At 37.9% G+C, this 72,089-nt stretch overlaps 4 protein-coding genes across 4 annotated transcripts; 2 read left to right on the top strand and 2 right to left on the bottom strand.

The window, feature by feature from the left end:
• Positions 1-17,957: 17,957 nt before the first annotated feature.
• LOC131936333 (uncharacterized) lies at positions 17,958-26,111 on the top strand. Its single transcript, XM_059293264.1, has 6 exons — positions 17,958-18,123; positions 20,074-20,231; positions 22,083-22,216; positions 23,559-23,703; positions 24,843-24,964; positions 25,890-26,111. Exons 1-6 carry the CDS (start codon positions 18,057-18,059, stop codon positions 25,984-25,986), a joined length of 723 nt encoding a protein of 240 aa, XP_059149247.1. The 5' UTR covers positions 17,958-18,056; the 3' UTR covers positions 25,987-26,111.
• A 10,783-nt stretch (positions 26,112-36,894) lies between these two features.
• LOC131936343 (E3 ubiquitin-protein ligase MIB2-like) lies at positions 36,895-52,100 on the bottom strand. Its single transcript, XM_059293280.1, has 8 exons — positions 52,058-52,100; positions 51,255-51,476; positions 49,165-49,336; positions 47,908-48,017; positions 46,645-46,775; positions 45,506-45,689; positions 44,777-44,889; positions 36,895-37,011 (listed from the first exon to the last, which is right to left on the bottom strand). The coding sequence occupies exons 1-8, from the start codon at positions 52,098-52,100 to the stop codon at positions 36,895-36,897; spliced, it is 1,092 nt and encodes a 363-aa protein (XP_059149263.1).
• A 7,504-nt stretch (positions 52,101-59,604) lies between these two features.
• LOC131936336 (E3 ubiquitin-protein ligase MIB2) lies at positions 59,605-67,327 on the top strand. The gene is made up of 3 exons (XM_059293271.1): positions 59,605-59,889; positions 61,967-62,138; positions 66,647-67,327. The coding sequence occupies exons 1-3, from the start codon at positions 59,679-59,681 to the stop codon at positions 66,648-66,650; spliced, it is 387 nt and encodes a 128-aa protein (XP_059149254.1). The 5' UTR covers positions 59,605-59,678; the 3' UTR covers positions 66,651-67,327.
• LOC131936315 (E3 ubiquitin-protein ligase mind-bomb-like) lies at positions 66,630-70,830 on the bottom strand (the record flags this gene model as incomplete). The annotated part of the gene is made up of 4 exons (XM_059293242.1): positions 66,630-67,016; positions 67,813-67,905; positions 70,242-70,448; positions 70,745-70,830. Coding segments are annotated over 4 exons (746 nt in total), but the record flags the coding sequence as incomplete, so codon positions are not given.
• Positions 70,831-72,089: the final 1,259 nt, after the last annotated feature.

The following is a 72,089-nucleotide window of genomic DNA, read 5'->3' as shown; positions in this document are numbered from 1 at the left end:
GACTACAGGCTACTTAAGAAAAACAGCAGATTTAATGAGAAAATTTAATAGAAATACGCCGCTTAATTAATTTTAGTTGTATAAAGATTGAAAATAAAATTTTTGTTTATATAAATAGTTCAATAGACAAAAGCCCATTTCAAGTAAAAAAAACTTGCGTCGTGAAAATCGATTCCGTGGGTTTCAAAACGTTTACAAGAATTGAACACGTTTTGCATTTATGTTTTGTTTACCGAACAGTTTTTATTTGTGGATAATGCAGTTGTGTTAAGAAAACAAGATATCGTATGTAAAACATAAATAAGTGCCAAAATGTACAGGCAGACAAGATTTATGAAAACAGAAGAGATCTCTCATATAAAACATGCGTAGGAGTAAATATTTAAACATAAACAAACTGGTTAAAGAATGTACGAAGTGTCTTAAAAAGGTGCACATAATAATGTCTTAAACTGATAATTTTGTTAATACAAAAATAAATTTGGAATATTAAAAATGGAACAAGATTGATATACTCGTCCACCTAAATACTGATACAGATATCAGTGCGTTTGTTTAGTCAGAGTAACGTGTCTTGAATCACAGTTTTGTTACTACGATAATGTAAATAGATCCAGAAGTTAAAGTTTTAAATAGTTAAATATATAAATATTGATTTATATAACACGGCACAACACCTTTTTAGTCCCGAAGTAATAGTTGTGTAAATAATCGCTTAACAGGAGTTATTTGTATAAGGCTTTTTTGTACAACGTAGAGACACCATTACCTGTAGACAAATGTGTGAACGAACATCACTCGAAGAGTCGTATTCCATCAAAGTAGGCTAGTGAATGAAAAACCTAGGCCCTTCAACCTTGTGTATACATAACAAACTTAGCTACTGTACTGCTTGTCTACGAGCTTGGCTGTTAATGTGTTATTTATAGAACTGGAATTTTCAGTTCTATTTTTAAATATGGGGTGTTTTATTTTTTTAAATGAGGTTCTGTTAGGTAAATTATAAAAAAAGTAATTGTAAAAATATTTTAATTACCCGTGGTCTCAATTTTGTGTTGATAAGTTGTATACTTTTTGAATATTTCTTTCAGACATCTTTTATTTGGTGTGTGTGTGTGTGTATATTGGGACGGTTGGGGGGGGGGGGGGGGCTCATGAATTTGTAATGACAGAGGCGGATACTGATTATTTACTATATAAGTTATACATATTTTTCAATATTTTTCATGGTGAGAGGGGGTGGGTGAAAGGGGAATCTGGATGTAGGCGACTTGGGGGAGGGGGTTGGATAAAAACGGGTTCTTTTGTTTATGCAACTTGATTTACGCCATACTACTAAGGTATACGCTGTGGTAAAATACACTATAATATAACCAACAGGTAACACATTTACATTACCACATCATTATGATCAGTGGCGTCACTAGGTCGGGTGTCACCCGGTGCGGCAAATTGTGGTGTCACCCCCACCCCGAAAGCAACATAGTATATATATATATATATATATATATATATATATATATATATATATATATATATATATATATATATATATAGGTACGTTTGTTTCGACGTACTAAGACCTATAATTTAAATATATGCTACATACGGGTAAATGTATGTGTATAAGCTTTAATCACTTCAATCGTAAGGATTTTTATCTATAGTCTGTTAATTATATAGTTGGATGTAGCATTGTTTTCTCTATAGTTGGTACGTTTACGTCATGGTGTCACCCCCACTCTCTTGTTAAAATTGTAGATTTGTACTTAAAAGACTATTTAATTTTAGTTTTCACACTAATGGAGCTGGCAAAAAAGCATTTTTCTTCTGAACATTTTTCTATTTTTTGACTTGGTGGCACCCCCTAAAAGTTGTCACCCGGTGCGATCCTCCCCCCCCCCATGCCCCGCCCTCGCTACGCCTATGATTATGGTATCTGCTAGATTATAAACATTAACAAAGTTTTAAGCCAAAACAGTTTAAGACTGATCGCTAATATACTTTAATTAGCTAAGGTACTTAGTACAAAATAAGACTAATCTCGAAAGCGCGTTAATTAGGTGGGGTGCGAGTACATTTTCCGGTCATCTAGTTTAAGTTTTGGTCTTGTAGTTCTACCTGCTCATATATAATTCCATCCCCAGTTTTTGACAGACCTGGCTCTCAGTGCTTGGACTCAGTGCCACGACACGAACCAGATAAACTTAGTGGCACTGATTGAACTCTCCACATCGATGATCAGACATGCTATCGATTCAACCATAAGAAAATATATTAAACAAAAAACAACTAAATACCTTCTTTTAGAACGTATTTAGTTGTTTTTTTGTTAAATATATTTAAGAAGGTATTTATGTAGGTTGGTTATTGAAGATGTTTCTCCCTAGGCTATACGTTCACGAAAACTATTGTGATAAGGTTATATGGTTTACTTACACTTTCTATGCTTATGCATCGGAGAAACTGGGTCTGGTTTTTACACCCAGTGGTAATTGAGGGTGTCACCCCCACGCCTTTTTATAATTTAATATTTTTTGTTTGGTGTCACCCCTTTTCTCTAACTACTTTGCTAATTTTAACGGGAAAAAATATTTTTTAACAGTAAGTTTTACGATTTTTTGTCAAGGTGTCACCCCCTATATTGTGTCACTCTGTGCGGACTGCACCCCCCCCCCCCCCACACCAGTCTAGTGACGTCCCTGTGCTTATGCTATATGTATATGTGGATGGGGAGAGGTGGAGTCTTTAAATTGAATACCTAATTAAGTTGATAATTATTGGTTACACCTCGCGTGCTGATGCTTTCGAATAACTCGTAGAGCCTTAGATTATTTTTAAATTCAAAACTATCTTTAATCATCAATGTCTAATTCAAAATCTAAAATAAAAAAAACCTAATCATACTATTAACCTAAGCGCGGCTCAATAATATATTGCAATTCCCTGCCCTATAATTCACTGAAACTGTAACTAAACCTTTATCTTAACCTTCAAATCAAACCTGAAACTTTATTTTTACTTTAACCAAAATCCTAGTCATTACCGTAAATACATAACCTTTAACCCAATTATACATTTAACTACTACTCCATCTTTAACTTGAACGAAATCTTAAACCAAATCTTAGCAGTAATCCTTTTACTAACATTTTAAGAATTGCCTAAGAACCCGATTACAGAAATCGATACGGCAAATCAACAAGTACTTTGACCTCCTTAAATTTAACGCATCAGTGAACTTCGTAAGACAGAGCCCCACGCACAGAGCTACGTCTCCACACGCTTGACCTACTAGGTATTATCGTACGCCACCGCCTGCATAATGCATGTGACATCAACCGTGGCTAGTCAATACACAGGCATGCGACTTTGTAGCCTCGCCTTTGCTGAACTCGTAGATTACAGCAGTTACAACAGGTGGTAAGAAGTGTTACTTTAAGACTTTTTCTCCTGGGAGGGGAGGGGGAGGAGTCACCTCAAAGTATTTTTTTGGGGGGGGGGGGGGGAGCGGACACTGGTAAAATATATATTGACTAGATCTATATAGATTCTATTTATATAGGGCGGAAGACGTTGTCTGTAGGGGCGGGGGGGGGGGGGGGGGGGCTCCGATGCCTGGAAAATGCTGATAGTAAGTCTGCTAAGTTGGGGTATCATGGGAATTTGTGTGTAAGTGTACCTAGCAGTGCTTTTGTCAGGCATCTTTGCTCCCCCCCCCCAACCACCCCTCCCTCCCCGAAGTGTAACTACACCCATTCCACCTTTCCCAAACAATTTAGTCCACCCCCGCCCCAAAATTTCCAAGTGTCCTCTGGAGAAAAAAGTCTGGAAGGCAGGGGAGGGTGCGGTGAGATTTAATAGTTGCAATTTGTGTGTGCCTTAGAGGGGAGGGTAAGGTAGAATTGGATATTTCTCTGTGTGAGAGTGTACAGGTGGGATTTGTGTATGTGTGTGTGTGTTGAGGTGAGGCTTGGGTCAGGTGGGGGAAGGGGCTAGGGTAAGTTTGAGGAATGGGGGGGGGGAGTTATGTAGATTTTAAGTTTGGTGATTGAGATTGTTGGGATAGAAGTAGGGTATGGGGGAAGGGAGTATAAAACAAATGTTTATAGTTTCAATGGATGTGGGATTGGGTGTAGGGGGAAGAAGAGGTAGATCAGATTTTGTGTGTGTAATACTGGGACGACAGGGTTTGTTAGGGAGGGGGGGTAGGTTATATTGCTCGTTGCTTTTTTTTTCTTGTTTACACGAGTCTGTACAAAATGCTGTCTTGTGGACTAGATTTATGTCCTAGGGTATGCATTGATTGACAAAAAAAACCCACCAAATATATTGGACAACTATACAATGAACCAGGATGTAAACTCTAAAATACCGCATGACGAAAGAGATTGCCGAAACCCAACACTATTACGCATCGCATGATGCAAGAAATAAAAGAGATTGTTATGAAAAACGCTGTTGTAAAAGGTGGTCAGCTGTAAATGACGTCACGCTTTGTAAAACTGATCTACCACCTCCATTTACCCAACATCATACACGAATGCAAACTTACAATACCACCCCCATTCCCCTCCCCTTACAATGAATATTGAAAGAAAAAAATAGATTTTTTTTTCAAATTATCAACTACGGTGTTTCAAGAGTAAGTAACCTAAATAAAAATAACTGTTAAAATAATCTTTGTTTTAAAAATACTATTTAAAATGCAACTGTTTGACGTCTTACTTTCTGAATCTCACCCCCCCACCCCTCCTGATTTCTCCCTGGTCACACACCGTCACAGATGTACAAATCTTTCCTATCACCCCCACCCCCCTCTTTATGTGTGCTACATCACGTAAGGGCAACCCAATAGTCGACTATATCTAAGTGTTTGCTAAACATAGTTAAAATTTTGCTATTAATTACATTGTTGCTGTTTTCTTTGATTGGTCATCGTAAGCTCACTGCAGAGACTGGGTCTTCTCAATATATATATATATATATATATATATATATATATATATATATATATATATATATATATATATATATATATATATATATATATATATATATATATATATATATATATATATAACACTAAAATAGCCAACTAACAATAAGTAAATCAATGCACCCCTTACAACTACAGACCAAATGATCATTAAGACAGATGAAGTAGATTTCATGTTATGAAGTGTTGGTCACTTCTGTGTCTACCGTAAAGCTGATACCCATCAGAGGTTGTTGGACTAGCGGACGTTCTGAAGACTCATGTACATAACAAGAACAGAACTCAAAACGTTCAAGGTTAGCAGTCGGGCGCTCTACCACTCGACCATGTCGTGCCACCAAATTATATAATACTATTTATTTAAATACTGTTGTAAATATCTATATTTAAACATGACGTCAGTAAGCTCGTGTTTCCGGCTTCTACACTATGTAACCAGCAGATAGTTAAGTAAACTATTTTGCAAGTTTTACTACTTGTAACCACGCCGTCTCAAACCACTTTTGAATAATACATTGTGATAATATATTACTTAAACAGGACGATCATAACGTCCATTTAATACATCTGTAATCACCAGATATGTAAGTCAACTGATTTGTAATATAAGCGACTACTGTGTTCTTTCACACCTGTTTCTATAACGTGAACTGCCTATGCAAATGGGGCTATGATCTGATTCCACTCTCATTTACATAACCACCGAAACCACCACGAAGCCGGGACAAGTCCATTGTCACTGTTTACCGTGATCGCTACAACATTGAAAAGTCATACATAATACATACACAACCCCGAACAACGTTTTCTTTCAATCTGTCACGTACGCCGTATGGGGATTCCCCGGCACGTAAAAAAGTAGGAGTGGGTCGTAGATGGTCGCATTCATAAAGGGAGATAAGGATTCAAGATCGTCACTGCAGGGGGGGGGGGGGGGAGGGAGAGAAGGGGCTATATCAGAGGCGCTATATAGCACCAAACCTTCTAAATTTACCGATTTTATTATAGGACGAATAATCATTAACTTTTATCCAAAATATAATTAGTTGTGTTTTGTTTGATATTTGTTGTTTTTCTAAGTCCACGCGTAGTCTAAGAAGTAGTATAATGAATTATTGTTCTTGTATGTTATTAAACTTCATTTATGTTAATGGAGACTTATCAACGGTGTTAAACTGCGGCTTTTGTATTGGTTTCCAGTCACACTGTGGAAAGTTAAGTTCTATTAGAAATATGATATTTTGTTTGTTACCCCAGGGGCAAATAAAGCTTGAGCGGGGCCCCCGGCTGGACTATTTTGGGGGCCCCTATATAATACTAGGCATGCTGCCCAGCTTCGCTTAGGCTTTCAAAAACATTGAGAATTTGAATGCTTAATTAATTCGCCCGAGGGTCGGTCTACGACCTCAGGAGTTATGAAGAGGTTCCTACGTGGACAAATTTTTTTCGATTTATAGCTCATATAAGTCGCCGGTCAGTCGAGGTCTGTTTTGACCCCCTCATCGTAGACCCTTAGGCCAACCGGCACCGGCCCCCGTGTTCTGTCGCCCCAAGGCAAGATCCTGTCAAATTTGAAGTGCCTGATGTCGGGCACCCGACAACTTTGCTTCATATATTATAGAGATTAGCAAATTGCATAGTTAAACAAAGATTTCCAAAGTAGTTCCTTTCTTTATAGTCTAAAATAGGAAGATTCACATATATAAAATAAAATTAGGGTTGACTTGGTGTGTCTCGATCCGGCACCACCTGTGTGGTTTCAAGTACACTATCATCTCAGCTAATTAGGTACCTTTAAAATATGGAGAATAAAAGAAGTGTTTAAAAAAAATAACTTACGCGAATATGCCTATTTTTTCAAATTAATTTTTTACCCAAAATTAGCCAGTTTCATTGCTAAACAAACAAAGATTTCTATAAAATATTTAAGTCCTGAAAACGTTTTTTATAGAAATTTATTTTTTGGAATAGATTCTACAGTAGATAGAGTCTAAATCTAGATCTAGAATCTCTAGATCTAGAATCCAAATAGATAAAATAATTTTTTTTAAGTTTAGGCCGAGAAAATCGTATTGTATACATTTTATAGCGTACATAACTCTAAATCATATTTGAATGAAATAGTTCATTTCTTTGTATTCTAAACTCGGAAGATGACGTCAACAGTTTCGTGTTCTTTTTTTAGTGTAAACAATAAGCGACGTCATTTTTAAATGCGTTCTTGTCCCAAGTTTAAACACTTTTCCGGTTGCATAAATAAAATTGTTTTTCTACATTCGAATACGCCTTTTTTTTTTATTTTTCTTCTTTAAATAAAATTGTGGTTATACATTTAAAACATCTAACATATTATTTTCAACAAAAGTCCGTATAAAGTTCTCCATATATCGCTGCAGTTTCTGATGTGATGTCCGGCGAAAATATTTTGCGGACAGACAGACAGAGAGAGAGAGAGAGAGAGAGAGAGGTGCGCACGGGGGCTTTTATATATTAGGATATATATATATATATATATATATATATATAATATATATATATATATATATATATATATATATATATATATATATATATATATATATATATATATTGAAGTTCTAATTTAAGCTTCAATTTGTTTACGACATATCTAACACGCATACACACGCATATATATATATATATATATATATATATATATATATATATATATATATATATATATATATATATATATATATATATATATATATATATGCGTGTGTATGCGTGTTAGATATGTCGTAAACAAATTGAAGCTTAAATTAGAACTTCAATTTTTATAGTGAAAATGAACAAACAAGCAGTAAATTTTGGGGCACCTAAATATCGTGGGGCCCTGACTTCAGTCCTCTGAGCCCCCCCCCCCCTTAATCCGCAACTGTGTTACCCTTTGGAGCATTGCGGTCCATTTTGCTAATAATATCCATCTGTTTCTATGACCTCGGCATACGTAGGGATAGTATGATTAGCCCAGCCGCCTATACTTTAGCTTACATGAGTCGTTACCCACGAAATCAGGGTGGACTCAAGCCCGAACTCGAGACTTTTGGGTTAGCATTCGTACGCTCTACCTTCCGACCACGTCGTCCCATAGACTATGATATTTTATTTTAAAAAAAATATAACCAGACAAATAAAAGTTCAAACAAACACCATACTTTTTTATAAAGTGCATCAGATAAAGAACAAACGTATTAAGACAATATCATTTCACATTTTTGAGAACGTAAATAGTTTCTTAATTAAGGCATCATAAAACTATATAAAAATAGTTTTAAAAATCATGGTAGCGAAAATTGGCATCAGTAAATATGATCACAAAATTGTATTATAAGATTACATTGCAAAACATTGTATAGAAAATAATCACAAACAAGATATCACAAAAGATTGAGCTAGTAAAAATTGTATAGCAAAATTTTGTTACAAAAAGCCCCTCGCAAAAATTAAATAAATGTATAAATCTAATACCACGTGTTAGACAACTTGTATCAGAAAAAAATATCACATTTGTATCACTAGTATCATATGTATACAGTTATTTGAGAAAACAAAATCACATTTGTATCACGAGAAACCCGTTTATACAGCTATTTAAAAAAAAATTGTACAATAACATTAAACATGAAAACTGTATTTCACTTCTTTTATTGTTTTAGTTCAAAATGGTTATAGAATAAATTTAATTTTCTATGTAATAAAAAAAGATGTTGTTAATAATGCTCAACAGAAAATTGCGCACAAAAAATGTGAGAAAGTAGATTTCTATGTTGCATAACAGAATATTTTTTCCAGGAAATATGACATAATGATAGATTATCAGTATAATTAGTTTTCCGCATTTTTCTGTTTACGCTATTTAAGTTTGCACATTTTACTGTTTGTCAAAAAAAAAAAAAAAAAAAAAAAAAAAAAAAAAAAAAAAAACACCAAACAAACAGTTTCTTTGTGATTTTCATTTCCTGAAGTGTTTTCTTTTTAAATGCAAATCGCCATCGCTTTTTGACATTATGTCGATATCTCTGTCACCTTTTTTTTAGTTGTTGAAGAAAATGTCTAATTCATCCCTGACGGTCACATAATCTGTAGAACTGTATGTTGCTTTCCCGTTGAAGTCGTCCTTTGTTCGCATCAAGTCAGTATTGAGACGCTGCCGTTCACTGCTATGGCAAAAGCATTTTCAATGTTGACCTGATGACAGTTCTCTACGTGAAAACACACAATCACCTTCAACTCCCTGACAGTAAAACAAAATAAAACATATTTCGTACTTTACTTCATTTTAAACAAAATTAAGAACATTTAAGAAGCAGTGACGAAACTAGAAAAAAAAAGGTTCCCCAGTAAAAAAAAATGGTGATCATAAAGATGCGCCAATGAAAAAATGCGCGACGGAAAACCGCGCATAAAAATATATGGAAAGGATTTTGTTTTAAAAGCCTACACTAAAAATATTTAAAAATAAATCGGGCGTAATCTCCCCTAAACTTTCTGGAATATACTTATATAATACTACGGGGATGGCAAACTCGGGAAATACATAAGATTTTAATAAATGTTTAATTACTTGAACTTTTTAAAATAGATGACAATCTCGTAGAAAAAAGAATTGCACGACAAGTTAACAGCAAACAATGAGTGTATAATAGTGTGGAATATTAGTACTTTATAAATTCATATAAGTTTTTTGAGAAATCCGAAATAGCGTAAAGTGCTACTTTATGTTAACAGAAACTACTTTAAATTTGGCAGAAGGCAGATAATTGAATTATTTACATCTTTAAATTATATGCGAAATTTAGTCTATCTATCTGAAACAGTACTCAAGATACAAGCTTATGAAAAACCAAAAGTAGAAATAAGTTCCATTTCCGGTTACCGGAAATCTCTGAAAAATGTATACAGAACTACACATTTGATATAATACATATGTGAAACTTCATCAATTAAGCTGTAAGAGTACTCATGTTATAATGTTCAAAGACACACACACATACCCACACAGACATTCGCACAAAGTTGCCAATCTACATTTTTCCGACTTCCAAATTTTTTGCACTTTTACAATACTTCCTCTATACTTCCTATACTTCGTATACGAGAAAGTAAAAAAAAAAATTAATGAAAAACGTAACAAGCTGTTATGTAATAACGCACTAAATAAATGCATTTCTTTAAATATATAATAATACACTTGTATTTCCGCCTCACCCGCCCTACCTTAGGTACGCCTCTGGTCGACATCTGTTTATTTTAAATACCTATTTTATATAATTTCTACAAGTGTTTATTCTTCCATTTCAAAAGTTATTCCCCTCCCTCTCTTTTTTACCCCCACCCTACATACACACCAATATTTGTTCACACGGTTACGGTCCAATGCTGTCACACCACTGAACATGCAACTCTTGGGTCAGGTTGCATCAGAACTACTTTACTTTAGTTCAAACTTCTTCGCAATAGTACGACGTTCAACTTTTTTAGCATTCTAGCGTATCTTTTAAGGCTTGCATTTAATGTAAGCAATGTTTTTTTTTTTTGTTTTTTTAAAAGAATATTTGAGGAGTGTAAGAGTCCAAATCTTGTCCATTGGATTTAAGTTTTTTTTTTTACTAACGTCATATTTAACGCGCTGAACACACTATTGTGCAGTAAAACTGGAAATTCCGATTATTAAATTTCCAGCTGGGAATTCCCATTGACCCAAATTTATGAACGCCATGACTGTTTATGTTTTCGACCGACTTTTAATAGGAACACAATCAAAAGCCCGATGATCATCCTCAGCTTGATGAAAATTTACGGGTCCAATTATTTTTTAATAATCAATTCACTAATAGTCTTAGTACAGCACCGTTAACTAGGGGCCCACCATTTTTTTTAACCTGGGATTTTTCCTGGGAGACGGAGGGTCAGTCTACACCTGGAACTGCAAACTGTTAAAGAAGTATCGAGGTAGGGTGGGGTGGTGTGTCTAAGGGAGGTAAGTAGTAGACCTACTTTATTTGAAAACATTAAAATCAGCAGCTTCTATAATATGTTGTATTAAATTTTTAAATTGGATTGTTAAATAAAAATCAATATTTTACAGTTTTCGTTTGACGGCTCAAATCACCTAACGCCCCAGAGACATTAAAAGCTTTAAAAAAAAAAAAAAAAAATTAATGTCTTATATTTTGGTCTTTTAATAGAAATTCATGTACAAAAGGATAGTGAAAAAATGTTATTACTATTCTAAATATCATATCACGTTTATTTTTTTTTCTGCGGCTATAGTATAGCATTTATGTTATGGTAAAATAAGTTATAAAACATTATTTACTCTCAAAATTGTTAGGTAAATGGGCTATCCTTTCTTAACATAACCAAAGGCTCATTTGTTTAAATGAGGAAACTCTAAAACGAATACATAAGAAATGTGAATTCGAATTGGTCAACTTACGTTTTGCCTCCGTGTTTCTTCCCCTTTTCCAGCGGTTTGACCTCTACGCCTGCTGCATCTTCAGGTTTCAGCTGTCCCTGATGTTGACTGATGAAGTTCTCCAGATTCTGACGGATGCTGGGCAGCATTTTGTCTCGAACAACCCAGGAGTCCAGACGAGGAAAGCTGGTCTTGAGCGTGTCCAGGATGTTGCGTTCTATCACGTGCATGACGTCATCGTATGTGGGGTAACAGGACTTGTTAGGCAGGCAGGGAGTCATCAGATGTATCCCCATACTGGCGAGTGCAGAAAACACGGTTTCTGGCTTCCTGGTATCAGCTTCTGGTATAACAACTGTAGCAGTCTGGTTAATATATGAAAGACACTGGGCGATACATTTGTTTTTATTTTCCTTACATTTAGACACGTTTTGGTCCCTGGTATATTTGGCCGTACCAGAATGTGACGATTCGTTTGGAAATTCTGAACGGGATCTTTGACCATTAGTCAGGCATGCCTCCCTCAAGTTCTGCAGTCCGTTGGTTTGTTTTAGAATTTCCCTGAGTCGGAACCAGTAAGGGTTGGGAGGTTTTGCTTCATCAGTCTCTATGTCAGTTGAGTCGTTGGAAGCCATGTTTTACCACCTATTCACCTAGACCTTTTTTAATATCTGAAAGGTTTTTAAAAAAATCTAGCCATTTAGTTGATAAAAATTAAAAATATAAGGACTCCATCGAAAAAATAATAATCACCAAAACATTTAGAATAAATGTATGTAAAGATTCAACGTAATTTAAAAAATAAAATAAGTGTATTAGGCCTAGGACATATAACGACATCCGTTTTTTCTTCTAAAAAAATAAGTTGCCGCAGTTTTTGTTTCCTTACCAAGATCCATACTAAATCAAATTGCCGATCATCTTTTTACGATTATAGTTAGGTTAAAGTAATATTATTTTGGTTTCACTATTAAAATAACGTGGTAATAGATAATGAAACAATATCGAGACATATGTTTTTAATTGCGTAATTATGTCACCAAATCAGCTGGTAATATGAACACCACGTGCATTCCAAATTAAAATTTACAGTTAGAGAATTCAAAAAATTCGAATATTTTATCAAATCAAAACCTTTTACACTTACCAGTACCTTAACATAAAGTTTATAACTAACTTCTGTGTCGTTCAGAATATAGAATTAGAATGTCTTTGGCAAAACCGGTTAGTTTTACGTATTCGAAATGCAAGTAGGGTACACAGTAAGCGTTAGTAATACACTAAAAAAGGGGAATTTTTGACTAGGCATAGAAAGACCCAAAGAACAAGATTTAAATATTTGTTTAGTGAAAATCGTTTAGCCGAACTTCCTTCTCGATTGGAATGCCATACATTTATTGAAAAAAGCACAGGCGAAAACTGGTCTTAGGTGCGAATGAAAAAAATAATACTATGTGGAAAGGTCTATACATAAATATACATATATAAAACATTAAGAACAAAACTATTTCTATAAACTCGCATAGAAATTACACAAAAGCAGAAGTTAACTATTCATGGGCCTACATTTCGCTTAATTAACTTTCAAGAAATTTAAATTTTTTAAATGGTGGAGAGGGAGGGGGCAGCTAATGCCTTAATCCATACATTTGTCACCTCCCCCCTCCCCCAGATCCACATATGCATTCACGGTACATATGTAGGCCTATACAACTTAGAAATTAAACATCGAGTTTTGATCAGTTGATTCCAATGTTGAACTCATCTTAGACTTCTTCAGACAAAACTTTTAACATTTTTTATAAAACAAATTTATAAACGTGTAGAGTTGGCCGATATAACGTATACAAACAGCTGATCAGAACACTAAATCAATAACACCGTATTCTTGTCAAAACGAGACTTAAATAAATACACTTAGCTAATCAAACTTTGAAAGTCTACGCTACCTTGATTTATATGTACCGATTAGCTTAGAAAAGCAATTAGACATCAGATGATTAGGTTGAGACTTACTTCCATGATAAGTCGTCTAGTAGACTGATTTGGTGTAAATGACGGCATATTATGTCATTGCTGACTAGAGATTTAAATCTGGTTCTCCTAACAAAAGAATAAAACCTCCATATCCGTCTTCCTGGATCTGTTATATTTTAGTATCGGAAACTTTTCCAAAAGGTTTAGAAAACAATCGGAAATCTCCAATATTCTAATATATGAAATGAAATAACCACATTAAATAAGTGTATACGTGTTTAGAGCAAAGGCTTATTTATTCATTTTTTTCATTTATTCAATTACAGTAACAATAGTAGTAACCATGGCCTTTTTTCACATTGGCCGTTTTAAAATAAACAAATAAAACAACAATTTAATAACAGCATTTAAATAAGCAATTGCATAGTAACGACATAGTAGTAACATAGCACTAAAAATGTGGAATAAAGAAAAAATATTACATGGTTATAATACACAATGAGATAAAATAAGAATATAACAAGTAATGTGTGTGCTATTTATTCCGGAATTTCCCAAAGTAGCTATTCTTGCACCTTACATACTAATGTTTGCCCTTATCATGTTTTTAATACGACTGAATGAACGCCGAATTATGCTAACTGCGCATTAAGTCCAATGCAGAGGCGTAGCGAGGGCGGGGGTGCTGACCGCACCGGGTAAGTGACACCATTTAGGGGGGGGGGTGACACCAAGGCAAAAAATCGCAAAATATATAGAGAAGAACTTGAGGGGGGGTGCAAATCGAAAGTTTGAGGTGGGGGGGGGTCGCAAATCGAAAACTTGTCCCCGGGAAGGGTCGCTACACCTCTGGGGGGGGGGGGGGGGTGACACCATTAAGTGTCGCACCGGGTGACACCCGACCTCGCTACGCCACTGGTCCAATGATACATTTAGATACTGTGTCTATACATTGTACTGAAAGCCGATAGTATCTGCAGTTTTATTGTCTAGAAAGTAGGTACAGCAAATTATAATATCGCAACAATTTTAGAAGACCTCATCATAGGGACATGATTAAATGTAATATAAATGTTTAATACTAATATTTACGGAACCTATATTGATGAACGATAATTTTAAAAATGTATTTATTTTAATATAAATAATCGTGTACATAAGGCATAAAATACATAATGTGTTTTGTCTTATTTATTTTCAAGCACATACAAGGAACCCGGATTTAACTCATTTTTCTTTTTCCATGTAGAAGGTGAAAGTTGTTTGGACACAACAAGGCCCTGTGGATATAATAGAGTTGATTGTCGACTCGACCCTGTGGACATAGAGTTGATGTGTTAACTCACACGTTATTGTATTTGTATTGTAGTTAGATAGGTTCCATAGTGTATTAAATATAGTTTCAATAATTGTATTAAATCTAGGTCCAATAGTGTATTTAATGCAATTTAGGGGTAAGTGGGTGTGTCGTACCTCTTAAGAAAAATAATAATTAAAAAAATCTTCAACTCTGAAACAGTTAACTTCTACACACAGTAATTAAGATTTAAAAATATATTTACAAAACGGTGCTAATTACCCGACGTCCGATTAGCACAACTAGTGAAGCCAAAAGGTAACAAGGAGCGTAAAGATAAAATTTTCAACACTAATGTGTTATTTTTTTACACAGATATTGATTACTTTATAATCTTTCTTGTAACAAAACGTGTAGTTCTATAGCCTGTACTTTTATCTAGACGTAAGATATAATAGTTCAACTTGGACACAGGCCTCTGACAAAAGCAATACAAACATTACGATAATGAGCTCATATTTCAAACTGTGTTCTGTGATGTCTCATTATCTTGTTCAGACCATTTTCATGATATACTCTACATGTTTCAATTTAGTTAGTTGTGGGCAAGACGCTCCACCCCCAGATTTTCACTTAACAATACTTTAGTGATCTACACGTCAACTTGAACAGGCAGAACGCTTGTTTACAGCAACAGTTGTGATATATTCCACAACAGTTCAGTACGGAGAGGTCACAGTAAAACACGCATCACCCACGTCTTTTGCCCGCCCCCAAGTGCTTCAGGAGACCCACACGCCTAATTTGTGCAGCCCACAAATCGATACCTGTCTCACGTAAACCATCGTGTTTACCTTAAGCTAAGCGAGAAATCGATGATATCGTGTCAAGGTCCTAAGTGAATGGCTATCAACTCATTTCATTGTAAAACATGGTTTTGTCTTAGGTGAATGGCTATCAACTCTCTTCATTGTAAAACATGGTTTTGTCTTAGGTGAATGGCTATCAACTCTCTTCATTGTAAAACATGGTTTTGTCTTAGGTGAATGGCTATCAACTCTCTTCATTGTAAAACATCGTTTTGTCTTAGGTGAATGGCTATCAACTCTCTTCATTGTAAAACATGGTTTTGTCTTAGGTGAATGGCTATCAACTCTCTTCATTGTAAAACATGGTTTTGTCTTAGGTAAATGGCTATCAACTCTCTTCATTGTAAAACATGGTTTTGTCTTAGGTGAATGGCTATCAACTCTCTTCATTGTAAAACATGGTTTTGTCTTAGGTGAATGGCTATCAACTATTTTTGTTGTAAAACATGGTTTTGTCTTAGGTGAATGGCTATCAACTCTCTTCATTGTAAAACATGGTTTTGTCTTAGGTGAATGGCTATCAACTATTTTTGTTGTAAAACATGGTTTTGTCTTAGGTGAATGGCTATCAACTCTCTTCATTGTAAAACATGGTTTTGTCTTAGGTGAATGGCTATCAACTATTTTTGTTGTAAAACATGGTTTTGTCTTAGGTGAATGGCTATCAACTATTTTTGTTGTAAAACATGGTTTTGTCTTAGGTGAATGGCTATCGACTCTCTTCATTGTAAAACATGGTTTTGTCTTAGGTGAATGGCTATCAACTCTCTTCATTGTAAAATATGTTTTTTTCCAAGATGAATGGCTATCAACTCTCTTCATTGTAAAACATGGTGTCGTGTCGTTCTGTGTACGATTATTGAAACAAATCTATCCATATTCGTATATTAAAGCATATACAATATAGAGCCATGTCTCACAGAATTCAAATATTGAAGCAAATCTATAAAAATGAGTATATTAAAGAATAGATAATATAGAGCCATGTCTAAACGAATTCGAATCTTGAAGCAAGTCTATCAAAATGTGTATATTAAAGCTCAGACAGTCCTTCCGCTAGCCAGGTACTCTTCATTCATGCAAAACACAATATAATAAAGATACATAATAATACAGTCTGTGACAGATAATATTGAGCAATGTCTAACCAACTGAAATCTTTGATGCATGTCTATCAAGAGTTCGTATCTAGAAGCATATATAATATACAGTCATATCTAACAGAATTTATATGTTGAAGGAAACCTATAAAAACGTATATTAAAGCATAGATAATATAAAGATTTATATAAATGTTATTATATTAAAGTTATACTTTAGAAATAATAATAAAATAAATTGAAGATCATTATATTTAATAACGAAAGGGAAGTAACAAGAAGAATTAGCTGCGAATCTCGCTACGTCGAGTTAGCTGAATTGACGGATGTTTTCGAAGCTGATGGGCTAACCACCAATTTGAGTAAATTTTTGAAACAATGCGGGTGTCAATTAAATTATAAATAAAAGAAAAATTTTAAAATATTTATTTGATATTGTTTTTGAATACCTTTAAGTTTTTAAGATAGTAAAATGTATAACAAACATAAACCATTTTTATAAATTGTTTGTTGGGGCACGACTGCTTTGAGAAAGTTTATATCCAGTTTAATTGTAAAACATATAGATGTTTGAAAGGGAAGAATGTTTACTTTGATGTGTCTCATTGTAATAACATAACTTTTCCGATTGCTTAAAATTTGTATAATTTTAATTCTCGGTAATCCCAATTTTTTTTTCAGCTCTACTTAAAAACCCAAATCCCCCCCCCCCCTCCCCCCGTCCCCCCAGCCCACCACGCACGCCGAGAAAAAAAAAATCCCTTGAATCATCATTTAATAACACATTTGCATTTTCAGTTCCAGGTTGGTTTTTAATTTTTATTTTTATTTATAGTTAGACGTTTTGTATTAGATCTATGTATAAGTAAACCATCTTAAATGAATGAAAGTAGGCTACAAGTAAGAAAGAAATATTACTATTGTAAATCTGTATCAGTCCTCACAAGCCGATGATGAAAACTGTAATACTAAAGCGAACACACAACTGACGCTATAAATTACGTGTCTGAGGCGAAAAAAAAAAAAAAAAAATATTCAGATTAATTGTCACGTAGAGCCTGACTATGCCGTACCACGCTTTAAAACCTTCTACACTAGCATGACATTCACTTTTCTCATGGACTTTTCAGAAATTAGCTGACCTACACCAACCTCATTAAACACCAAGGTTATTACATTACCTATCCTCTTACTAAAGTAACGTTTTTCACGAAAATTCGATATTCAATTTGGTCTCCCCCCCCCCCCCCCCCCCGCGACGCAGTGCATTTATAGATCAGGGCGAAACAAGATCATTTTGTGATCAGCTACACTGCGCTAAGTCGACTTTTCAACAGATCCGATTGGGTATATGAATTCTCACGGCTGGCGAAATGTCATTGTCATTTCTACTGATGTCATGTGTCTTATTGACAGCACATCTAGCTCACTGTCAATCTGGTAATTATTTAATTTTCTATGATTAAACTACATATATGTATGTATATATATATATATATATATATATATATATATATATATATATATATATATACATACATACATATATACATATATATGTAAGTATATATGGTACACTTTTGGAAACATTGCTTTGGGTTCAATACACCTACAATGCACTAATTGAGTTTGCACCAATAGCCTGACCAAATTCTATAATACTTAGATTAAAAAGTCCCGAAAGATTAAGTACTTTAGCTAATCTACGATTTAAAAAAAAAATTCAATAAAACATACTATTATAGCATAAACGTGTTAACTATAGTTTCGCACTAATATTATTGAGGTAAAAACTGTTAAATATCTTAGCCATATTGCCTTGTATTACTTATAATATTAATTCTTTAAAAAATAACTCTCATATTTGTTATTGTAATATGCCCGTTCCATTTGAATTTTCATTATTTTAAATACTATTTTTTTTTAATCACAAGCTATTATTTATATACTAACGAGAAAAACATGATTTTCTTATGACATACCACTATTTAAACATAAAACTCGTGGGTCGATTATTACATTTTAGTAAGTGTATAAAGTGGAACTCATCTCTCTATATTAATTTCATAGACTATGAGAAGGCCTTTGATAGCCTGGATAGGCAGTCAATGTGGAAATTGTTGAGACACTACGGGGTGCCACAGAAAATAGTCAACATTATTATGTCTTCATATGAAGGTCTCAAATATAGAGTAGTGCATGGCCAACAGACTACAGAGGCCTTCCCAGTACGGACCGGAGTAAGGCAGGGTTGCCTACTTTCACCATTCCTGTTCCTACTGGCCATAGACTGGGTTATGAAGATGTCAACAGAGAAAACGCGAAACGGTATACAGTGGACATTGTGGAGCCAGCTGGATGACCTGGACTTTGCTGACGACCTGGCCCTCCTTTCTCACACACAACAGCAAATGCAGGATAAAACCAACAGGGTTGCAAATTTTTCTACAAGCCTGGGTCTGAACATCCACAGAGGGAAAAGTAAAGTTCTCAAAGTCAATGCATCAAACAACAACCCTATAACACTGGCAGAAGAAGCCCTAGAAGAAGTGGATAGACTCACCTACCTTGGAAGTATTGTTGATAAGCAGGGTGGGACAGAAGCAGACATAAAAATAAGGACGGGTAAGGCAAGAGCAGTCTTCAACCAACTAAAAAATGTTTGGGGTTCGGGAGATTTAACCCTTAGAATAAAAATCCGGATCTTCAACACACTAGTAAAACCTGTTTTACTCTATGGAGCTGAGACATGGAGAATAACTGCTATAAATAAGAAGAAAATACAATCATTTATAAACGCATGTCTCAGAAAGATCCTGCGAATTCGCTGGCCTAAAACCATCAGAAATGATGTTCTATGGCAACGGACAAATCAACTGCCAGTGGAAGTAGAGATCCTCCAGAGAAAATGGAAATGGATTGGCCACACACTCAGGAAGCCTGTATCCAGCATAACAAGACAGGCCCTCACCTGGAATCCACAAGGCAGGAGGAAGAGAGGCAGACCAAGAAAGACCTGGAGACGTGACCTGGAAGAAGACACCAAGAAGATTGGATACACCTGGGGACAGTTGGAGAGACTAGCCCTGGACAGAGATGTCTGGAAAGCTCTTGTCAGCGGCCTATGTCCCAGTAGGGACGACAGGCAAACATGACACAAGTGTATAAAGTATTTAATGTAGCGATCCAGGCTTCTCTTTATACTTTTTAAACTAATGGTGCATTATTATAAAATTAAATGTTTTAAAAATCAATTATTTTCATTTTTTTGTAAGTGTACAGTTTTGTTAAAAGGTTTTTAATAAAACGTTTTATTACATTTAAAAAAAAAAAGTTTTGTTATCTACTGATATATTCATGATAAAATCAAACCAAGTTAAATGCTTACAGCTGACCCGAACGAGAAGCTGACCAAGTTTGTCCACCTGATTAGCGGCTACTTCAGCGTCCAGAAGCAGATCCCATCAGAAAACATCACCGATGTGATCCAGCTCAGGCGGTCCATTGAAGCCTACAGCATACCTGTCGAGATCGAGGCTCTCAAACCTGTTAGTTATGTTTTATTTGTGTCCTGCCCTGTTGTATAGGTTTAGCTATGTCCTGCTTTGTGTGTAGCTTCAGCTATGTCCTACCCTGATGTAAAACTTTAGCTATGCTCTACCCTGTTGTATAGATTCAGCAATATTCTGCCCTTATGTAAAACTTTAGCTATGTCTTACCCTGTTGTATAGCTTCAGCAATATTCTGCCCTGATGTAAAATTTTAGCTATGTCTTACCCTGTAGTATAGCTTCAGCAATAACCTATCCTGTTGTAAAACTGTAGATATGTCTTACCCTGTTGTATAGCTTCAGCAATATCCTACCCTGATGTAAAACTTTAGCTATGTCTTACACTGTTGTATAGCTTCAGCAATATCCTACCCTGATGTAAAACTTTAGCTATGTCTTACCCTGTTGTATAGCTTCAGCAATATCCTACCCTGATGTAAAACTTTAGCTATGTCTTACCCTGTTGTATAGCTTCAGCAATATCCTACCCTGATGTAAAACTTTAGCTATGTCTTACCCTGTTGTATAGCTTCAGCAATACCCTACCCTGATGTAAAACTTTAGCTATGTCCTACCCTGTTGTATAGCTTCAGCAATATCCTACCCTGATGTAAAACTTAAGCTATATCCTACCCTGTTTTATAGCTTCAGCAATATCCTACCCTGATGTAAAACTTTAGCTATGTCCTACCCTGTTGTATAGCTTCAGCTATGTCCTACCCTGTTGTATAGCTTCAGCAATATCCTTCCCTGATGTAAAACTTTAGCTAGGTCCTACCCTGCTCTGTAGCTACAGCAATATCCTACCCTGATGTAAAAATTAAGCTATATCCTACCCTGTTGTATAGCTTCAGCAATATCCTACCCTGTTGTATAGCTACATCTATGTCCTACCCTGTTGTATAGCTTTAGCTATGTCCTACCCTGTTGTATAGCCTCATTTATTTTAACGACCTGGCCTAGCGGTAGAGCGCTAGCACTGCTAACCAGAGCGTCTAGAGTTCTAAACAGTTCAATTCAGTAGAAGGTCCCAGAGTCCATCCAGTTAATATGTGTACACATTCACGTTAGAGAAAGTGAACACGACTTGGCAAAGTGCTGACCACATTTTCCCTTCACTTGCTGAGGTCAAGAAACATTTGCGCTCTACTTCATATGCCCAATGGATCTCTAGATCTAAAGAATCTTTTCTTTACTATTTTACTCAAAGAAATTTCTCTATTTAAAGCTATTTAAAAATTAATCATTATCGACGTCTAAAAAATTTGTTACTTATGTGATTTTTACTTTTATTAAACTTAATTTATAAAAATCACACGCTGTTATTTTAAAACTGTACACGTTATTTTTCTAGTTACTTAACGCAATAATACTTTTAAATCAATTAAAAATTATATGTAGGTAGGTTAATTTATACATAATTTAAATACATTTGTCTAAAATCTGTTTAGTAAATTTGCAAATCGAGAATTAAAATTAATTATATAATATTACCTTCTTTCTCTTTGACAAAAAATCTTGAATTTTTAAGAAACGTTAAAATGTCTTTGTCCTTAAAATTACTTGATTAAACGGAATAATCAAGTGACTGTTTTAAGCACCTTAAGTTTTATAAACATATTACTTCTTTTCCCTGAACTTACTAAAACTGTAATGTTTATAACATTTAAAAAATCCTTTAACTGCTATCAGTATTTCAAATTCTTTATCTTGATTTAGCCGAAAAACTCACAAATTTTAAAAAATATTGCCGCCTGGCTCTTTAGTTTATTAAAACATTTCTAAAATTTAAATCCTTTTTTTTATCTTGCTCTCAAATTGTATAAACTCTGTTTCTCTGATCTCATAGTCCAAGACTTTCTACCTGGAGCAAGTTATAAACAACATCACAGTTCGTCGACAAATTGTCTCCGTCGGTGTAGACAGTTATGGATTTATCCACATGCAGCCATACAATGTATCCATTGATGTTAATTACAATAGGTCAGTATCCAACTACTTTTTTTTTTAAATATAAAAGTTGACTATTTTTTTTGTACTGTACGTATTTTTAGTCAAATAGAAAAGTATTTTTATATACAGTCAGATGTTATTTATTTTTAATTTTTGATTAAACCATTAAAAAGTAAACAACGTATTGGAAGTGTTAAATAAACTTTTATAGACTTCAAATGTGCTGAAACGCAGTATAAATATTATAAATATCTATGTATTCACGTTTTTATTGTGAGAAACATTATTAGAAAATGAATTGGCCCTACAATCCTATCTGTCATAGTTAGTTTCCTAGAGTTTTTGTGGCAAAAAGTATACACAATCGGAAAATAGTTTATTTAAAAAAAAAAACAACTCGTATGAAGTAGCAAAGAAAACATTTTGTAAACAAAACTAACTAGGAAATCAGTACAAGTTATTGTTGATAACCTAGGTTTTTTTTTGTTGGATGTTCATCCATTAAATTATTTGTTTGTTTAAAATCAATGTGCTAGATTTACTGCTTGATGTAAATTTCAAGAAGGTAGTTATCTTCTGTTTTACATTGTAAGGGATTCTGTTTGATATTCATTTAATGAGTTTACCTTAAGTTAGTGACGATGTAGTATATCTCTAGACTCAACTTAATGACTCTGTATACTGTATGTATATACTCAAGTTAATGACTCCGATTGATGTCTAATCTCATGTTAGTGACACCGTATAATATATATGTAGCCTCAGAGGCGTAGCGAGGGGGGCCGAGGGGGGGGGGGGGTGCGGACAGCACCGGTTGACACCAATTAGGGGGGTGACACCAAGGCAAAAAATAGCAAAATATATAGAGAAAAATGATAATTCCACTTAATTAAGTGATTAATTCGAGTGTTAAATAGTGTTTTAAGAGGTGCAAATTGAAAGTTTGAGGTGGAGTGTGCAAATCGAAAGCTTGAGGGGGGGGGAGGGGGGGGGGGGGTTCAAATAAAAAATTGTAAGTTTGTCCCCGGAACGGTCGATACGCATCTGGGGGTGACACCATTAAGTGCCGCACCGGGTAACACCCGACCTCACTACGCCACTGACTCCGTAAAATGTTTATTTAACTTCAAGTCAGTGACTCCATATACAGTCTATGTAATCTATATTTAGAGATTCCTTATAATGTTTATGTAACCTCAAGTTAGTGACCCCGTATGTTTATGTAATCTTAAGTCAGTGACTCCGTATAATTTTTATGTAACCTCAAATCAGTAAATTTATATACAGTCTATGTAACCTTAAGTCAGTGACTCCGTGTAGTGAAGATGTAACCTCACGTCTTAGTAATCTAATGTTTGTATCTGCGTTACAGAACCGGAAGTGTTGAAGATGACCGCGTGAACCTGATCAAGTTGAATGACCTCCAGACCAGACCAGAGTGTGAGGCTATCTATGAGGAGATTGAGGAAAATGTCTTTGTCGGGACCTGGCCGGAGTGTAATCTGATGAGAGAAGATGTAAGAGTGTGGTGGGAGTGTAATCTGATGAGAGAAAATGTAAGAGTGTGTGGCCGGAGTGTAATCTGATGAGAGAAAATGTAACAGTGTGGCCGGAGTGTAATCTGATGATAGAAAATGTAAGAGTGTGGCCGGAGTGTAATCTGATGAGAGAAAATGTAAGAGTGTGGCCGGAGTGTAATCTGATGAGAGAAAATGTAAGAGTGTGGCCGGAGTGTAATCTGATGAGAGAAAATGTAAGAGTGTGGCCGGAGTGTAATCTGATGAGAGAAAATGTAAGAGTGTGGCCGGAGTGTAATCTGATGAGAGAAAATGTAAGAGTGTGTGTCCGGAGTGTAATCTGATGAGAGAAAATGTAAGAGTGTGGCCGGAGTGTAATCTGATGAGAGAAAATGTAAGAGTGTAGCCGGAGTGTAATCTGATGAGAGAAAATGTAAGAGTGTGGCCGGAGTGTAATCTGATGAGAGAAAATGTAAGTGTGTGGTCGGAGTGTAATCTGATGAGAGAAAATGAAAGAGTGAGTAGCCTGAGTGTAATCTGATGAGAGAAAATGTAAGAGTGTAGCCAGAGTGTAATCTGATGAGAGAAAATGTAAGAGTGTAGCCGGAGTGTAATCTGATGAGAGAAAATGAAAGAGTGAGTAGCCGGAGTGTAATTTGATGAGAGAAAATGTAAGGATGTAAGGCCTGTGTGTTACTTAAGTAAACCAATGTAAGGATGTTAGGCCAGAGTTTAACTAATTGTAAGTGTATCATTCTGTGTTGTAACATGATGTAAAATCTACGACCAGAGTGTACCTAGAAGCAACCTTAACAAATCAATTTTCAATTATAAAAAAGGGCTAAAAATACCCAAGTTACTGTTTCGTTAAAACCCTTTTTATTTATAAACAAGGAAGATACAGCTACTGCTTCAGTTAAGCTCTATCCACAATACACATATCAAGACTACATTTTGTGTTTAGTCGAATGTGTAAACAACCATATTTCAAACTTGTTAACTTTTAAGTATAATTCTAATTAATAAACTCAGTTATATCAAAATATTTGTTAGCTGTAAGTACTTTAAAATTAAGATTTTAAATTTTATTGAAGTCTTTGGACCATGCTGAACCCCGCCTGTTGGCGTGTATTCCCCAGGGTATTCCCCAGTACGTCGTGGTTCTGACCTGTCATTCCCTGGTCTTCTCATCCACCTCACCGACTAGAGCCAGGAACGGAACCGCCCCGGTCCTGTTCCAGATGTACAGAGCTGAACTTAGGTAGGTTGTTGTTGGGGAGTCTTTCAAGATCGTGGAGGTCAAATGGTTCAGGTGATACCAGGTGGGATAATTCTGTGTTTCTATTCAAATACTGTATATATATATATATATATATATATATATATATATATATATATATATATATATATATATATATATATTTCCGGTGGAGCAATTTCTACTTCTGGGCAGCCAGGGTGGACAGTGGTGTATGTATATGTTTTGTACATATATGTAACATTTTTTCAATTTTATACAATGGTTTGCAGGGGGGGGGGGGGGAAAGGAAGGGAGAAGCCAAAATAATTATTAAAGAGAAACTGACTGGGTGGATTCGCGGACATCATACGGTCCGCTCACCAGTAAAGAAACTAGTCTCTTTGTTGAAGAAGGTACTGCTGTATCACCTCAGTGAGCAGTCATCATGACCTGCGTGTCTGAGCGTGTGAGAGGTCATCATGACCTGCGTGTCTGTGAGCAGTCATCATGACCTGCGTGTCTGTGAGCAGTCATCATGACCTGCGTGTTTGAACGTGTGAGCAGTCAATATGACCTGCGTGTCTGAACGTGTGAGTGGTCATTATGACCTGCGTGTCTGAACGTGTGAGCGGTCATCATGACCTGAGTGTCTGAACGTTTGAGCGGTTATCATGACCTGCGTGTCTGAACGTGTGAGCGGTCATCATGACCTGCGCGTCTGAACGTGTGAGCGGTCATCATGACCTACGTGTCTGAACGTGTGAGCAGTCATCATGATCTACGTGTCTGAACGTGTGAGCGGTCATCATGACCTGCTTGTCTGAACGTGTGAGCGGTCATCATGACCTGCGTGTCTTGAGTTTGAGCAGTCACCATGACCTGCGTGTCTGAACGTGTGATCAGTCATTATTACCTGCGTGTTTGAACGTGCTATTTTTCCTTCCAGACTGCCGCCCTACATGCTGTCTGAGACACAGATCTACAACTCCACATGTGGCCCTAAGCCAGCCACACTACATGTGGATTGGCCAGCCACACAGTGACGCCACATGAAGCAGGACTTCACCACACTAACCCAGGCTTAAAGTTAGAAGTTGCAGAAAAAATAATTGATTTATGGCACAAATGAAGTGGAAACCTGAAATAAATCTGAAATAATCTTGGAAATACGATAACACAACAATGTGTTGTTTTTGTTATTATTTTTTTAAAAGAAAAAAATATAATATTGTTTTTAAAAGTATTTTTAATTTAAACTTTTGTTAGAACATAATATATATATATATATATATATATATATATATATATATATATATATATATATATATATATATATATATATATATATATATATATATATATATATATATATATATATATATATGTAACCGAGTCTAGTTGCATCTTCTGCTCGACAACGCCAAATGTAACCAGTCTATTTGCTTGTAGTGCCAAATGTTAACGAGTGTATTTACTCAGTCTACACAACATCGACCACAATATAGATACTCGAAGATGCAGGTTTACCATTGATCCTTTTATTACATGAATAAAAAAAAAATGCTTCACAATAATATAATGAATCAACTGACCCCCGACCGTCCTCACTAGTCTTCACATAACCGAATGCACATGTCTATCGTCCCTATTAACACAATACGTCTACAACGTTCAGCAACCAACTTGATACTGCCACACTTCTACTCCTTGACTGACTGACTGACTGACTGACTCGTTCTCAGCCGTCGCCTTCCTATATCTCCCTTCGTATTCGTAATCGGATTCGTAATCGGATTCGTACTCGTATTCGTACTCGTATTCTAATCGTTGCATCAGAATGTTAATTACGCCGCTTCTGTCATACAGTCCGATTAATAAGCCATCTGCACTGTTACGTCAGCCTGTGAACTGCGCAGCGGCTTTGTGATCGTTATCAGCCTAACACCTGCACTATTGCGTTGTTATCGTCTCTGGTAACTACACCTAGTTACATCCACCGCCGCCTTTTTTTTGTGTGTTTTCAACCACAAACAACGCTTGGTAGGTGCACTTCTTAAATGTCAATCGCACCATCGTAAAAAAATTTATTGTTCCATTCACTGTCAATGTCGTCACATTCGTAAAAGATTGACAGTTATCCCTATTTCACATATCAAATGTGTCTACATCATATTCCTCAGACACAAGGCAGTTCTAGAATTCACATCCACCTTTTTTCGTTTGGTGCCTTCACCAGTTCACTTTTATAACTTTTTGAACAGTCTGTTCTCATACCAGCGCGACCATGAAAGAATTGATGGTTGCTGAAGAAAAATTTCGTATTCTTTCTGTTTCTCAAACTTCTCCGCGGACCACTTATCTGATGGTCTACTGTCTCTCTGCTTCTGGGAGGATCGGGATTCTCATTGTTGCCGTTATCCTCCACATGTGTATCGCTGTTGTTCTGTTGATGGTGACATGGTTCCGGGATGGGTATGAGAATTTCCGTTGTAGTTTCCGGTTCCCTAATTGTCTTAGGTTTCTTTGTGTGTAAATGCTCCTCTTGCCGATGCCAATATTTCTTTAATTGAGCAATATTCGCCCACCGATCCGGTTTGGTGTGATTGGTGGGTCTTATCTTAAAGGGGCCACCGGCTACTTTAGGCATCTCCACGACTTGCCATATCTCCTGTCCCCAGAGGTCGTGGATTTTGTTTCTGCCTAACGGGTGGCTACGCAGTAATACCCTGTCGTTCAGTTTGAGTGGCGGGTCCTTTGTCTGTACCGGCGGTTCCCTTCGCCGTGCTTCATGTTCTAGTCTTTCCTGTACTACCCTGTACATTTCTCTAATTCGTCTCATATGTTCATTCACATATTCCAGTGCGGTGTATGAGCCAGTCATACTCTCCTTTTTTCCTAGGAACAAGTCAAGAGGGAGTCGAGCCTCCCGTCCGAACAGTAACATATGTGGCGAAAAGCCGGTTGTGGCATGGGGGGTGCAGTTGTATAGATATACCAACTCTGGGAGAAAATCAGGCCAACGTTTTTTCTGTTCAGGTTCTAGAGTACGCAGCAAATCATGCATGCTGCGGTTGAACCGCTCGCACTGTCCGTTTCCTTTCGGATTAAATGTGGTTGTTCTAGATTTGTTGATCCCGTAGTGGCTGCACAGTTGGTTAATTACTTCTGACTCGAAGGCCCTTCCTTGGTCAGAGTGTAATTGTATTGGTATGCCATATTTGGTGAACCAATGTTCTATTAAGACCTTTGCCACTGTTTTAGCCATCTGATCTCGTGTGGGCACCGCAACAGTCCATTTGGTGAATACATCAGTCATTACCAACACATGTTCCGTCCCATCCGATGATTTCTCCAACGACGTAAAGTCCATAGCCACAATCTCTAGTGGTTTTGTCGCCAGTAGGTGTCCTGATGGCTGTCTCATTTTAACAACTGGCATTTTCGCATGCTGACACCTCACACAAGCCTCACAATGGCGTTTGACCTCCATCTCCATATTGGGCCAGTAACACCTCCGTCGTAATATTTTGTGCGTCCTGTCCTGACCCTGGTGTCCTGCCCTGTCATGTGCCAACCTTAGCACTTCTTCTCGTAACTGTCCAGGCACCACCACCTGGTGTATTGTCCCATCTATTTGGTCATGAATTCTCCGCATGAGAACACCATCCTTTATACTGAGACGGTCCCACTGACTCAGTAGTTTCTTTGTTTCCCGACCAAACTGTTCTCTTTCCCTTCTTCTTGGGAATTTTTGTTCCTGGACGTGTTTCAACAGCGGCTGTAAGCCACTATCCGTTCTCTGGGCATCTCTTATCTCTTTGTGATTAAGGCAATTAAAATCACTAATGTCCATATGTCCGGGCTCTGTGGATATGTGCTCCACCCCGGTCTGCCCGTTTTGCATCACTTGCACCCCGTGAGGGATATCTGTTGACGCTCTGACCTCACATATTCCTGTCAGCGTTTCTTCCTCATCGCCCGGTCTCTCGTAAGGATTCCTTGATAAGGCGTCCGCATTGCCATTGGACCGCCCCGGGCGATATTTTATCTCCAGGTCAAAGAGTGCCAATTCTGCTGCCCATCGCTGTTCGATGGATCCCAACTTTGCTGTCTTTAGGTGACTGAGGGGGTTATTGTCAGTGTATACCACACATTTAGCACCTAATAGATAGTCCCTGAATTTTTCAGTCACAGCCCATTTTAATGTCAAAAGTTCTAGTTTCATGGCGCTGTAATTTGTCATGTTCTTCTCTGATTCCTTCAGAGCTCGACTGGCATACGCAATAACCCTGAAACTTTGCTCTTGTTGTTGTGATAGCACAGCTCCCAGACCTTTAGAGCTGGCGTCAATTTCTAGCCGAAATGGCTTGTCAAAGTCTGCGTATCCTAATATCGGCGCCTCTGTCAAAGCCTTTTTCAGTAGCTTAAACGAGTTCAGGCATTCCTCAGTCCATAATTCACCTATCAGTTGTGTTTTGCCTTTCTTTTTCTCCTTACTGTGTTTCTTTGTCATTTTGTTTACCAAGTCATGCAACGGTGCGGCAATTTTTGCAAAACCAGGTACAAATTTTCTATAATAGGAAGCAAAGCCCAAGAATGATCTGACCTCTACTGTGGTTGTTGGCTGTTTCCATTCTTTAACAGCTGCAATTTTATCTGGGTCAGTGGCGATGCCATCCGACGAAATCACATAACCCAAAAAACGTACCGATTTCAGACCGAAGCAGCATTTGTCTGGGTTCAGCTTTACTCCTATGTCTCTAAGACGGAGAAACACTTGTTCTAATCTTTCTAGATGGTCCTCCCAAGTTTTTGAGTAAACTAGTATATCATCCAAGTACACCAACATTATTTGAAATAGAAAGTCACTCATAGCACTCTGCATTACTCGCTGGAATGTAGCAGGCGCATTAGTTAGACCAAACGGCATACGGGTCCACTCGTACAGTCCTAGTGGAGAAGTAAATGCAGTCTTATGTTGATCGTTGGGGTGCATGGCCACTTGGTGGTAGCCGCTAGCCAAATCCAAGGTAGAAAAAAATCTTGCTCCCCCCAACGCATCAAGACATTCATCAATACGAGGCAAGGGGAATGCATCCCTTCTTGTGATATTGTTCAATTTCCGGTAATCACAACACAGTCTTATCTCCCCTGACTTCTTTTTTACCACTACTATCGGTGCCGCATACGGGCTCGTGCTGGTTGTAATAATTCCCTTTTTTAGTAGATCGTTCAGGTGTGCTTTCACCGCAGAGTAGTGACTTGGTGGTAATCTTCGATAGGGTTGCGCCACAGGCTTGTCTTGTAGTAAGGGTATCTGGTGTTTTATTACTTCCGTGTACCCCAAATCACCCTCGTACGAGGCAAATATATCCCTGTACTTATTCAGTAATTCATTTAATTTTGGGTCCTCAGTTTCCGGGAATGTATATGATCGGCCATCCTCTTTCTTCACCTCGGCCGTCACATTGACCGACCTAATTGTTACTTCATTACTGCTGGTATTGATCAGTTCGATGCACCGTGCCGACCTTTGTACCTCGACGTTCTGTGGTACTCCTACCAGAGTGTTAGGTGGTATAAAAATTTCCTCGTCCAATACATTTGCCACTAATCCTTGAACTAGTCCATTTTCCGCTGATGTGTATGTCCTCAGTAACACGACGCCTGCCCTCAGTGCGGCGCCACATGGTTCTATCATCACATCACCATTCACGCTTCTATCACCAATTTGTAATGTGATTGCCTTGACCGTGTTTGCCGGGACTGATGTCCTTCCCCTGGTCTTGGCAAACCTGGCCAACTTGGATCCCCGACCTGGTGTGGTCGATCCGACAATATTTGTAAGAAATTCTGGCAACTGGTCAAGAATATTCATGCCCAACAGGCAAGGTATCTTTGACACATTTGTCTCTAGGTTGTGTTTCGTCACGAACACCCCAACCTGCTTCAACCTCTGTCCCGCTACCACGACATCCGCCAGAAAATAACCACAGTATGGAATGGTTAATCCATTAGCTGCCGTCAGGCGCATGCTTGTGTCAGACCTTAACCTATGGTCTTTTCCTTTCATCCATTTGGTGTAAAATTGTTCCGTAATTGTCGTCACCTGGGAGCCTGTATCCACAATTGCCTTCACCGCGATGTCCCCAATCGTAATCACCATTTCGGGACAGACTCCCATCATTTTGTTTCTTGGGCCATAACCTCGCCCCTCTGTAGCCTGACCCTGCCTTACAGAGGACGACCGTTTCCCTGACAGTACCGTGCCATATGTCCTGGTTGTGAGCAGGACAGGCAGATAGGTCTACCGTCAGCTGTCCACTGGAGTGATGGCTTGGCAGGTCGCGGCTGTCTAACCTGTCTATGTTTTGTCCCGTTTTTACCCTGATTCTCTGGTGTTGACCTGCTTTCTAACCTCTCCAATCGTTGGTCAACCTTATCCAGGTGGGCCAACAGTTGAGCCATCATGGTTTCCATCGTGCCGGTCCCTGTGGGTGGGGATTGTTTCTGTTCCGGCACAGAGACTTTGTCTACCGAACAGTTCGATTGGTCCTCATCCTCGGACCTACGGATCGCTGAGTTCCTGACCTGAAGGAAGGTCAACTGTGGGTCTTTGTAGACCTCTTCTCTCAAATCTCTCCTTAAGATGGGGGTTGCTAGCCCCTCGATGAAATGGTCCCTCAGTAGGCGCACTTCAATGTCGGGTATTTTGCCCTTTACCGCATCAAAGGCCCTGTTCATTCGGTGTGAATATTCCATCACACTCTCCGCCATTCTCTGCTTTAATCCTACGAACCCCGATAGCAGTTGCGATCCCGACCGTCTCTCCCCAAAGGTCTCCATAATTAGATCCAGCACCTTATCTGGATCTGATTGGATGGTTTTATCGTGGCATTTGACCTCTGCCCTAACCGTCTCTCCTATACTGCCCATCAGCAGTCTTAATCTTTCCTCTGGTGACATGTCTCTCGAGGCCCAGGCCGCTTTGACCTCTTCACTGAACCTGTTGGTTAAAGTTGGATCACCGTCCCCGTAAAATTTGTTAATGTGGGACTCTCTGGGCAGGACCACAATATGGGTCTGCTTCTCGTCCAGAGTAGACATTCTAATTTTACTTTGAGTAGAAAAAAAAAAGACCTTTCCTACCGTGTATGTGTGAATAATTTTCCTCGTTCCTCAATTTTCACTGTTCCTGAATGTCCGAATTCACACACACGAAACACAGTTATGAACTAGGTTGACTATGGGTGCCTAAAGCGGCTGGTCTAATTGAATCATCCTGCCAGCAGCGCCAAATGTAACCGAGTCTAGTTGCATCTTCTGCTCGACAACGCCAAATGTAACCAGTCTATTTGCTTGTAGTGCCAAATGTTAACGAGTGTATTTACTCAGTCTACACAACATCGACCACAATATAGATACTCGAAGATGCAGGTTTACCATTGATCCTTTTATTACATGAATCAAAAAGAAATGCTTCACAATAATATAATGAATCAACTGACCCCCGACCGTCCTCACTAGTCTTCACATAACCGAATGCACATGTCTATCGTCCCTATTAACACAATACGTCTACAACGTTCAGTAACCAACTTGATACTGCCACACTTCTACTCCTTGACTGACTGACTGACTGACTGACTCGTTCTCAGCCGTCGCCTTCCTATATCTCCCTTCGTATTCGTAATCGGATTCGTAATCGGATTCGTACTCGTATTCGTACTCGTATTCTAATCGTTGCATCAGAATGTTAATTACGCCGCTTCTGTCATACAGTCCGATTAATAAGCCATCTGCACTGTTACGTCAGCCTGTGAACTGCGCAGCGGCTTTGTGATCGTTATCAGCCTAACACCTGCACTATTGCGTTGTTATCGTCTCTGGTAACTACACCTAGTTACATCTATATATATATATATATATATATATATATATATATATATATATATATATATATATATATATATATATATATATATATATATATATATATATATATATATATATATATATATATATATATATATATATATTTCATACATGTTTTTTCTCAAACATAATGTGCATAAATATATATTATGATCTTTACATGTTGGTAGATGACGATGCATCTGATATAAACCTTGTTCTATATCGACTCCAAGGTCGTATGCATAATGAAATACAAAGAAGGCCTTTATTGGCTCCCAACAGTGTTTCTACTGCTTTTTTTTTTCTCTCGGGCCGAGGGAGAGGGGGGTCACTTAATATTTTCTGAGGGGGGGGGGGCGAAAGAGATGCCTGGAAGAAACTCTGGCTCCCACCCTACACGATGTAATGTTATATACCATTCTAGAAGTCAGCAGCCCTCAAAGTGTATAACAGTCAGAGTTTCTTCCAGGCATCTCTTCGGCTAAGCCTCCCCCCCCCCCCCCGAAGAAAGTCTACCGTCCCTTCCGAACGAAATGAATTTTTTTAGAAAATATATACTTTTAACAGTGTCCCCCCCCCCCCCCCCCCCCGAAAAAAGTCTACCCCCCCTCCCCAAAAAGTTTCAATTGCTCCCCCTGTAACGTTAACCTATCTATCAGCCAAATAGAAGGAGAACGTCCCCGGATTCTTTTTTCGGGGTCATATGCAAATACCTTACGGCCTAAGTGGATGAACACTTAACACAACGACCACTAGGGCTCGAATTCAATGTCTAGGGAAGCTAGTGGTACTATTGTAATTAACACTCATCCAATCTACATACGACCTTTTAATCAGCGAACACAGTTGTGGCAGAACACAAAGATGAACTAGATAAAATATTTAATGTATAAAATATCAAAAACCCAACTTACACAATGTAGGAAAAAACACTATCACAGATTTCTACACTGTCTAAAAAACAGCCACAGGCCACACAACACTGCTGTAGTTTCTAGAATTACTAAGCGACAAGTAATATTAAACTAGAAGACTAAATCAACTTAAGAAAGCGTAGCACACACAAGTCTGGAAGAAACACTGATAACAGTTCTGCGGTATGTGTTATACCAGTGTCACATAATGCTTCAGTAATGAAATCTGCTTTAAACGGGGGTATGGACTTTCTGATGTCAAAGCTACCCCTTGCTTTAACCCAAACCCTAATCCAGTTCGTACCACAGCCCTCACCCTAAATTCTGACCCTATCACTAAACCTGAATTTACAACACTACTGACAGCGTAACACATCTGTTTTCGTAAGTCTATTATCGGAAATCAGTATACACATCCCTATACTGTTTTACAAAACAAGTAATGTTGTCTTCATTGAAGAAAAGCTAAGTTTTATATGTATAAAGTATATTTATTTGTTATTAAAAAATACCTCTCCGAAATTATAAAGTTACAAAAGTAGTGAAAACTAATAGCCAACCTAATTTATCAAAAGAACAAACATAATAATTTAAATTAATTTAAACGTTTTGTGATGTACAAATATAAAATATCTTAATTCATTTACTTGCTGTAAATGTAATTTTTAAATGGATTTTAAACATTACAGAAATAAAATTAAACACTATTTTATAATGGAAATCTAGGAAAAAATTATATATATATATATATATATATATATATATATATATATATATATATATATATATATATATATATATCTAATATATAAAGCTCAGTTCTGTATGTAATGCATGTTTGTCGTTGGAATTGTATGAATTTAAGTGTTAGAAAATTATCGTGCGCATTTGTCTAAATTTATGAGCTAAAAAATTACTATTGAAAGTGTTGGGAAATCATTTTCATTTTTCAAATTATAGTAATAATTGTCGGCATGTTCATTAAACACAAGTTTTAAAAAAAATATCATCTTTTACACAAATTCTAATTATGTCTTTATTTAGTCCTATAGCACTTACTTCCCTTTGATAAATTAGGAAAACACAATTACTTCCCTTTATAAAACCATTGCATTTTGTGGAAAAGTATTTACTTTTTAATTACTTTGTTTTGGTGTTGGGAAAAAAAATAATTACATAATTAGCGGGGATTGATCAAGTGCTAATGTTGTAGGTATTTTACGGATAAGCTTGGAGTATTATAATTGTTCATCAAATTGAAACAGGCGCGTTCGTTTAAGTGAGTGCAAAAGACTATGAATAAGTTGGGGTACTATCGTCGTTCATTAAGCTAAAACAGGTGATTCCGCCCCGGGCGTTTATGTTCGCGTTAGTGTTTTCTTTGTGTTTAGGTGGGTTTGCGTTAGTGGTTGCGTTTTGATTTGGTTCGTTTTTGTTCTTTCTTTTTTCGTTTTTGTTTGTGTTTTTTTTCTTTGGGTTTGTATTTGTGTTTTTGGTTGGTTTTGCGTTTGGATTTGGTTTGTTTTCGTTTGCTTTTTCGTTGTTTTTTTTTTTTTGTTGGTATTGGTGTTTGTGGTTGGGTTTGTTGTTAGGTTTTTGTTTTCGTTTGCTTTTTTGTTTGTTTTTTCTTTGTGTTTGTATTGGTGTTTGTGGTTGTGGTTGGGTTTGTTGTTAGGTTTTTGTTTTCGTTTGTATTTGTAATTGTGGTAGCGTTATGTTTGCGTTTTGTTGTTTTGGTTGGTTGTGGTTTGGGTGGGCAATGCCGGGTTTATGATGATTACTAAACACACAGGTAATGGTCTTTAACAGAAAGGTTTTTCACAGAAGCCAGAGCAGGGCCTGGCCGGGACGGCTAGTATATATATATATATATATATATATATATATATATATATATATATATAATACAAGACAATTTACACACAAGCAAACACTCATCTTCGATATACCCATACACACATATTATGTATATATATATATATATAACCATTCTATTCAATGTATCAATATAATACAAATATTCACATTTGGTTTGAAAAGTACCTGCTGGCTAGTATGAAACTAGAAGTTTGTGAACTACTTAAAAGCCCTATTGCTGCCATCTATTAAATGTTAATGCACCGTACAAAAACATTTTTTAACATAATACTTTTCGTGTGTTTTATCTAAATTAACGGTGATTGTGACAATCCACAATATAACATTAAAGATCACCCATCGGAGAGAAAGGGATGGATAGACCCTGCTTTCAAAAAGGTGGGTGTGTATAAAATATTTCCAACGGGCCGACCCGCGGCGTATGATACGCCGCTATTTAGTTGTTGTTTTTTCTACTTTTCAGTAATTCATAATTTGTGAATTCGACAGTACTAATGCTGCCACTGAAAATATATTTGCTCTCAAACACTAAAACCCTCCTTTTCCCCAACCCCCCCCCCCCCCTCGTGAAAGCAGCCTCATCTTAGTTACCTAAGTTTAAAATCGTTTCAAATTAAATTATCTGCCCCTAATAGCCGTCACTAAACCAGTCTCTACGTTTGTAAACAGCGTGAACCACAGCTCACCAGACCATGTGGGTATGGGGGGGGGGGGGGGTAATAGAGATATGCCTAGAGAGGAAGAGAGGGGACTGCTAGGCGCGCTAACAGCTTGTTTTCTAGTGTCTCGCAGAAGAGAATTATATATATATAGATTATGGAAAGCGGTTAATATATGTTATCTCCCTTGATTAAATACTCTATTTAAATATTTATATTAAAAGAAAAATTATTTCAATAAATAGAAGTGTAAGGAGGGTGTAAGTGAAATTTAGGACAATATGGCTAGTTAATGTATACTCTCGAGGTACTGACAATCAACTACGTTCTATAAGTCCATCTTTGGATCAATATCAATTTAAAATTTTGGTATTTCGTCTTTAAAGATTAAAGCTTGAAATGTTTTTGTAAATAATATAAAGTTCGCAAAGACGATAAGTTTAAAGATTACAAAACTTAAAAACATTACATTAAATACATATATTTGCATACCCCCTGTGATTAAAACATCGTCTGTTCTAGTAAGAGAAAAAACGTCAAGGCTTTACTTAAGTAGCAAAGTCAAAACGCAAATGTTGATCATTTAATCACATTTGTCTAGAGCTCCAGGGTTGTAGCAAAACATCTTTTGGTCATCATGGACAACATGGACATCTCCGTCCTCGTCGACTTGTCTGACTCGCGCTATCCGTCTGGTGTACTGTTAGAAATGTAGATAAAAGGGAATATGTGATACGAATAATAATTTTTGTCAATATGTTCAAGAACATACGATTTAAACTGAAACGGCACACACACACACACACACACACACACATATATATATATATATATATATATATATATATATATATATATATATATATATATATATATATATATATATATATATATATTTATTTATTTATTTATTTATTTATATACACGTTTTAATTAAACCACGTTAATTAACTACATATCGATTGCTATCCTGTCAACAGAGGCGTAGCGAAGAGGGTGGGGTGGGCAGGGGGGTACATATGTCCCTGGGCGCCGACCTTAGGGGGCGCCAAACTGGGTTGGAAAAACAAAATAAAATATCATTTTAGCTGCATTTTTGCTTCATAAATAAAAAAAATATAGGTGTGTGCTAATCGAAAGTTTGGGGGGGGGGGGGGGGCGGGGTGCAAATCAAAGATTGAAAGGATGATCCCGAGGAGGGCGCCAAATTGAAAGTTTGTCCCGGGGCGCAGGGAAGGGTTGCTACGCCTCTACCTGTCAATTACCCCCCCCCCCCCCCCCATTCCTCACCTCGACCATTTAGATATAGATAGGGACTGGTAAATGATAAGCTCAATTAAACATATACAAACATATTATGTATATGTATATATATATATATATATATATATATGTAACTGGGGTAGGCCTAACTACCAGTTACAAATGATAACGAACGAGAAGCCGAGACACAGTGTTGGTCTGATGCAACCGATAACAGGTGGCTTATTGGGTCGGGCTGATAACAACCTCAAAGCCGGCGCGTGCTATTTTGGGAAACGGTATTCAGACGGCCTGTCAACTTTGATGGATAGGACGCAGATGTTATTTTACGGTCTGTACGTTTGAACTACGCAACTGGTGGTCGGAGATCGAGTACAAGTATCGATTACGGAGGAATACAAGTACAGAGACGAGTACGGATACAAGGCATAAATAGGAGGGCACGGCAGGACTCGTTCTCTCTCTTCCCGTTTCAGCGAGCTCTCTTCGATCTTCATCGCTCGCTTAGATCAGTCAGTCTGTGTGACTATGTCAAGTCGGTTATAGAACGGGTTAGCCGTATTGTGTTAAGAAGGATTATAGACATGTGGATTCAGTTATATAAAGCCTAGTGAAGGACTGTTAGGGGTCAGTTGATTCAGACTATTATTGAGAAGCATTCCTGTTGATTTATTGTGTTATTATGAAGCATTTCTTGATTCATGTAATAAAGGATCAATAGCGAACCTGCATCTTGAGTATCTATACTGTGGTCAATGTTGTCTAGAATGAGTGGTTAAACTCGTTAACACGTGGCACTACAGGCAATTAGGTCTCATTACATGTGGCGTTGCGAGCATGGTAACTGTTGGCTCGTTACAATTGGCGTTGTCGGCAGGATAAATGTTCGCTCGTCACAATTGGCGCTGCGAGCAGGGTGAATTCAACTAGACTTGCCGTTTAAGGCACCTATAGTCAACCTTGTGCATAACTGTGTTTAGTGTGTGTGTGAATTCGGACATTCAGGAACTGTGAAAATTGAGGAACGAGGAAAAATTTTTCATACACACACGGTAAGAAAGAACTCTTTTTTTTTAGTACTTAAGGAAGAAAATGTCTACTCTGGACGAGAAGCAGACCCATATAGTGGTCCTACCCAGAGAGTCCCATATTAACAAATTTTACGGGGACGGAGACCCAACTTTAACCAACAGGTTCAGTGAAGAGGTCAAAGCGGCCTGGGCCTCGAGACATATGTCACCAGAGGAAAGATTAAGACTGCTGATGGGCAGTATAGGTGAAACGGTTAGGGCAGAGGTTAAGTGCCACGATAGGACCGTCCAATCAGATCCAGATAAGGTGCTGGATCTGATTATGGAGACCTTTGGGGAGAGACGGTCGGGAGTGCAACTGCTATCGGGATTCGTGGGCTTAAAGCAGAGAATGGCGGAGAGTGTGATGGAGTACTCACACAGGATGAACAGGGCCTTTGATTTGGTAAAGGGCAAATCACCGGACATTGATGTACGCCTACTGAGGGACCATTTCATCGAGGGGCTAGCAACCCCGATCTTAAGGAGAGAGTTGAAAGAGGAGGTCCACAGAGACCAGCAGTTGACCTTCCTTCAGGTCAGGAACTCAGCGATCCGCAGGTCCGAGGATGAGGACCAATCGAACTGTTCGGTGGACAAAGTCTCTGTGCCTGAACAGAGACAATCCCCACCCACAGGGGCCGACACGATGGAGACCATGATGGCTCAACTGTTGGCCCACCTAGAGAAGGTTGACCAACGCTTGAAGTGGTTGGAAAGCAGGTCAACAGCTGAGAATCAGGAAAAGAACGGGACAAAACAGGGACGGGTTGGACGGCCGCGTCCTGCCAAGCCATCACTCCAATGGACGGCAGACGGTAGACCAATTTGTTTGTCTTGTTCACAACCCGGACATATGGCACGGTACTGCCAGGGAAACGGTCGTCCTCTGTAAGGCAGGGCCAGGCTACAGAGGGGCGAGGTTATGGCCCAAGAAGCAAAATGATGGGAGTCTGTCCCGAAATGGTGATTACGATTGGGGACATCGCGGTGAAGGCAATTGTGGATACAGGCTCCCAGGTGACGACAATCACGGAAAATTTTTACACCAAATGGATGAAAGGAAAAGACCATAGGTTGAGGTCTGACACAGGCATGCGCCTGACGGCAGCTAATGGACTAACCATTCCATACTGTGGTTATTTTCTGGCGGATGTCGTGGTGGCAGGACATAGGTTGAAGCAGGTTGGGGTGTTCGTTACGAAACACAACCTAGAGACAAATGTGTCAAATATACCTTGCCTGTTGGGCATGAATATTCTTGGCCAGTTGCCAGAATTTCTTACAAATATTGTCGGATCGACCACACCAGGTCGGGGATCCAAGTTGGCCAGGTTTGCCAAGACCAGAGGAAGGACAGCAGTCCCGGCAAACACGGTCAAGGCAATCACATTACAAATTGGTGATAGAAGCGTGAATGGTGATGTGATGATAGAACCATGTGGCGCCGCACTGAGGGCAGGCGTCGTGTTACTGCGGACATACACATCAGCGGAAAACGGACTAGTTCAAGGGTTGGTAGCAAATGTTTTGGATGAAGAAATTTTTATACCGCCTAACACTCTGGTAGGAGTACCACAGAACGTCGAGGTACAAAGGTCGGCACAGTGCATCGAACTGATCAATACCAGTAGTAATGAAGTAACAATTAGGTCGGTCAATGTGACGGCCGAGGTGAAGAAAGAAGATGGCCGATCATATACATTCCCGGAAACTGAGGACCCAAAACTAAATGAATTGCTGAATAAATACAGTGATATATTTGCCTCGTATGAGGGTGATTTGGGGTACACGGAAGTAATAAAACACCAGATACCCTTACTACAAGACAAGCCGGTGGCGCAACCTTATCGAAGATTGCCACCAAGTCACTACTCTGCGGTGAAAGCACACCTGAACGATCTACTAAAAAAGGGAATTATTACAACCAGTACGAGCCCATATGCGGCACCGATTGTAGTGGTAAAAAAGAAGTCAGGGGAGATAAGACTGTGTTGTGATTACCGGAAATTGAACAATATCACAAGAAGGGATGCATTCCCCTTGCCTCGTATTGATGAATGTCTTGATGCGTTGGGGGGAGCAAGATTTTTTTCTACCTTGGATTTGGCCAGTGGCTACCACCAAGTGGCCATGCACCCCAACGATCAACATAAAACTGCATTTATTTCTCCACTGGGACTGTACGAGTGGACCCGTATGCCGTTTGGTCTAACTAATGCACCTGCTACATTCCAGCGAGTAATGCAGAGTGCTATGAGTGACTTTCTATTTCAAATAATGTTGGTGTATTTGGATGATATTCTAGTTTACTCAAAAACTTGGGAGGACCATCTAAAAAGATTAGAACAAGTGTTTCTCCGTCTTAGGGAGATAGGAGTAAAGCTGAACCCAGACAAATGCTGCTTTGGTTTGAAATCGGTACATTTTTTGGGTTACGTGATTTCGTCGGATGGCATCGCCACTGACCCAGATAAAATTGCAGCTGTTAAAGAATGGAAACAACCAACAACTACGGTAGAGGTCAGGTCATTCTTGGGCTTTGCTTCCTATTATAGAAAATTTGTGCCGGGTTTTGCAAAAATTGCCGCACCATTGCATGACTTGGTAAACAAAATGACAAAGAAACACAGTAAGGAGAAAAAGAAAGGTAAAACACAACTGATAGGTGAATTATGGACTGATGAATGCCTGAACTCGTTTAAGCTATTGAAAAAGGCTTTGACAGAGGCACCGATATTGGGATACGCGGACTTTGACAAACCATTTCGGCTAGAAATTGACGCCAGCTCTAAAGGTCTGGGAGCTGTGCTATCACAACAACAAAAGCAAGGTTTCAGGGTTATTGCGTATGCAAGTCGAGCTCTGAAGGGATCAGAGAGGAACATGACAAATTACAGCGCCATGAAACTAGAACTTTTGACATTAAAATGGGCTGTGACGGAAAAATTCAGGGACTATTTATTAGGTGCTAAATGTGTGGTATACACTGACAATAACCCCTTGAGTCACCTAAAGACAGCAAAGTTGGGATCCATCGAACAGCGATGGGCAGCAGAATTGGCACTCTTTGACCTAGAGATAAAGTATCGCCCGGGGCGGTCCAATGGCAATGCGGACGCCTTATCAAGGAATCCTTACGAGAGACCGGGTGATGAGGAAGAAACACTGACAGGAATATGTGAGGTCAGAGCGTCAACAGATATCCCTCATGGGGTACAAGTGATGCAAAACGGGCAGACCGGGGTGGAGCACATATCCACGGAACCCGAACATATGGACAGTAGTGATTTTAATTGCCTTAATCACCAAAAGATAAGAGATGCCCAGAGAACGGATAGTGGCTTACAACCGCTATTGAAACACGTCCAGGAACAAAAATTCCCAGGAAGGAGGGAAAGAGAACAATTTGGTCGAGAAACAAAGAAAATACTGAGTCAGTGGAACCGTCTCAGTATAAAGGATGGTGTTCTCATGCGGAGAATTCATGACCAAATTGATGGCACAATACACCAGGTGGTGGTGCCGGGACAATTACGAGGAGAAGTGCTAAGGTTGGCACATGACAGGGCAGGACACCAGGGTCAGGACAGAACCCACAAAATATTACGACGGAGGTGTTACTGGCCCAATATGGAAATGGAGGTCAAACGCCATTGTGAGGCTTGCGTGAGGTGTCAGCATGCGAAAATGCCAGTTGTCAAAATGAGACAGCCATCAGGACACCTACTAGCGACAAAACCACTAGAGATTGTGGCTATGGACTTTACGTCGTTGGAGCAATCATCGGATGGGACGGAACATGTGTTGGTAATGACTGATGTATTCACCAAATGGACGGTGGCGGTGCCCACGCGAGATCAGACCGCCAAAACAGTGGCAAAGGTCTTATTACAACATTGGTTCATCAAATATGGCATACCAAGACAATTACACTCTGACCAAGGAAGGGCTTTCGAGTCAGAAGTAATTAACCAACTGTGCAGCCACTACGGGATCAACAAATCTAGAACAACCACATTTAATCCGAAAGGAAACGGACAGTGTGAACGGTTCAACCGCAGCATGCATGATTTGCTGCGTACGCTAGAACCTGAACAGAAAAAACGTTGGCCTGATTTTCTCCCAGAGTTGGTATATCTATACAACTGCACACCACATGCCACAACCGGCTTTTCGCCATACATGTTGCTGTTCGGACGGGAGGCTCGACTCCCTCTTGATTTGTTCCTAGGAAAAAGGGAGAGTATGACTGGCTCATACACCGCACTGGAATATGTGAATGAACATATGAGAAGAATTAGAGAAATGTACAGGGTAGTACAGGAAAGACTAGAACATGAATCTCGGCGAAGGGAACCGCCGATACAGACGAAGGACCCGCCACTCAAACTGAATGACAGGGTATTACTGCGTAGCCACCCGTTAGGCAGAAACAAAATCCACGATCTCTGGGGACAGGAGATATGGCAAGTCGTGGAGATGCCTAAAGTAGCAGGTGGCCCCTTTAAGATAAGACCCATCGATCACGCCAAACCGGATCGGTGGGCGAATATTGCTCAATTAAAGAAATATTGGAATAGGCATGAAGAGCAGTTACACACAGAGAAACCCAAGACAATTAGGGAACCGGAAGTTATAACGGAAATTCACATACCCATTCCGGAACCATATCACCATCAACAGAACAACAGCGATACGCAAGGGGAGGATACCGGCAACAATGAGGATCCTGGTCCCTCCAGAAGCAGAGAGACAGTAGACCATCAGATAAGTGGTCCGCGGAGAAGTTTAAGGAACAGAAGGAATACGAAATTTTTTGTCAGCAACCATCAATTCTTTCATGGTCGCGCTGGTATGAAAACAGACTGTTCAAAGAGCTATAGAAGTGAACTGGTGAAGGCACCAAATGGAAAGGGTGGATGTGAATTCTAGAACTGTTTTGTGTCTCAGGAAGATGATGTAGACACAGTTGATATGTGAAATAGGTAGAACTGTCAATCGTATACGAATGGAACGTCGTGGACAGTGAGTAGAACAATAGATTTTTTTTTTACGACTGTGCGATTGACTTTGGAGGAGTGCACCTGCCAGGCGTTGTTTGTGGTTGAAAACACACAAAAAAAGCAGGGGTGGATGTAACTGGGGTAGGCCTAACTACCAGTTACAAATGATAACGAACGAGAAGCCGAGACACAGTGTTGGTCTGATGCAACCGATAACAGGTGGCTTATTGGGTCGGGCTGATAACAACCTCAAAGCCGGCGCGTGCTATTTTGGGAAACGGTATTCAGACGGCCTGTCAACTTTGATGGATAGGACGCAGATGTTATTTTACGGTCTGTACGTTTGAACTACGCAACTGGTGGTCGGAGATCGAGTACAAGTATCGATTACGGAGGAATACAAGTACAGAGACGAGTACGGATACAAGGCATAAATAGGAGGGCACGGCAGGACTCGTTCTCTCTCTTCCCGTTTCAGCGAGCTCTCTTCGATCTTCATCGCTCGCTTAGATCAGTCAGTCTGTGTGACTATGTCAAGTCGGTTATAGAACGGGTTAGCCGTATTGTGTTAAGAAGGATTATAGACATGTGGATTCAGTTATATAAAGCCTAGTGAAGGACTGTTAGGGGTCAGTTGATTCAGACTATTATTGAGAAGCATTCCTGTTGATTTATTGTGTTATTATGAAGCATTTCTTGATTCATGTAATAAAGGATCAATAGCGAACCTGCATCTTGAGTATCTATACTGTGGTCAATGTTGTCTAGAATGAGTGGTTAAACTCGTTAACACGTGGCACTACAGGCAATTAGGTCTCATTACATGTGGCGTTGCGAGCATGGTAACTGTTGGCTCGTTACAATTGGCGTTGTCGGCAGGATAAATGTTCGCTCGTCACATATATATATATATATATATATATATATATATATATATATATATATATATATATATATATATATACCCGCATCCTTAATTCTGGGCAATTTTTTTTAATATATTAATGCACACGGAGAAATTTAATTCAATCACACGTGACTTGGAATCTATTCCTTCTTGTCTTTCATTTCGAGGATGTTGTAAATCAGTCAGGCGAATGAAATGTAATCATGTTAAATATCTTACCCTCGACATCTCTTCTAACCGGCCCCCATGGTCTTGTTGCAATTTTTTCAGTTTGTGAAGGTCTTTCCTGCAGATCACTTCGTTTCCGACCTCAAAAAAACACACATACGAACCTAAACCCACATACTTAAAAACATTCAATTAAGCAGGGGTAAACGCTAGATATTTTTAGCTTTTTTGTGGAATTAAAGTTTAATATAGTAGTGAATGTATGCGTCCCTTTTGCAATTCCATCATAAAATATACGACTATGATATAATTTGTCCAATGCTATTCCCCTTCTGAACTTGATGGTCCATGGGGCCGGGGAAGTAGAGTTCACCTGTTTCTTGACCTTGGCTTATGAAAGAATTGTGTGGTCAGCCCTCTGCCCAGCCACCTTTACTTTCCCTAACGTTAGTTAGGTAGGCCTACTCATCAGAGCTGGGTGGACTCTGTTACGTTCTACTGACTAAACCCCGGATTCGAACTTGGCACTTTCATGTTAGCAGTCTAGCCCTCTGTCGATGTAGTCGTAGCAAAATTACTCATTTAAAACAGTAAAAAATGAATAAAAATTGTATAGGTTGGAGTTTAGAGATAAATTCAGAGCATGGCAAAGGTCAAGCTAAAAATAGATCGGTTACAATGTTTAGGTTAGAGTTGTGATTGCTATAATATATAGTGTATATATATATATATATATATATATATATATATATATATATATATATATATATATATATATACTGTAAGTCTCGCCGTGGTCCCTGACGACCTTGACACATCTCTCTGGCGTCTGGTTCAAGGCCGGACCACCAACTTCCACCACCGTACCAACACGTCCGGCACCCCCGTCCTGGTTCTGCCTCTTCGAATCAGGTCCACGGACGTCCCTAGTTCCAACATCTTGAGTATTTGCACTTTCTGAAGTCTGATTGAAAAGAGAGCGATAAGAAGCTTAATAATCTTTATCTGTTAGGACTACTAAATTCCATGTTAACCAACGGTTATATAATGACGTTGGGAAGTTTTTGATACTCCTAATGGCGCATCGAGCTGGGGAAGAGGAGAGACAGTTACCACATTGGCACATTTCTGGCAAGTTTTTTTTACATGCAGTTTGATTCAAAAAGTCCAGTTGTCTGACAGTCTGTTAATGGTTAAATCTATAAAATCAAGTTTAATTTATTTCAAATGAAACAGTGTGGCCTAGAGACCTACCGGCAGAGCACTATAATACTATCCCGAGAGTTCTAGTCGGGTTTATGTCAGTAGACCGTCCATGAGTCCACCAAACTATGATGGCTACGTAACTCACGTTAGGGAAAGTAAAGGCGGCTGAGCATAGTGCTGACCGCTCTATCCTTTTGTAATCCGTCATTTTCGAGATATTTCATAAGGGGGGATTCTTTCAATTTAATTTAATATTGAATTAGGCCGTACAAAAATTGTCGATGTCAACTTTATGATGCCAACACAACTTAGTGCAAGCGTTGTCAAGCTTTGATGTTAGCGTCTTTTAGCGCTGTTAGTTTTTGTTTGACTTTTGTGCGAGACTAACTTAGATGACGATTAAAGTGGGAGTAGCCAAAAATGCTACCATTGTGGTAATACCGCTGAAGTTCCCTAGATGGTGAAAGATAATTAATCGAGTAAGTTAAAGAAATAACAGTGCCGATGCCCATCTTCAAAGAACCAGTTTATTGGGTATTTAAACGACCAAAATCTCATTATTTAATAGTTCTTTTCAAAATAATTTCATTCGTACACAAGAGAAAACCTTGATGTCAAATGTAGTAATTTTTTTATTGTTAGATACAAGTAGTTAACATTGTAAAAAAATATTTAAAAAACTAAAAAAAAAATAGACACATCGTTTGTATTACCACTTCTTGCATAGCACTCAGAAGTCCATGCATAACAATCATGTTTTGTAACGGCCTCATGACCGTTTGCTGGAAAAGTCCCATGGCGAGAGCTGATGCAAGATCAAGATCCTCTTCTTGTTCAGTTTGACCTGAAGATCGAAATGCAATCTTTACTTAGGTAAAGTTTACGTGACCATGATTATACAGGTGGGTCCATGCTTAAGTAAAGCACACCCTGTCAATATTGCAAGAGCTTCGTTAAATACGAGGGTACGTCATTAAGACTTAAGTTAAGAACCCTCAAAAATGATTCACGGCAATTTTACGTTTTAGAAATAAAATTACTAAAATATCCCAAAAAATGTTTAACATAAGGCTAAAAAAAAGATAGGCGGGTTGGTGTAAACTGAAATACAGTTATCAGTCTTTCTTCAATGAAATTTAAATTCTAAACACGATTTGCAGCATTTGAAACATGTTAATCTCTTACCTAGGACAGGTAGATGATCCTTGTAGTACGAGCCCCCACTTGCAGGTGCCACACACCTGAGGTCAACTGACCCCCTGTAGCCGACCCTGCAGTTGCTGGTCGTCTTAGATGACCATTTGACCCTGGCTAGACTGCGTTAGGTGCCCTCCCAGTCCCCAATGCTTAGCACAGTTCCCTCACTACCGTCACCACCTGTGAAGTGGTGTGTGATTAGTACTAAATATAAATATATGCACAGTATTTCTGTATTTGCCTAACAAATATGAATGGTCTACGAAATTGTATTTATTTGGTTAATATACGTTACAAATATAGATATACATACTACGCATTAATCTATAAGCGGATAGTATATATATATATATATATATATATATATATATATATATATATATATATATATATATATATATATATATATATATATATATATATATATATATATATATATATATATATATATATATATATATATATATATATATATGTATATATATATATACAAACTCTTGATAAGCCTATATTTCCATTACCATCCTGGTTCCCCCAATTCTAGTCACACCCCTACCCATGTCCTTACCATCCTAGTTAAACCCCCCCCCCTCAAGTCACACCCCACCTCATTTCCTTACCATCCTGATTTCCCCCCCCCCCCCAACACCCCCTCCACATGTCCTTACTATCCTGGTCCCCTCACCCCCACCCCATATCCTTACCATTCTGGTTCCCCCCACCCCCCCCTACCCCCATGTCCTTACCGTCCTGATTCCCCCCTACCCCCATGTCCTTACCGTCCTGATTCCCCCACTTCCAGTCACAGCCCCTGCACACGGTGGCATTTGTAAAAATACCCCTGGCCACTCTCTTCTGACTGCTGTCACGACGTCGCCCAACTTCTTGCCTGAATAAACAATAACATTTACATAGAATTGATGGATAAACAGTAGGCCTACATGAGTATCCAACAGCCGAGCGATTGCCAACTTGTTGGGAACATTTCGGCCATAACAAAATGCCGGAGAACTATATATCGCATAGCGTTTGATAGCGAAAAAACGAAAAATAACGTAGATGTTTAAAGTGGCTTTATTCATATCATCATAATGTCTAAGACTGCTTAGCGGAATGTTACCACGTTTTGAAAACGAATATAGATTCATCTTAGACTTTTATTTAAAAAATAAAATAAACACACATCAGCATGGTTTTTAGTTTAAGAAACGTTGAACATTTGTAGAATTGGTATTCCGTTGGGGGTCGTCTAGTTTACACTTTACGAAATAAGCGTACATGATTTTTGTAATTATGAGTTTTATTTTCAGCTATAAGAAACGGTAACATGAATTTAAATATTTCTTCTCACATTCATAAAAAACAAACACTTTCTAGAGCTCGGTCGTTTTATATGGGGCAAACTCGAACGTTCTCAAAGGTATAAATGATTATAGGCTACCAATTATTTGTTAGTTAACTAATAAATTAGTTTTAGTAATGTATACCTAATTTGACCCGTAAAAATAGTGTTAATAGAGAACAGAAGAACAATAATGTTGGTATGGGGTCATCCATAAATGACATCACGCTTTTTTGACGATTTTTACCTCCCCCCTCCCCTCCGTCACACGTGGTCACAAAAAGCCAGACCCCCCCCCCCTAAAATGACGTCACACCTCAGTCTACAAACCCCCCCCCCTCAAAATTGCTGTTGATTTTTTCATAAAACATCGATATTTTTCAAAAATCTTGTCTTAACTCTGTCAACATGTAGTATTTTAATCAGTTCCTATTACAATTTATTAAAACCGTTTTCTAAAAAGCGAAATAACGGCCAAAACTCGTTTTCTAACACTGCTTTTTTATAATGCAAAAAAGTGACGACATACCATCTGAACCCCCCCCCCCCCCCACCCTCCCCTCCCCCTCATCACACACCGTCACAAAATTACGGACCCCCCTACGAGTAAAACGTCATTTATGGACGACCCTTATTGATATTTCTGTGTTTACTAAATCTTTAGACAAATGTGATCACTTGAATAACAATTTACCTCTCATGAGACGGGCTATATATCCTATAAAAGGAATGTCTGACGTCATGCGCGTCAGACATGTAACACTTAGTGCAGAAGTCAAAGTTGATGCAGTCACTGCACTTCCAGCGTATCCCCGAGATGACCTCGACCTTGCAGCCGTCACAGTTGATGCCCGGATGTTTCGTGCCTGAGAAGTGAGACATGCATGATTTAATACCAATAAACATATATCACGTGGTACATCGTTTCGCCTAATCTTTTATAAATTAACCGTTTATTTAAACTACTCACATTCAACTATTCATACTTTAAAAAAAATAAAATGTAAAAAAAAAATAATAATAAAAGTAAAAATATGTATTTTCCACCAATTAGCTAGACTGAACACTTAAAATAAAATTAGTAAATAATTTATTCGAGAACATAAAAGCCTTAAAAACAGAAAATACTTTAAAAACTTGAGCACACATTCAGTGAAAGTAATTATGCTTTCGCTGTTATGGGCTTTTTACTTGAGTAATGATAGTATTTTCTTCACTGTGTCCTATGTATCCAATATTTGATACTTATAATTTACTTATGAAACCAAAAATTGCAAACCTTCTGCAACAACCACGCCTTCTTCTTAATGCATATTCGGCCGTAACTAAAAATAACCTTTTTATTAATTCATCAGACCATTTAATCCACATATTTTATTACAGTTCTTGTGTAATTGTGAATTGGACAGTTCAATAAGAGCATTCTAATGTCTTTTTCGTCGTAACGACAAAATGTAGTTTTGTTACCCTATGAGGTTTAGCACTTGGTGCATGAAATACGTCCAATCCTGGGCGTAGCGAGGGGGGTGGGTGGGCGGAGGGTGCGGACCGCACCGAGTGACACCATTTAGGGGGGTGACACCAAGGCACAAAATAGTAAAATATATAGAGAAAAACTTGAGGGGGGGGTGCAAATCGAAAGTTTGAGGGGGGGGGGTGCAAATCGAAAGTTTGAGGGGGGTGTTGCAAATCAAAAAGTTTGTCCCCGGTAAGTGTCGCTACGCCTCTGGGGGGGAGGGGGGTGACACCATTAAGTGCCGCACCGTGTGACACCCGACTCCGCTACGCCACTGCGTCCAATTAGTCATGCTACGTGACATGTTACCCTGCACCAAAACACCTGAAGTGGTGAAACCATGTTTGGGTGTAATGTTTGATTATGATATCATATACTCTTTGTTTCTTTTCCAATAATGTTATCTTTTCTTAGGATGCTGCTAACGTTTCTTTATAAAAACTAAGTCATTTCCCCCATAGTGTTTTGTTGCGATGTTTAATTTTAGAATGTTATACTAAAGCATATGCTTTTGCAATCGTTTGTTGCATAAAAAGGTGGATTATGTAAACAAATAATGGATGTATGCATACCTGTCTGAATTGCAATTAAATCTGATATTATCATAGTAAACGTGTGTCTTTCTATTTAAATTTAAAATACACACACACACACACACACATATATATATATATATATTTATATTTATATATATATATATATATATATATATATATATATATATATATATATATATATATATATATATATATATATATATATATATATGAAATACGTCCAATCCTGGGCGTAGCGAGGGGGGGGGGGGGGCGGAGGGTGCGGACCGCACCGAGTGACACCATTTAGGGGGGTGACACCAAGGCACAAAATAGTAAAATATATAGAGAAAAACTTGAGGGGGGGGGGGTGCAAATCGAAAGTTTGAGGGGGGGGGGGGTGCAAATCAAAAAGTTTGTCCCCGGTAAGTGTCGCTACGCCTCTGGGGGGGGAGGGGGGTGACACCATTAAGTGCCGCACCGTGTGACACCCGACTCCGCTACGCCACTGCGTCCAATTAGTCATGCTACGTGACATGTTACCCTGCACCAAAACACCTGAATTGCAATTAAATCTGATATTATCATAGTAAACGTGTGTCTTTCTATTTAAATTTAAAATACACACACACACACACATATATATATATATATATTTATATATATATATATATATATATATATATATATATATATATATATATATATATATATATATATATATGACCTCACCGCAAGGGCCGTTGTCTAGGACCAGCAGATCAAAGCCCCCCTCATGCCCCGCCCTGTAGGTTTTCCTGATCCCCGAGTCCCACAACACGACCACACAGTCGTCTGGGACAGAGGTCGAGTCTTCTCCCAACTCGACCACAGTGCCGACATGACCCTCTCCGCCATCTTGCTCGCCATATTTCCAGTCGGGTCCACGGACAACCCGTAGACCAACCTCCATACCTAAACAAAATGTATTCATATAAGTTTAAAGTAAATCTCAATATACCGCCTATATTTCGTGTAAATTTCTTATTAATGTTATCTATAAGTTTATATATATATATATATATATATATATATATATATATATATATATATATATATATATATATATATATATATACACTAAATTCGAATGTATTGAATATCTTACCGCAAAACCCTTCTGACTAAGATGAACTTCCTTGTACAACTGCCAAGCTAGTATTTTATTTATTGTCCTCTACTTTAAAAACACGCTTTAAATTTGGATTCTTCCGTGTCATTGTGTCATTTGGCAGTGGTCCCAAATACACCTGGAATACATGCATTAATATTAATAAAACTAACAGAAAATGATAATTGTGTATGTTTTAAAAAGTAGTTATTTTATCAAGATGAGAGAGAGAGAAGACAGAGTAGATGCTTTCACATAGACACAAATAATCAAATAGTGTTTGGTAACAGATGAGCCTTAGATGATGATAAGCCTGTGACCAACTATTTAAAAAAATGAACTTGATTGTTGTGTTAAATAAATTTTAAATAAATTTTACACGTACTTGAATTGCGCCTGGCTGCAGGAAATGTAAAGGCGCTTAGCATTATGCCCACCACCATATTTCTTCATATGCAGGTGTCACAGAAACAGTTGAACTCTACTTTACCTGTTCAAGGGACCGCCAGATTAGAAAGCATACTTTTGTAAAACTTATAGATCACCTTTTCTGTAAACTATTTGTTTCTCATATTTAATTAAATTGCAATTGTCTCTAAAATTATACTTTATTTTGATTAAAGTTAGCCATTTATTGTTGTTTACATTTTACAACGTAAAATATTGTGATGGTTTTTATTCTAAATTTCAAATATTTCATTGCTTTAATTAAAATATAGTTGTTCCTTTACAAATGGGTTGAAAAAGAGTACAGATTTATAAAATATGTATGGCTGTTTACTAATTCAGTAACGGTGCTAGCACTAGGTTTATGTTTTGGTTATGTAATTTAGAATAACACTTTGTAATTTAGATTTTAATTGACTAGGCGATTTCAGAGCTTATTTAGCAAACCTCGCTGACGCTTACAAACTTGAGAGAAACGTCGCTGGGAAAATTACTTTTGGAGACAATGCAATTGATCGCACTGAGGATTTCTTTTTTAACATGTAGTCAACTGTTTCAAGCGTTTCTAAGTTAGAACCTCTATACATTTATGGAGACTTAACCTAGTAGGCACAGAAAATTTATTACATGTAGTTTCTAAAAAAAATTTTCACCATAGAACATATTATCCTATCAGGAAGCAGTTTAACTTGCGAGGGTAATAAAAACAAATTGCAGAAGCAGAAGACATAAACTAATGCAGGGGCGTCGGCATACTTTGTCAAACTGTGTGGTACTGTGTGGTACTGTGTGGTACTGTGTGGTATTGTGTGGTACTGTATGGTACTGTGTGGTACTGTGTGGTACGGTCTGGTACTGTGTAGTGTGTGGTACTGTGTGAAACTGTCTGGTACTGTGTAGTGCTGTGTGGTACTGTGTGGTACTGTGTGGTACTGTATGATACTTTATGTTACTGTCTGGTACTGTGTGGTGCTGTGTGGTACTGTGTGGTACTGTGTAGTACTGTGTGGTACTGTGTGGTACTGTGTGGTACTGTGTGGTACTTTATGGTACTGTGTGGTACTATGTGGTACTGTGTGAAACTGTCTGGTACTGTGTGATGCTGTGTGGTACTGTGTGGTACTGTGTGGTACTGTGTGGTACTGTGTGGTACTGTGTGGTACTGTGTGGTACTGTGTGGTACTGTGTGGTACTGTGTGGTACTGTGTGGTACTGTGTGGTACTGTGTTGTACTGTGTGGTACTATGTGGTACTGTGTGGTACTATGTGGTACTGTGTGGTACTATGTGGTACTGTGTGAAACTGTCTGGTACTGTGTAGTGCTGTGTGGTACTGTGTGGTACTGTGTGGTACTGTGTGGTACTGTGTGATACTTTCTGTTACTGTGTGGTACTGTGTGGTGCTGTGTGGTACTGTGTGGTACTGTGTGGTACTGTGTGGTACTTTCTGTTACTGTCTGGTACAGTGTGGTGCTGTGTGGTACTATGCGGTACTGTGTGGGACTGTGTGGTACTGTGTGGTACTGTGTGGTACTGTGTGGTACTGTGTGGTACTGTGTGGTACTGTGTGGTACTATGTGGTACTGTGTGGTACTATGTGGTACTGTGTGGTACTATGTGGTACTGTGTGGTACTATGTGGTACTGTGTGGTACTATGTGGTACTGTGTGAAACTGTCTGGTACTGTGTGGTACTGTGCGGTACTGTGTGGGACTGTGTGGTACTATGTGGTACTGTGCGGTACTGTGTGGTACTGTGTGGTACTGTGTGGTACTATTTGGTACTGTGTGGTACTATGTGGTACTGTGTGGTACTGTGTGGTACTGTGTGGTACTGTGTGGTACTATGTGGTACTGTGTGGTACTATGTGGTACTGTGTGGTACTGTGTGGTACTATGTGGTACTGTGTGGTACTATGTGGTACTGTGTGAAACCGTCTGGTACTGTGTGGTACTGTGTGGTACTGTGTGGTACTTTGTGGCACTGTCTGGTACTGAATGGTACTATGTGGTACTGTGTGGTACTGTGTGGTACTGTGTGGTACTGTGTGGTACTGTTGTGGTACTGTGTGGTACTGTGTTGTACTGTGTGGTACTATGTGGTACTGTGTGGTACTATGTGGTACTGTGTGGTACTATGTGGTACTGTGTGAAACTGTCTGGTACTGTTAAGTGCTGTGCGGTACTGTGTGGTACTGTGTGGTACTGTGTGGTACTGTGTGATACTTTCTGTTACTGTGTGGTACTGTGTGGTGCTGTGTGGTACTGTGTGGTACTGTGTGGTACTTTCTGTTACTGTCTGGCACAGTGTGGTGCTGTGTGGTACTGTGCGGTACTGTGTGGGACTGTGTGGTACTGTGTGGTACTGTGTGGTACTGTGTGGTACTGTGTGGTACTGTGTGGTACTATGTGGTACTGTGTGGTACTATGTGGTACTGTGTGGTACTATGTGGTACTGTGTGGTACTATGTGGTACTGTGTGGTACTATGTGGTACTGTGTGAAACTGTCTGGTACTGTGTGGTACTGTGCGGTACTGTGTGGGACTGTGTGGTACTATGTGGTACTGTGCGGTACTGTGTGGTACTGTGTGGTACTGTGTGGTACTGTGTGGTACTGTGTGGTACTATGTGGTACTGTGTGGTACTATGTGATACTGTGTGGTACTATGTGGTACTGTGTGGTACTGTGTGGTACTGTGTGGTACTATGTGGTACTGTGTGGTACTATGTGATACTGTGTGGTACTATGTGGTACTGTGTGGTACTATGTGGTACTGTGTGGTACTATGTGGTATTGTGTGAAACCGTCTGGTACTGTGTGGTACTGTGTGGTACTGTGTGGTACTTTGTGGCACTGTCTGGTACTGAATGGTACTATGTGGTACTGTGTGGTACTGTGTGGTACTGTGTGGTACTGTGGTACTGTGTGGTACTATGTGGTACTGTGTGGTACTGTGGGGATATCCTAGACTGTTGTTATCACTAGACGTAAAATATTCTACGGTTAAAATGGTTGTAGTATTATAGTATAGGTTTTTATGATACGGACGTTTTATATTAGTTTATACATACACACACATATACACATATATATATATATATATATATATATATATATATATATATATATATATATATATATATATATATATATATATATATACAGGGAGCTATGTCTATATGTCATCCCTCATGCTTTATACACATTAAATGTACAACTTAAGTTCCTCTTTAGACCTAGCGATCCATTTAATAGATGAATCAGAGCTAATATGTTTCTTGACCTCGGCAATTGAAGATAGTGTAATCAGCACTATGCCCAGTCGCCTTTACTCTCGCCAACGTTAATCATGCCAACCGAGATGCGAACTCAAGACCTTCGGGCAAGCGGCCAAACGCTCTGACCACAACGTCCCGCTTATAGAAGTTATATTACAAATATCATAAACAATACAAATTATATACGTATATCATAACCATTAATCAAAGATGTGTATATTTTGTTAGGGTTACAATTAATTATAAATAGGTTCTGTATTTTACTAAGCCACGATTCAGATCTACCAAAGATTCTCGTGTTTAACCTAATGTCTATATTGGTATGTCATGCTGCCTTGACATCAGAAATATGCAGCCTTTTGTGGTAGTGCGAACGTGACAAGTCACGCATATAAATCCTGCTATCAGCTAACAACATTGAAATAAGCTTTACAAAGGCCCAGTCAACAGCAATTGTATGTCAGTGCCATATTTGGAATTGAATACGACATATATAAATTGTTTTCAAATGTATTGTTCGGGGATAGGTTTTGGAGAATCAACCGTTTAAAAAAAAATAACACATGCATATGCGAAATACGTTTACAATTTCGTGGAATAAAATATGAAAAAAATTTACATTTCTTCATATAGTAGGCCTACATAAAGACAGACATAGACAGAACAGGCAGAATAGGCAGGCACGCACTGGACACATAAAACGGTATATAAAGAAAATACCTAAAGTCACTACCCCTCATATCTTATAACATTTCTATTTTACATAAAAGACATTTGTGGTCTTCATTACTCAATGAGCGTAGGTATGAGTACTACTAGATCTAATTGTTAGTCAATTTATTTAAGAAATTAGAAAAAAAATGTCAACGTTTTTAACTTTGCGGATCTCTGGTAGGCAAAAATACAAACATCTATCGATTTGATTACGACACGGCCATTGCAGTTTTTGTCTTATTTTTTTCAGTTTGTTAATAAAAAAAAACCTGACAACAATTTAAATTATTTCTGTTGTCAGAGTGGAGACCACTTTATACAGTATGTTTTTAAAACTTTGTTTAGGAAGTAGGGGTTTTCTCAACAATGTAGAAGAAAGTGCGCACTAAAGATTCCCAACACTAACTTTTTGTTTGAATTAACAAATCCTCACACAAATCACATGTTTACAGCAACAAATCCTCACACAAATCACATGTTTACAGCAACAAATCCTCACACAAATCACATGTTTACAGTAACAAATCCTCACACAAATTACATGTTTACAGTAACAAATCCTCACACAAATCACATGTTTACAGTAACAAATCCTCACACAAATCACATGTTTACAGCAACAAATCCTCACACAAATTACATGTTTACAGCAACAAATCCTCACACAAATCACATGTTTACAGTAACAAATCCTCACACAAATCACATGTTTACAGCAACAAATCCTCACACAAATTACATGTTTACAGCAACAAATCCTCACACAAATCACATGTTTACAGTAACAAATCCTCACACAAATCACATGTTTACAGCAACAAATCCTCACACAAATTACATGTTTACAGTAACAAATCCTCACACAAATCACATGTTTACAGCAACAAATCCTCACACAAATCACATGTTTACAGTAACAAATCCTCACACAAATCACATGTTTACAGTAACAAATCCTCACACAAATTACATGTTTACAGCAACAAATCCTCACACAAATTACATGTTTACAGCAACAAATCCTCACACAAATCACATGTTTACAGCAACAATGCCTAACATCCAAATATGTTAATAAGCAACAAGCCAAAATGTGTTACCATATGTCATATTATTTACATACAGACATACTTTGACAATAAAGAATTCCCTCACTGATTAACATATTTTCCATATAAAAATACAGCTGTCAATACACCTACATATTAACTTTAAATGTATATGCAAACATAGATTACGATGTACTGCTATTTATAAGAAAGTATTATTGTGTGTCATGGTATACGTTTTTAAACAGAAATGTAACTTTGCTGGTTTCATCAAAGGGAAGGGAGGTTATGGTGTGGTACAATTTTCTGAACAGATTTTAAGAAGTTATTTCTCTTTTAGAAAAAATAATTAAAATATTTTTTTTTAAGTAAATTAGATAAAACCCCATTGTTTTGCCACGCTGCTGTTGCTGATAAATTATGAACTACACACGTTTTTACTTTCTCGTAAATACGAAGTATAGAGAAAATATTGTAATCGTGAAAAAAAATAAATAAACCGGGAGTGATCTCCCCTAAACTTTCTCGAATATTCTTACATGAAACAACAGGGGATGGCAACTCGGGACATAGACAATATTTTAAATCCATTTTAAATACTTAAACTTTTAAAAATAGAATAAAATCTTGTGGAAAAAGAATTGCACACCAAGTGAACGCCAAATAAAATGTGCATAATAGTGCGGGATATTATTAGTATTTTATACATTCACATGCGTTTTTTTTAATAGAAATTTCATATTAGAATATTCAAGAAAGTTTAGGGGAGATCACTCACGGTTTATTTATTATTAAAAATGTAATTGCTTATTCCTTCTTCTTCTTCGTTCTTAATTATTAGTGTTGAAGGGGATCGAGATTTATCTGCCAGTGGTGGTCTGAACTCGAGACTTTGTTCGAATTTATCAACCATGAGCTTTTTGCCGACTCGACCACGCCTCCAACACAATTAAGGGTTACGTGTCAATTGGTTATGCGCCATTGAGGCCATTGACTCCGATTTCAGCCTGCTTTTCTTTTTGGATTTCCATAGCCTTTGTCCAACCAAGAACAAACTACAAGGCAGCAGTTGTTTAATTTTGGAGTTGTCTCTCCTAGAAGAGTGGCTGTCCCCAGCTAACGAGTCTCATCTGCCCGAGGATTCAAACTCGAGACTTTTCAGTTTAGCAACCATGAGCTTTACCGACACGACCACGCCGACCCCTATTGCTTATTCCGATTTACAACATTATATTTAGAAGCTTTGTTTCTATGGAATATTAAAAAGACTTGAACTGAGACATGCAAATGAGGATACTTAAACTTGTACAATAATTATCATTAAAAAAGTTAAAAAAAAAACACGTTTTCTGATTGAACTAAAAAGTAGAAAATAAATGCTATACATCACAATAATGCAAGCGATTACTTTTTAGTTCAATCAGAAAACGTGGATTTTTAAAAACTTTTTTAATGATAATTATTTTCTACTTTTTAGTCTTTGTCTGTTTGTTTGCATTAAAATCTTGCTATCGATTTTATCTTTTCGCATTCACTTTTTTTTTGGGTAAACGAAGACAACTCGTAAAAAACACGTGCCTTGAAACCGAGTCGAGTGGGTTAGCAATCGACTCGACCAACCACTCGACCATATCGTCTCCCCCATACTGGCCACCAGTTGTTCCGGTTGTTTGTACACAAACACCGCGTGACCACTACTCAGTAAGCCAAAAGAGGGAGAGTACCGAACCTTGTTTTCATCAAATTACAATTACTGGGTTATGTCCCTTTTTCCCCACGTTTTTTATGTTCATATATAGCGCTCTGTTATTATCAATAAACTGTTTTCATGGATCAATTTAGTAATAATAACAATTGAATATTCTATTGTCATCGGAAACAAAGCTTCCCTGAAAATTTCAGCGCGCTAGCTAACTGGGAAGTGCCCGAAATTTCGATCGCAAGATTTGAATGGAGAACCAAACAAACAAACAAAAAAACAAACAAAAAAACAAACAGACGCGAAAGCAAGTTAAAGAAAACGTAGGAAAAAAACTAAGTGATAACATTTTTTTAATGCAATACAAACCGGCAAGGGAAGTTATTCTGTATACACCTCTATTAGTTAAATATTAAATTGAATACAGCATTTCAATCAGTATCTTTTGTTTTCAAGTAACTTCCTAACTAGTGCCCCCCGATGCAGACGCATCCTCCCCACCCCCCGCTTTGTGATTCTACTGTCACAAGTGACAGTTGACAAGAATGACATCAGCATTTATAAGGTATCGGATAACACAAGATGATACATCAATTAATATAATTGATCGACTATTAACGAACTGCACTATTGATATTATAATCTGGTAGATAATGATTTAAAAATAAGGATGATCTGCTATGTTTAGAACATGATAAAGTGAGGCAGCTCTAATTGTTCAGGCATTTTGTTTGCAAGGAAGCAATCAAGTACATTAAGTATCCCTTGCAGAAGTTATTACTCTTTGATTTTCGCAATTGTCCTATCCGAAAAAATCTAATGGAGGTTGGTCTACGTGTCGTCCGTGGACCGGACTGGAATTATGGGGACCAAGATGGCGGTGAGGGTCATGTTGGGACTGTGGTCAAGGTGGACGGAGCCTCGTCTGCTGGGTGTGTGGATGTGCTGTGGGACTCTGGAACCAAGAAGACCTACAGAGTGGGACACGAGAGCGCCTTTGATCTGCTGGTGTACGACAACTCGCAGTGTGGTGAGTTTAATTCCATGTAGTACAGAATTCTAAAAAATAAAAAAGTGTAATTTAAAGTAATATAGACTTTTAAAAAATTCAAAATAGTACTTAATTTTTAACATTAAATACTAACTAAATTTACAATATTTAAACTATTCAATACGAACTGTTTAAAGTCACTTTTGTATTGTAAATATATTTCATTATAGTTTAGGATAATGTATTCTTTAAAATCGGTTTTAAATCTTGGTCAACTTCAGCTATTTCAAAAATTAATGACATTTTATCAAATGCTGTTGCAATTTTTAATAACGAGTTTTGTATTGTACGAAGTGCAGAGTAAATATTGATTTAAAATTAAATTAAATTTTGAACAGTTTTGCACTGCAAAAGAAATGACAATTTATGAATAAAGGGATTAGTTTATTCTTATTTCAATATTTAAATTGAATAATTAATCGTTAATTAGTGTTAATGTTTCTTGATGAGAGAATAAATACCTAAAATATATTTTAAATGTGTATATTGGGAATTCAGCACATTGTTTTAATTAGAACTATTACAATATTACTTCATCTCAGTGGCGTAGCAAGGTCGGGTGTCACCCGGTGCGGCACTTAATGGTGTCAACCCCCCCCCCCCCCCCCCCGAGGCGTTGCGACCCTTCCTGGGGACAAACTTTCAATTTTCGATTTGCACCCCCACCCCTAAAACTTCCGATTAGCACCCCCCCCCCCCCCTCAAACTTTTGATTTGCACCTCTTAAAAGACTATTTAACACTCGAATTAATGACTTAATTAAGTGGAATTATCATTTTTCTCTATATATTTTGCTGTATTTTGCCTTGGTGTCACCCCCCCCCCCTAACTGGTGTCACCCGGTGCGGTCCGCACCCCCCCCCCCCTCGCTACGCATATGATTCATCTATAGTGTGATGAGGGGATCAAACCCATTCGTTTTTACCGTCAATGTACAATAAATATAAACTGCCTACTGCAATGCTCAAAGACAGATTTCTATATTTTTAGTACCATTTCTAAAGGGACCGTTAAAAAAAAATGTCCAAACAAATCTCTGTTTTTTACCTATAGGGCTGGTAAGTAGGTCACCAACCAGTTCTACGGCTCAATAAAATCTGCATGAGCCATAGAACTGTTTATTGACCTACTAACCAGCCCTATACGAAGGTATCTCTAACGCTCTGTTTCACTTCCTGGTACGTAGGCCTGGATAACATATATCTGATAACATGTGATGACTTAAGCGATATGGTACTGAAAAAAGATATTGGTATAACCTGATTTTCATGCATAAAAAAAAACTGTTCCATCCTGTTTAATTGCCTTATGTAATGAGGCAAATAATTTGAAAACTGTAACATATAATTCCTTTACAAACTATTAACCGTTTTTATTTTACCTCCCCTGCTCAATCTTCACCACCACCAGGGGCGTAGCGACGGGGGGGGGGGGGGGGGCGGGGGGTGCGGACCGTACCGGGTGACACCATTTAGGGGGGTGACACCAAGACAAAAAAATAGCAAAATATATAGAGAAAAATGATAATTCCACTTAATTAAGTGATTAATTCGAGTGTTAAATAGTCTTTTAAGAGGTGCAAATCGAAAGTTTGAGGGGGGGGGGGGGTGTGCAAATCAAAAGTTTGAAGGGTGGGGGTGCAAATGGAAAATCGAAAGTTCGTCCCCGGGAAGGGTCGCTACGCCTCTGGGGGTGCCGCACCGGGTGCTACGCCACTGACCACCACCCATCCCTAAAATCACTCTAAACCTCGGCGTATCACCCCATAAAAATAGCAATTCTTTTTAAATCGCGATTTCTTTCTAAATTATTTACAACATTGGGTATAAAATAATGATTAATTTAAAAAGTACATTTTGATTATTCGGTATCTGCGTGACTTTTTAAAATGTAAAACTGTGTCGTCACAGTTTCTGAAACGTCCAGCACCACTCTACACACATGGTTACTACAGTCAGACCCCGCCCTCGGCACCATCTTCATGTGTGTATAGACTACACCAATTCCCCCCCCCCCCCAAAAAAAAAAAAACACCACCCCAACCTTTTTGTTCCAGGAGTCAGACACCGTGGCATCAACTGTGACGTGTGCCAGACCGAGGTCATCGTTGGTCTACGCTGGAAATGTAACGACTGCATCAACTTTGACCTCTGCACCCAATGTTACATGACGGACAAACACGACGTTACTCACACTTATCAAAGGTTCTACAGCCCGCGTTCTGATGGGTGAGTGTTGTATTTTACGTACAACACAGCTTCAGTCATAGAACTAAATAATGTCACAGCTATTGAAATGGCAACAGCTTTGGAAATAGCCTTAAGACACAGCTGCAGATTTAGCTAGAAACATAGCCGCAGCATTCACAGCAGCCATAGCTACAATCAAGGAACGGAGTGGTCTAGCGGTAGAGAGCTGGACTGCTAATCCAGATTCAAGTCAGTAGACCGTCCCTGAGTCAACCCAACTCTGATGGGTACCTAACTCACGTTAGGGAAAGTAAAGGCGGCTGGGCATAGTGCTGACCACACTATCTCTTCATATGCCGAGGTCACAGAAACAAGTGAATTCTACTTCATTTGCCCTATAGACCGTCAGGTTTGAAAGGGAACTTTACTACTTTAGCTACAATCACAGCCACAGACATAAACATAAACATATGCACAGCCATAGGCACAGAATTTTGCACAGGAGCAGAAAATAGGTAAAGACATGGTCACAGGCTTTGCATAGACGTGTACGTGTACGTGTACGTGTACGTGTACGTGTACGTGTACGTGTACGTGTACGTGTACGTGTACGTGTACGTGTACGTGTACGTGTACGTGTACGTGTACGTGTACGTGTACGTGTACGTGTACGTGTACGTGTACGTGTACGTGTACGTGTACGTGTACGTGTACGTGTACGTGTACGTGTACGTGTACGTGTACGTGTACGTGTACGTGTACGTGTTCGTGTACGTGTACGTGTACGTGTACGTGTACGTGTACGTGTACGTGTACGTGTACGTGTTCGTGTACGTGTACGTGTACGTGTACGACCTAGTATTATTATAATAAAATTTGTTGTTTGTACTTTAATCATCAGCGTGGACGTGGGAAAACGAAGTGACATCAAGGAAAAAAAAAGGGCCATGGGGATATTCGTGGGGGCGAGTGTGTGTCGAGGTTGTGACTGGAGGTGGAGCGATCAGGACGGTGAGTGGGGGCGTTGTATGACGCACGTGTTTGAAAATTACATGATTGTAAAATTTGATGCTTGTGTTTTGAAAATATTATATAAAACTTAAATAAGTAGTTCTCAAATAGGAGTAGGATGAAATAAAAACGTAGCATTAAAACTCCGTGAACGTATTGATCAAGAGTCTATCAGGATAATTAATGTCGGATTAAGATGAAGTATGTTATAGGTAAATAGTCTAGTCTATCTAGTTGATGAGTCTTAAATCGACGCGATTGCTCGAATATAATGATTATGGTTAATTATTTTTCCCATCTAAAAGAAATATAGAAAATCGTCCAATAATTTAACAGTTTTTTCCCTTTATCGTGGCATACATTTTGACTTGCTCTGCTTTCCGAGCGTCGGACCGGATTAGGTTCATGCGCCAGAATGCTTTGCTAAGTACATTAAAACAGTTTGCCTATAACATGGATAATTACAAACACATAACAAAAAATGTAGTATTTACATAAACCAAAGCACGTCACGAGATTTAAGAAAATTAAAAAAAACGTCACGTGTACTTCTAATGGCTTTTAATTTGTTAAACCAAAACTGCATTGATGTTAAAAGTTTCAGGATAAGCCACACAGCAGCTATCATTTTTATTACCTAATGTTTTATAAATAGGTGTATACCGGTGATTTGCAGGGGGTGCTGGGACGGAGGGGGTCGTGGTAAAAATCAGCAATTGGGGAGGAGTCTTTCCTCAGCAGTGTAACAGTCAAGTGGCCCTCGACGTCAACATTCTCCTACAGAGTGGGGCGGTCAGGTGCTGTAGACCTCAGGTGCAGCAAAGCGTCAATTAGTGGCAGTTACTACAAGGAGCACCTGCTAGTACTAGGTACCTGTCTTCAGAGCTTCTTCCAGGCATTTCCCCCCCCCCCCCCCGAAAAAATTCTACCGCCCCCCCCCCCGTACGTACGAAATGAAATTTATATAATTTATATAGAAAATATATACTCTTAACAGTGTCCGCCCCCGCCCCCCCAAAGAAAGTCTACCGCCCCCCCCCCCCCCGAAAATTTCAAGTGCCCCCCGGAGAAAAAAGTCTGGAAGAAACACTGCCAGTTTTATTTGCGCTTGTGTTCATCCTCTCCTGCACAGTTGATCAGGATAGTTGCTTGATCCCGTACAAGGTTTTATAACACTGTATTTTTTTTAAAAAGTCCCGAGTTCGAACCTCTTGAAAGTTGAGTCTCGATATCTGGGGACATCAACACATCTCGGAAAGAAAACTGCTGCAAAATCAAACAACTACTGCATTGTAGTTTGTTCTTGGTTGGACAAATGTTATGGAAGCAAATCCAGAAAGAAATGCAGGCTGAAATCGGAGTCAATGGGACATGTGTCACAAATGATCAGAAACAATTCAATTATTTCTTATGAAGAAAATAATCCTCTTTAGACCTAGCCATCCATTGGGCAGATGGCGTTCACGTGCAGGAAAAACTTTAAAACATACGATATATCTAACGTAGTATTAAAATTTGATTTTAGTATTTTAGCAACACTAATTATTGACATATTTTTTACTTGCAACAGCAAATGCTGCTAATTGTATGGCTAGTCTAATATTACCGTGTAATATCTTTATATATTAAAACTTATCAATGTAGATTGATTTATTTGTCAGTCTTATTTTAACACTTTTATTTTCAGTTTAAAATAATTATATCAACATTGTTTAAATATGTACAAACACAAAGTTTAACAATGCCAACTCAAATGTGACACAAAGATTGATGTTGCGATACCTCAGTGATAGTTGTTTTTCTCATAGTGTCTTTCAAGAGTAGAATAGAAAATATATAAGTGATTATCTTTGCTTAACTACTGGATTTGATGGAAGACCATTGTTGTTCTGGGGGTAACACAATTTTGTATTCGGTTGTAGATTTTTCGATGAGGCCACCAGGGCAGTGAAGCGTGTTATTGGTGTTCAAATGTTTATGATTTTAAAATGTGTGACTTGTGTTCGGGATAAGAGAGGGGCGAGAGGACTCGGTAGGCACGGTGCCTAACACGCCGAGTTGGTTTTGGGGAGGCAGAGATTCGTATCCTTGCAGTGACGGTGTTTATATTTGTAGGGTGTATGACTCTAAACAAAAAGGGGGAGGGAGATTGGACGTAGATGTCTAAAACTAAAATGTGCAGGCACGGAGAGAGAGTGTGAGAGAGTGGCCTCCCCTTGAAAATGGTGTGCTAGCGTTAAAACAAGTGTGTGAACTAAGGGATGTATGAACGAACGTAGTGTAGCGTCAACACAGTGTACCTAATCATCAGTGTTTTTCTTCGCGTCAATGTTTTTCTTGAAGTTAGGGTAAATTATACTTCAATGTTACAGATTCACTTTGTGGATTTTTTTTTATTGTTACACCTGGCCCTAAGGAGCCAAATATACTTAGAAAGCCGGTTGTAACAATTTATATACATATATCAACAATAGTCATGTTTGTAATTGGCGTATGGGCAGTGGCGTAGCGAGGTCGGGTGTTACCCGGTGCGGCACTTAACTTAATGGTGTCACCCCCAGAGGCGTAGCGACCCTTCCCGGGGACAAACTTTAAAATTTTCGATTTGCACCCCCCCCCCCTTAAACTTTTCATTTGCACCCCCCCCTTAAACTTTCGATTTGCACCCCCACCACCTCAAATCTTTCTCTATATATTTTGCTATTTTTTGCTTTGGTGTCACCCCCTAAATGGTGTAACCCGGTGCTATCAAAATTTGTTGCGATACGTTTGTAGTCAATTTGATACAACAGGTTTAGTGCGTGCAATGATGAAATAAAGTGTGGTGTAATAAAGTTTCTAATGGATAGCATAATATTTTTTACGAAGGAAAGTACCTAAAATTGTGTTGCTTGTGTCTTTAGTTAAAACCTCAGAAATTGTAACTCAAGTGCCTGTTACTTCAGTTACGTTACAAGCCGACACACGATATTTATTTCGCTTGTTTAAATTAAACGATTTAATTTTTGTTGTTGATTGGTTAATTATTAGACACAAAAGATAATACATTATCTTAGGAAAAAGTAGATGAATATTAAAATGAGAAAATTAGGAGGCTTACATGGCTGCGTCATGTCTGATACATGTAAAAGTTGTGTCATCGGATGTAAGTAATAGAGTGTCACAGCTGATTAAAAATATATAAACTTTTCTAATGATACATTTTATAAAATAACAGTCTAAGGTAGGTTATTATGTTGAGTTACATGGAGATAAATAACAAAAAATAATACTATGTAAACGTGCTATCTTCTAAATGGTACTAAACTATTGAGTAAACAATGGTTTAAATGTATGCTGCATGTTATTTTAAAGCACAAATAATTGTAATGTGGTTTATTTAAGTCAAAAAGTAAAATCTGAACTTGTAATATATATCTTACACTTTTTAAAAATAAAAATGAATAAGAAATGCTCTATTGTGTTGTATTTGGTTTGTATAACAAATGAAAGTTCTAAATTGTATTACATATGGTATGGACTTTTATTGTTTGCAGGTAGCTGCATCTACGCGACGAAAGTTCTGATTCGCCTCTCGATGGGACTGCGACAGATGGGACAGTTGTCAATGACAGCAGCGCACGTGCCACAGCAGGTCAGGTGACCACACGGCACGAACGTGATGACAGCCTCACTGTCCATGCAGATCGTACACGGCTGTCTCTCCACCTGTATTGCAGAAGGACTGTCACTGCTACAATTATCCTGAAGTACAGCCTGTGTCAAAGATTCAACGCTTTCAAACTGCTCGCCAGTCTCTGCTAGTCTTTTCTCTAAAGTTTTCTTGACCAAATTCTCCGGGATGTTAAGGTCAAGCACTTGTTTGACAATGTCATCTTTCATCATATCTGCCAGCTTGTTCTCCAACTGATCAGAAATAACAATAACAACTTTGATAAGAAATATAATGGAGTATTTTGTACATGTTTATGGACATTAGGTTAGTGGTTTCTTGTAAAGGATTGAGGTGTGTATGGGCATCGGATAGACTATTTCCTCTTTAGCGACGGAGGAATACATACAGAGTTTCTTCCAGACATCTCCGAAAGGGAGGGGGTGGAGTCCCTCCGAAGAAAGTCTACTGCCCTCCCCCGGATGAAATTGAATTTATATTGAAAATATATACTTTTAAGAGTGTCCGCCCCCTACCTCCCCGGAAAATTTAGTCCGCCGGCACCCACAAATTTCAAGCGTCCCTACCCCCCCCCCCCCGGAGAAAAAAGTCTAGAAGAAACATTGAGTACATACCATAAAAAGTCTTTTTGTATATGTCTTTTTGAGTGTCTAGTTATGTGTGTCTCGTTATGTGTGTCTCATTAGTCAAGTTTGAGTGTCTCGTTAAGTATCTCGTTATGTGTCTTTTTATATGTGTCGAATTACGTTATGTGTATATTTATGTGCGTCTAGTTATGTGAGTTCTATGTATCCTGTTACGTGTGTCTCGTTATATGTGTGTCGTATGTAAGTCGAAGAAAAAGATAGTTTATCAAATAAACATAAAATAATGGTTCAATTTTTTTTTTAAAAGTCATTTTTAAAATTATAAAAACTATGAATGTTAAAGTTTTCTTTTTGTAAAATAAAAAGAATAATTTTTATTTGACTTTACTCTAATGTGTAAATCAGTTGCCATTATAAAAAAAGAACAGAAATTAAAACTTACTTTCACTAGAGCCAGGGGATTAAACGTCCTTTTCTCCCTGTCTTCATAGACGACTACTGCGTTTTCGTTTTCGTCTACGTCACACACCGTTCCCTTTTTTTTTTATGTACTGCAATAGACGATGTTCAGATGACTTCTGACTACTACGCTTTATCGGGTCGCATCCGAGCATGGACCATCGGTCCAAATTAAGAGGCGGGCCCAACATGCACGATTAAGAAATGCACACTGTATTGTTTAATTTCCAACAGTGTGTCTCAAATAAGAGGATACCTTATTTTACCTGTGCCTCGATTAGAACGCTTCGATTAATATAACCACACCACAAACAGAGTAATAAAATTTACAAACAAGATAGATTTTAATTAGTCAAATTAACCAAACAAAGAAAGATACATACAAATAGATTAACATAATACCTTCTCCACCTCCACACTCCAGCCACCATGAGTCACCTGATACTTTTTTTACTTTCTCGTATATACGAAGTATAGAGAAAGTATTGTAATCGTGCACAAAAATCACTTGAAATTTTAACAATTTTCACCGTATTACACATCAGTCCTTCATCACATCCGAAGTATAGAGGACTTATTTTAATCGGGCAAAAATTATCAATCCAGATTTATCAAAATTAAGAGGTTTTATGCGTAATCCAGTCTGAAAAACTGGGCTTTGCAATTCTGTCCGTATGTCTGTGTGTCTGTCTGTCTGTCTGTCTGTCCGTGTGTAAACACGATAACTTGAGTACCGTTACAGCTAGGTTGATGAAATTTCATATATAAGTATTTTATCAAAATCGTAGATCCGTATCAACTTTTGAGCGATTTCCGATAACCGGAAGTGGTACTTTTTCTACTTTGAATTTTTCAAAAGCCTATAACTTGAGTACTATTTCAGATAGACAAATGAAGTTTCACATGTGAGTAAAAGATCTAATTCTCTACCTTCTGTTAAATTTTGAGTAATTTTCGTTGACCGGAAGTAGTAATTTACGCTACTTCACATTTCTCAAAAAACTAATGTAAATTTTTAAAGTACTAATAATATTGGTGTATATGGTGTTCACTTGGTGTGCAATTCTTTTGTCTACGAGATTTTATTCTATTTTTAAAACTTTAAGTATTTAAAATGGATTAAAAATCGTGTCTATAGCCCGAGTTCCCATCCCCTGTTGTTTTATATATGAATATTCGAGAAAGTTTAGTGGAGATTACTCCCGGTTTATTTATGTATGTCTAGTTATGATATATGTGTATTTTTATGTGTGTCTAGTTATGCAACTTGTATGTATCCTGCTATGTGTGTCTCGTTATATGTGTGTCGTATGTAAGACGAGGAGAAAGATAGTTTATCAACTAAGATCTAGAGCTCTGGGAGCCAAACCGTGTATTGATGAAATCGCACCCTCCTTGGTGCCGCCCATTAAAAATTATAATTTTCTTTTTCGAAAAATCTTCTCGGGAGTAATCTTATTAACTCACCAAAGTTTCATGGCGATCGCACGAAACGATGTCATACCGAAATCGACTTTTTTTACTACAGTATATAGAGAATAATCGAATCGCGCACTGCCGGGGCATCATCTCTGGGATTTGAAATTTACTTTTTCACAGGATCCTCCCCAGAAGTATTTGCAACAGCTTTCCAAAGTTCCATGGCGATGTGATGCTACGTGAAGTAATTCATAAAAGACAAAACACACAAACACACACATATTACTTCATGTATATATATATGTCTATCTCTCTATCAGTCTATCTGTCTATCTCTCTATCAGTCTATCTGTCGATCTGTCTATCTATCTATCTGTCTATCTGTCTATCTGTCTATCTGTCTATCTGTCTATCTGTCTATCTGTCTATCTGTCTATCTGTCTATCTGTCTATCTGTCTATCTGTCTATCTGTCTATCTGTCTATCTGTCTATCTGTCTATCTGTCTATCTGTCTATCTGTCTATCTGTCTATCTGTCTATCTGGCTATCTGTCTATCCTATCTGTCTATCCTATCTGTCAATTCTATCTGTCTATCCTATCAGTCTATCCTATCTGTCTATCCTATCTGTCTATCCTATCTGTCCATCCGTTCCTCCGTCCGTACATCCATCCGTCCGTCCGTCTGTCCGTCTGTCCAGGGCGTCACCTCTGGGAATTTGAATGGTTTTTTTTAGCCTGTCCTTGTACAGTCTTCGCAGGTAGAAGAGACATATGTATATATATATATATATATATATATATATATATATATATATATATATATATATATATATATATATATATATATATATAAATATAAATATATATATATATATATATATATATATATATATATATATATATATATATATTATATTTATATTTATATATTTATATATATACATATGTTTTTATATATTTTAAACTATATATCTCAGCAATATTCTCTAACCTTAGCCATTCCATCATTCCAGCCTCCGTGATCTTGTTGTAAAGCTTTCATGCTCTCAGCGTCCTTGTTACAGATGACTGTGTCACCTACATCAAAACGTTTACATTTGTCTAGAGCATTAGGATTAAAGCGCCATTTCTGCTTATCATCAAAGATGACATGTACATCCCCGGCTCCGTCTTCGTCTATTTCCTGGACTGTTCCTTTCTTACCGATATACTGCAAAACACACAACAATCATATGTGTATATATATATATATATATATATATATATATATATATATATATATATATATATATATATATATATATATATATATATATATATATATATATATATATATATATATATATATATATATATATATATATATATATATATATATATTAAAAGTGTTTTAATAAATAAGTCAAATTTTTTTATTATTATTTAATTGATTATATCACCAATTTTTTAGAAAGCTGTTTTAATTATTGGAGTGTATTAAAAATGTTTTCTAACCTTCGCCATTCCATCATTCCAGCCTCCGTGACCTTGTTGTAAAACTATCAGTCTCTTAGCATCCTTGTTACAGATGACTGTGTCACCTACATCAAGACGTTTACATTTATCTAGAGCATCAGGATTATAGAACTATTTCCGCATGTCATCAAAAACAACACGAACATCTCCGTTTTTGTCTATTTCCAAGACTGTTCCCTTCTTGTGAATATACTGCAAAACACACACACACACTTATATATATATATATATATATATATATATATATATATATATATATATATATATATATATATATATATATATATATATATATATATATATATATATATATATATATATATATATATATATATATATATGATATTTTTTGAGGTGGTAGGAGAATGCCTAGAGGTGTCACAAAAAACTCGCTATGTCCAGGAAAAATCTGGAAATGGGTTTAAACTGACCAGTCGTATTTCCCAATATAATCTTTGTATTTTATGGGAAAAACAGTGTGAAATTTCAACAAAGATTTCAGGGTACTTACCCTCTGTACATCAGGCTAATATTTGGCGAGTTTTTTGTGACACCCTTATGAGTTCTCCTACCACCTCAAAAAATATCAATGGGGGTCTTCTAGCAAAAGTTTTTTTTCGTAATATAGCCCACATAAGGCACCGGTCAGTTGAGTCAGTTTTGAACCACTCTACTTCAACTTGTCGGCCAACCGGCTCTCGTGTTCTATCACCCCAAGACAGACTCATGTCATGAATGTTTGTTGCAGAAACCTTCTCGGAAGTATTATCATCAAAGTTTTATTGCACTCAGATAAACAATGTCGAATTGCATCCGAGATTAATTTTTTCAACTTCCCAATGTTTCATGGAGATATAATAAAAAGTATATTAATGCATATAAGACAAACACACACACACACACACATATATATATTTATATATATATATATATATATATATATATATATATATATATATATATATATATATATATATATAATACTAGCGTACCCGTCCCCGCGCGTTGCCGCGGGGATAGAAAAAAGTCTGACGAAATATATTAGAAGGATTTCACCAATGCATTATCAATCATATGTTCTTAGACGCATCACCTTGTTTTCTAAAACTGTGTTATTTAAATGTAAACAATGCCTGCGCTTGGATAATAATTATCGGGACACGGGTTTTCCTACAATACCGCATGAAAACCTTGAGTGTACATTAATCACTCACCGAAATAATGAGGTAGATCACACTTCGGTGACCACCCATGTGTCAGGGACGTAGAGGGGCGCTCTCAGGAGCCCCCCACCCCCCGATTACACTACCGCATAGGCGCAGCG

Source organism: Physella acuta, unplaced genomic scaffold (genome assembly GCF_028476545.2).
Source record: "Physella acuta isolate Inbredline_101_S28 unplaced genomic scaffold, ASM2847654v3 ptg000175l, whole genome shotgun sequence".
Lineage (NCBI taxonomy): Eukaryota > Metazoa > Mollusca > Gastropoda > Physidae > Physella > Physella acuta.
This window is presented reverse-complemented; position numbering and strand designations above follow the sequence as displayed.

Excerpts from the sequence above, each read along its gene's own strand:
- LOC131936343 (XM_059293280.1), bottom strand. The coding sequence starts at position 52,100 with ATGCTAAGCGCCTTTACATTTCCTGCAGCCAGGCGCAATTCAA. Across the intron at positions 49,337-51,254 it reads CCTAGACAACGGCCCTTGCG|GCACGAAACATCCGGGCATC; the intron begins GTGAGGTCATAT and ends CTCACTTCTCAG. Across the intron at positions 37,012-44,776 it reads GGTTAGAAGAGATGTCGAGG|TACACCAGACGGATAGCGCG; the intron begins GTAAGATATTTA and ends CATTTCTAACAG.
- LOC131936333 (XM_059293264.1), top strand. The coding sequence starts at position 18,057 with ATGTCATTGTCATTTCTACTGATGTCATGTGTCTTATTGACAGCACAT. Across the intron at positions 20,232-22,082 it reads AGATCGAGGCTCTCAAACCT|TCCAAGACTTTCTACCTGGA; the intron begins GTTAGTTATGTT and ends CTGATCTCATAG. Across the intron at positions 23,704-24,842 it reads GTAATCTGATGAGAGAAGAT|GGTATTCCCCAGTACGTCGT; the intron begins GTAAGAGTGTGG and ends TGTATTCCCCAG.
- LOC131936336 (XM_059293271.1), top strand. The coding sequence starts at position 59,679 with ATGGAGGTTGGTCTACGTGTCGTCCGTGGACCGGACTGGAATTATGGG. Across the intron at positions 59,890-61,966 it reads GTACGACAACTCGCAGTGTG|GAGTCAGACACCGTGGCATC; the intron begins GTGAGTTTAATT and ends TTTTTGTTCCAG.